Raw genomic sequence first — 72,089 nt, forward strand, 5'->3', positions numbered from 1 at the left:
AGATCTGTTGTTTGGCAAACAGCATCTCAGATGGATTGGGGATTTACGTCTAACAACATACACTGTGGAAACAGGGCAACAGACAGGAGGTGGATGTTCCTGACCTGACTACAGACTGTAAGTGCTGCTGTACTGCATTTGGAATAATGTTGGTTCAACAGTATATGTGTGGATATGGCTGTCCTACATGTTTAATACCTGCCATGCCAGTTCTATGTTTATGAGGAATCCCCATCTGTAGGGTCATCTGCAGACTGGGCAGTGTATTATGCCTTTGGTGTCATGTGTTACCCACAGAGCATCTATCTGTAAACTGCAGACAGTGGATTGAGGATTGCAGTCTGTAGATGGTGAAAGCCATGACAGTTACTGACTTCATATCCCTCATAGGACATATGTTGTAACAAACCCTGTTACAACAGTAAATGTATGAGGTTATCACAGCAACATGTCAATATTGGCCCTGTGTATGTGCTTCCAGCCACAACTCTGTCAACCTTTGTATATATGTCATGCATTAAGAGGTGGATATGTGCTGTACACCATAATTAGTGTAATCATATCTGATAAGCCATTGAGATATCAGACTGCTACACATGTTATGTGCAGTAGGGGTTATATTTGATGACATAACCTGGACATTCTGAGGTTGTTTGTACAGTACTGAGGTCTGTGTACTTATGCATAATGTTGACAGTATTGTTAATATGTACTTTGGCCTGTGTACAGACTGTGGTAGATGTCATGGTTCTAGGTCCTGTCCTATCTGATGTAACATGCTGCTGCACTGTATGTTACCGTACTGGCTTACATGTTTGTAGGGCCATAGATACACATGTTCCATACCACAGACAGGTATCAGACAAAACTGTGTAACAGCCCAGTATATGTAGGGTTAGTCTGTGAGTGGCACATATGAGGATGGTGTTGAACAGATAGTCCATATACTGTAATATTATGCTAGCTTACCATATGTGGCTGTGTTCACATTGGTTGTGGTTATGCACTTTCACACAGGTGTATCTTACCCTGTGCTGTGACATGCCTGTAGAGCCTGCTATATATGAAGGTACATGTGCATTCCCGCATAGAAGATGTAGGCCAGTGTTGAGCCAGTCTGCCTGTAGCCTGCACAGTGCATTGTTACATGCCTAGCAGCTTAGTGTACTTACCCAGTGAGATGTCATGTCCAAATACTTGCCAGATGTACTGCTCTTGGGCCTCCCTTAACAATCATTTATGTCAGACAGAGCAGTGGGATGCTGTACAGAAGTATATCAATATCTAGTGGGTAGTATGTGGCCATGGCACCCCTGTACCAGCAGTTATTATTTGTCAGAACAGAGTGGGGTGTGTGAATGCATAACCTATGGTGGCAAATGTATACCAGTCGTTTTGTGTTATACCAATCTACATGGCTGTTAACATCCATTTTGTCAGGCATTGTCCAAATGTATTGCACTGAGGTGTTCTGTGAATACCTCTGGACTGTACAGAGTGTGTCAGAATGTCCACATATATTGGCCAATATCTCTGCTGCAGTCCACAAGGGCATTACCGCTCAGCAGCGGAACTGCACTACGATGTCCTTAGGATGTCTGTCAGTAGCCAATGGTGCACATGTGAAAAGCAGATGTGACCTCCCACATACACCATGTCTATGAAGACAATCCCAATTACAGTAGCAATAGTCTACTAATATGCCTACTATACATACCTGACATCCCCTTGCACTACGAAGTTGGGATTGTAGGGGCTGGGGTAGGGCTACACTCCATGTTCAGGACATATGGTGAAAATATATGTACATATAATTATCTATATACATATATATATATATATATATATATATATATATATATATATATATATATATATATATATATATATATATATATATATATATATATTATTACACATATAAATATCGACATATATAGATGGGTATGCATATGTACATAGATATACATATACACACCCAGATATATACATATATAGAGAAATATATGTCTACACATATACAGATAGTAATACATATGCACATATACGTATAGATATCTACAGATATACTGACAGTAGTAGGTATATCAGAATAGATATGTATGCACATATAGTAATAGATATCAATATATATGTATGTATATATATATATATATATATATATATATATATATGTATATATATATATATATATATATATATATATATATATATATATATATACCAACATAACTAGTCATATCTGCACACATAGGATGTGCATACATATATAGCTATATACACATATATTTATATAAACATATACCTAAAACTAAATATACACATATGTATGTGTATATATATATATATATATATATATATATATATATATGTATATATATATATATCTATCTATATATATATATATATATATATATATATATATATACACATATATGTATATATATCTATACATATGTACATACGTAGAAATGTACATATGGCCATATATATGTAGCACTATACAGATGTGTATACAGACATATGTATGAGTACACATGTGTATGTACATATAGACATATATATATATATATATATATATATATATATATATATATATACATATATATATATATATATATATATATATATATATATACACACCTATGATATGTATGCACCCATATTCCTGTCATGAGTAAACGTCATGGTTGTGTATACCCTCCCACATGTATCTCACCGTATGTATCTGCTATGTGCACATAATGATATAACAAAATATGGAATGCAAAAGTCATATTAATAGCAAGGACTACACAAATTAGGAACTAAAGGCAATTGTACAATACTACTCAATATGTATATTGACAGTTATATTGGTAAAACAACAGCTGTTTCCACAGTGGTCATGGCGCAGTGGTTAAATGCTGTGACTTTAGTGTAAAGGGTACTACGTTCAAGGACTGTTCATTTTGTTGCTGGGCAGAACAAGGACTGTCAGATACAGAGTGTTTAAGGCAGCTTTGAGCAGCTTTAAGTGGATTTGCACTGGTTTGTGCGAAGCTAAGCGGTGCTAAGCTTTGGGTAAATGTACGGACACTTGCACAGTGTAGGCAGCACTTCCCAGTTCGCAAATCAGCTTAGCTGTTATATTGCAACAATGTTGATAGTTGCTAAGCATAGCTTAGCCTTGGTAACCAGGACACACAACCCAGCCTGATAACCTGTAACAAGTGTATGTAATGCCATGTACAATACATGCACCTATGTGCTGTCATTACAGTAGCAAGGGATGTGAGTGTCATGTGTGCGACACAGACATATATGAGGGCTGTAGAGCATGGTTATCCATGTGAATGTGTGACATATAGGTGTAGTAGCCCAGGGTACGTGCTGTAACACTGGCATGTAGTGTATCATGGCAGTACTACTGTTGACAATGCTAACCCAGGCAAGAGCAGAGTGCTTAATGTAGTACTGACAACAGGTACACATGCGAGCATGGCTGGACACCAATGCCTCCCTGTTGTTTCCTGGGTGTGTGAGCTGTGTCACAGTATATACCTCTTACTGGTCTGTCAATGCACTCATGCTACTGCATAGCTACCTGTCAAGCTGATGACTGTCAGTCCCTGTACAGATGTACAGATGTCAGGTATCCAGCTGGGATATGTACAGGCAACCTACACTTGATTGATGCCCTGCTACGCATGTGGCATGTGCATAAGATGCATATCCCTGTAGTACCAATGTTGGGGTTTACTATGGGTTGTATTGCAGCCGTGGCCAATGTGTCATGGTGGGTATGGCAGAGTGTCATCATGGGTTTCAGGGAGTATAATATCCAGTGGGGGATGTGGGTGCTGTGTACACTGTTATTACACCAAGGTACACCGGGTATATGTCCCATGTACCATGTTATGTTTACCACTATCATCATCAATCATACAGGTAACTGTTACCACAATCCAAGCCAGTTATGCATGTGATGTGTGCAGCCTACCTGTAACACATTGGAGACATGGTCAAGGTAATCAGCAGCAATAGGCCCTGGTATCGCAGATGTGTGTCTGGCTGTTATGTGTCTGTAAATGTTTATATGATGGTATGTCACATGACGTATCATCCAAATACACACATTACAACCCTCATTAGCATACTGTACATGCTGAGGATGTTCTGCATGTACCATGTAACCTGGGACACACATCACCCTAAACGCTGTTCTGTGTGTGCATTGTAAGCCACACACGTCAGTATCACAACATAGCTAGGAAGGGGTGTAGTCCCAGTGTTGGCAAGTAACAGTGTGCGTGTATGTGGATGAGTCTACATCAGGTTGCAGGGTATACACGGCTCAGCGGGCCACCTGTCCATGTGGCACAGGCAATAACCGGTATAGTAACATGTGAAATGTGTTTGAATGCACTCCAGATATGTCACAGCCATGGTGTCAGCACAGTGAGATACCCCTTTGTGCAATATGACTGCAGACCATCCTCGTGCTGACACATTTATACCTACAACACACATGGATAACATTATAGGGACTGCGATCAACCAGTGTTACTAGCAGCTATAATGCATCATTGCTGGATGGCTACACTACTTGCAAAATATGCCTCACACTCTACTCGCTACAGCATGTTACACTGCAGGACTGTGGTACACTGTTGTACAGTCACCATATGCATCAGAACCATATCAGCTTGTCCCTGCATTGATGGTATGGATGACAGGGATGGGGCAGAGGTATCATCATATGTACAGGGCATCCTAGTACTAACACATGTACACCTACAAGACAATTGGATAACATTATAAAGACCACAACCAATCAGTGTTACTAACAGCTAAAAGGCATCATTGCTGGATGGCTATACTACCTGCCAAATATGCCTCACACTCTACTAACTACAACATGTTACACTGCAGGACTGTGGTACACTGTTGTACAGTCACCGTGTGCATCAGAACCATATCAGCCTGTCACTGCACTGATAGTATGGATGACAAGGATGGGGCACAGGTATAATCATATGCACAGGGCATCCTACTGCTGACACATGTACACCTACAACACAATTGGATAACATTATAGAGACCACAACCAACCAGTGTTACTAACAGCTATAAGGCATCATTGCTGGATGGCTACACTACCTGCAAAATATGCCTCACACTCTACTCCCTATATGTTACACTGCAGGACTGTGGTACACTGTTGTACAGTCACTGTGTGCATCAGAACCATATCAGCCTATCTCTGCATTGATGGTATGGATGACAGGAATGGGGCAAATGTATCATCATATGCACAGGGTGTGGTGTTGGTTTGCCAGATGCAGAGGGTGGGCCATACATTTGACACCATGTGTGTGGGTGAAGGGTGTACTCTGGGGAGCTGGCTGAGGTGATGTGGTGTGTGTAGGTATGGGGTTGCCCTAGGTGTGTTTTCATAGTGTGTGGGTATGCATGCACACAGTTCTGCCATGTGACTGTTCTACACAGGTGTTTATGGACAGCTGCAGACCATACCTGGCAGGGTGTGCAACTCACTGCCTCTGGCCACGGACATGTGGAATGTGCCTGCCAAGAGTTCCGTGGGCATGTCCAGGGACAGGCCCCGATGTGCTCTCACCTGCTAATGACATTTGTCCACTGGTACCAGGTCCAAACTGGGACTGGCCAGGACCACGTGCATGTTGCCTGCTGTGGTGTGGTGTGGACAGCACACCTCCCACACTGCTGGGGCTGCTACTGCCACTATGGGAGCCCCTTGGTGTCCTAGCACGTCCACATTGACTGCCAGCTGTTGGTGTTGTTGGCCTACATCCACATGGGCATTGCCGCATCACCACCACACATTGAAGCACGGACACACCTCGGACAATGAGAGCCATCATCTCATCATGCCATCTATCCGTGTGCTCGGTATAAGCACGGATAGCATCCAACAGTTCACGGAGGTTGTCACATACAGATGCAACAGCAGCCCTCTGCAGCCTAAGGCCCTGTCTGATGTAACACTCAATACATGCCTCCGCTGCCATTACAGCCTAAAACGCGCCTCTGCTGGTAGCAGCTATGTCGCCTCTGCCAAGGGCATGATGTCCATTGGCCCTACCATGAGCACCCAAGGACATCTGCCTATGTGGCAGCCTACCGGACATCCAGCTATGCCTGCTACGAATGGACACAGTAGGCATGGTTACCACACTTTCCTGTGCACTGCCACTGAACACAAGCTGTCCCTCTGTTATGGCCACTGGTGATGGGGGGGTATAGGCAGTGAAACTGTGTGCGGGATGGATAGGCTAAAAGTGGGATGTCAAATGTTGGTGCAGTGTCAGCTCCTGACAACCCCACCTGTGCCTCAACATTATCATCATCATCATCATCATCATCATCGATGTCTGTATGGACACCTACATCAGATTGCATGCAGGAGGGACCCTGACCCACCTCGCCACCTGTGGGGAAAAACAATAAATTCACTTTAAAACCTGTACAGCATTGCCTAACAGTACACACACGCACACACACACACACACACACACACACACACACACACACACACACACACACACACACACACCTCTGTAATACCTACCTGTCCATGACTTTACAGACAGTCCCACGTATATGTCCATGTGTTACCCCATGCTGCATCACAGTTGTTAACATACACACATTGATACCACTCATTAACATCCCAGTCCTCTAAATGCTCACTCAAGTGACCACAACACAAGGCCTGTTCCTACTTTACCTGCCTGACCTGTGTGTAGTGAATTTACATGGCCTCACTGCTGTCATTCGGTATGCACCCTCTGTATGGCCGGAAATGATGTGCATGGTCTCTATATGTGTAGGCTAGTATGTTGTATCCATAATACCTCCCACTGGTGTGTCATGTGTATGTAATGCTCAGTACATGCCAGCTATGCTTCTTCGTCAGCCTATATGACACCTGTAATATTTGAATACTCACACTGGTGTTGACTATTACTTCCCCAATGCATCTGTAGAGCTGTATACATGAGTTGCAAGTGACCTCTCTGCTGACTGCGATATTAAGTGTGTACCTGGAGTCTACCTTACCTCTGGATGCCTGTTCCATTCTACAGAACATATTATACTATTTACTGTCATGTGATTACACACATGGCAGGTATTCCTGTTGTGTAATGTGGCAGTCCATGTCCATGTACTGCACGGTCCCAAAGGGGAGTACAGCCGTATGAACACCCCACAATCACATATGTGCATACATGGCCACATACACACACACACACACACACACACACACACACACACACACACACACACACACACACACACACACACATCATGCATGCATCTACCTCCCTCCACTTCACCAGAGTGACCCTGCAGGCAAACTAACTAACCACCAGGATGCACACACACACACACACCCACACACACCCACACACACACACACACACACACACACACACACACACACACACACACACACACACACACACATGCACACACACACACACACACACACACACACACACACACACACACACACACACACACACACACACACACACACACACACACGTGAGATTTCACAATGACAGTACACACAGTCCTCCTATTACCCATCTGCCAACAAGCAGAACATATGGTACAGAACAGCATGCAGTTCAGCTATAGTCAATCCATGCTAGCAACAGTATACATGTGTGTGATGCATGTGCTGTGTCACAAGGTGATGCCCCTTCCCCTGGATACCACTGGACCCATGTACACAGTATTGCTGTGAACCTGTTCTGCACTCTGCCATGTACTGTGCACAACAACTTACAGGTGTACAACCTATTGTGGAATGTGTAGTACTGTGTCAGTTATGCCAGCTTTACTTTTCACAGCCTCTATGTTTTTCAGCAACACACACCTGGGATGATATGTGGAATGTTGTCATTGGTGAATGCCTGAAGCCTGATTCACAAATGTCAACATTGACAGACTATGTATGACCACTGCAATACTCTTACACTGACAACCATCAGAGCATACCGTGGCTATGGGGGACGTACACACCTTTATTGACTTTACACACACATCTTTGATCTGCCATGGGACCACATCATCGCTTATATTAGCAGTACACAAGCCCGGTATGTGACAGATGTCTTGTACTAGACTAGCACATGCAGTGACCACAGATTGTGTTAGGTGTGCGGCTGCGGACTGCAATGCATACACACCTTGTGGACATATGTGCGCACACCCTTATCATGACGGTTTATCACACCTCTTGTCATGTGTACTACAGCAGTCACTGCTCATGGTAGGGGTATGCCAGCATGAGCCATCTGCATTTGCCAGTGTATGTTCAGTCTGCCCTACACATGTCCCCCTATTCTGCATGATTGCAAGGTCTACTGATGTGCCCATCCCATGGTGTTCACACAATGCCGTCACTATTGCTGTGTGGGTAGGGTTATGGCTGCCACAGATCCTGAACCTGTCTATGTGCAGATAGAGCCATTCCAACCATCCTTAGGATCCCTGCTGCAGTGCACTATTGAGTCATGCTGAGACCGCCCTCTGCTTTTATGTAGATGAATGACAGGTAAGCCCTACACATTTGTGTCACTTTCCAGTGTCCCATACACCGAACACCACATGCTGCAGACTAGACCCAGCTGATAATGTGGACTACTGCATTGCCTTATGCCATAGTGTATCTCTGCAGCAGTTGGCATTGTCCTACAGGTATATACACTGGTGTTGCACTGTATATGGGTGTTGTTCAGAACATGTCACTACTGTAGGCCATGTCTAACAACAGTATGCTACTCCCTGTGGACACATTCTGCAATGACAGGATGTTAGTTATCGTGCAGGGGTGTGAGATATCCTTCCAATACCCCATCATTTTCACCCCTGTAAGACCATGCATTTCACAGCAACAATACATGCACATGTACAGCATGCATTCAGGGTAGGTGTGTTAGAAGTGTGCATGAAATATACCATCAGCATTACATGCTCAGTGTGTTGGTATGCCTTTACATAAAACATACTCACCAGCTATAGGCTGCTGCCTTGTTGTTATCCCGGTGGGACCTACATAATAGTGTGAGAGATGCATGTCAGTGGCCACATCTGTGGCACTGCTACAGGCTGGGTGCAGTACACCATACATCAATGTTAAATTCCCACAATACTACCACATCTGGACATCTATTTATCACTAAAATGCAGCAACACAATATATCTGTGACATATCAGATATGCATGAACTACCTGTACCAATGTGGATGTTTACACAACAGTTGTCTGCTGATGTGCCCTGTGTCCTTACCTGCATGCTCCTCGGCCAGTGTGTGGGTGACACTTACTTCCACAAAGGGGTCCAATGATTGCTGGTGGTCTGGATGGGCAGGTGCCATGAGGCTGGCCAGGAGTTCCTCCACAAGTGTCAGGGGCAGATGGATGGCTTGAACCCCCCCCTGTGGTGAGGTGATCCCCCCAGACTGCAGCAGCATGCCGATGGGCATTGCGAAGCAGGTCAGTACAATGATGCTGGACCTGCTTATAACTGCGGTTGTGCAGTACGACATCATTGACCCTGTGGACTAGACCATTCCACAGGATGGTCTGCTCCTGCTGCTCATGTGCATGCCTGCCAAACAGCAGCGGATAGTGCTAGATTATGTGTGCTATCACCACGTCATTCTCAACATTGGAAAAGGTGGACAATTGTGCATGTGCCATCTTGGCTGAAAGACATAAAGATGGAAACAGGTCTGAGCAACTCATACGGAAAGGTTACCACAGTTCGTAATACACATCTCTGTCATCTCCATATCAGCTTCAACAGGCTGTACACACAACTCATTAGGTATGGCTACAGCTTAACTACCATTTGGACAGATTTTGTATTGTACCACACCTTCTGCTATGTGATTGTAGCCATGTCCCCTGTGTGGACATTATAATTGCTGGCCTGTTACAGACTATTCACCTTCATGCCATTGTCAGGGCAACTATGGTTACATATATGCCAGTGGTATGGCTGCTCTGAGATTGCTGCACATCTGACAATCTGTGTTATTGGGGATATCTATGTATGCTGTTGGACGTGCATCGGGATTCTGTAGACTATTACTACCAACAAATGTTGTATAACAGTAACACAATAACATGTATATGTTCTATTGGCCAGCTGATCCACCTCTCCACACCCATCTGCCCAATCTTTGTCCTACACTTGCTAACTGCATGCAGCTTGTTATGTAGTACTTCCAATTACCACTGTCATGGCAACCACCTCCTATAAATCCCTACATCATGTGGGCGTGTTCTCTTTACCTTTCCTGTGTGATGGACTTCCTTCCTGTGTGTGGGCATCAGTGTTACAGACATCTTGTAGCAATACCTCTTACAGGAGAACTGGCACACTCAGGCCAGCTGCATATTTTAGGAGGTTCCAGAACTACAGACAAAATGTGAGTAGAGTTGTGTTATGCTTTGTATAGTACTGATGTTACAGGGTGTGTGTGTACATACTAGTTTACCTTGGAATGCAGTCTGTCTGCATAGCTTTTAAACATGGGCCAATCCTCTTGGTAGCCGGCGGTGTGCCTGTTATGTTTTGTCTGTCCACCACACAGGTCCTGTGTCAGATATTTCACTGGCAGTATGTGTATTGAGTGCTATCAGTACATGGCTACATCCATTTATGTTTCTAACTTCAATTCCCTGACTAAGGGTATGTTGCAGACTATCCTGTGACACTAGTGACTTGCTTACTGTATGGCAACAGTTTTCCACATATTGGCCTGTGTTCCAGCCTTTGTCCTCCACCTACATACCAAGCTTTGCACATATGACATGCTGTCAGGGGTTGTTCTGTAGTGGGCTGTGAGTATATCACACTGCCATTGCTGTCATCTGTCCACTGCTGTTGTATCCCCCACACATATGGTGGGGCTGGGAACATATATGTGTGGGCTTCACCTGCACAATACATGTATGCTGTTATGTACTCCAGAGGCCAGTGTAAGTAACAGTGGTATATGGCCCTGTATTATTGACTCTCAGGGGGGATGCACCATAAATGACATTGACTGTTACAAAATGAGCTGCCTTAAGGTATCTGGATGTACAGTACCATATACTTCACCTATATTTACATTACTTACATAAATTGGGTTAATGTTTTGTACAGAGTGTAGATAGGGCTGCTGAACTATACACCTGCATTATTTACTGTTGATTGTTTGGAATCCTGTGGCCCAGTCTGTCTTTACTATTGTACAATTTGAAGGGCTTGGCCTGGAAAGCAATAGCTGTGAACCTTTCCACACTACTGTATTAGTATAACTGTTTCACTGTTGCATTACTCTGTTTATATGGATGTCAGTGTCTGAACAGCTATATGACATGGCATATAGAACTGTAATAGTACACAAATAAATGTTTCCTATTAATGCAAACCTGTGTGTGGTGTTTTTTCCTATGACATCTCTGTGGGTATATGTTGCAGGCAACGATTGTCATTTGTATGAGTGACCCATACAGTGTCCAGTTGTTCAGGTGTTAACTGTAGGCACAGTGGCTGTTCCATATTATGTGCAGCACCTTCTACATATGTATCTTACTGTACATATCTCTGCATGTGTTTGTGGTATATATATATATATATATATATATATATATATATATATATATATATATATATATATATATATATATATATATATATATATATATATATATATATATATATATATATATATATATATATATATATATATCTGTATCTGCATATATGTGTCTGTGCATATGTGTCCTGGGGATGTTGATAGCTTCCACAGTTTACATTTCCTATGGGAGGCAGACTGCACTGCATGATATGTTACCAACACCAGCCTGACATCATACAGGTGGGATGTAGTACTGTTAACATCTTGTGCCCATGTCATGTCAGGTCCTGGTTATGGGATCTGCAACAGTTGGTAGTGTACTGCAGGGCGGGCGTGTCTGGCTGTGGGAGGTATGCCTATTCGTACAAGACATATATTGTTTGGGGCCTCCCAAACCCATTAATGGTGCACGTGGACATGTATATTTTTGTTAATCTACCATTGCTATCTACAGATGTATGGCCATATACACCTATATAGATATATATATCTGCTTACATATGTATAACTATATCTGTATATACCTACATAGATATATATCTGCGCACATATATGTAACTTGCTGTGTATATGTAGACATACAGGTGTAGACATATATATATGTGTCGATGTAGGCATTTGCATGTATATATGTTCATATATATTTATATAGGTTCATAGGTTCATAAGTAGGTACTAGGCTATCTGCCCAAGGGTATTTATAAGCCTAGCCAGAATATGTCAGCTTTCGGCACCCCATTAATTAATTAACTGATCCTCTGTCAAGCAAAGCCAATGAAGTGATTCCAGGGGTGTATTTTCTGTTTCCCATCCACTCGTCAAGGTTTTTCTTGAAGAGTGTTAGTGAGTGGCTCTGCCTGATGTAATCTAAATTTTGTTCCAAAGCATGGGGAGTGTCTGTGACAGGAATCTATCCCTCCAGCATGTTCCATTTATTGTTGTGGTGAGGTTTAGCTCACTAGAGCGCATGGCTCGCAGTGACTTGGATTTCTTTAGGTGGAGCATGTCCATCGGTTCTGAGTTGGACATGGCTTTGTAAGTCAGGCAGAGATCACCTCTAAATAAGCGATATGCCCCTGAGTACAGCCAGAGTTTTTTCAGTCGGGCTGCTTAAGACATATGTTTGAGGCCAGTAATCCTCTTGGTGAGGTACGTTTGTGGTCTTTCCAGCTGTTGGAAGTGTCTTGTGAGGTACATCCCAAATGGGGCATTGTACTCTTTGATGGGTCTAATGAGTGATGAGTAGAGGGGCACTATAACCTCTTTATTTCTAGATGTGAACCCTTAAATAATTAGATGGGCCACATAGAAGGATTTCCTAATGACTTTGGCAATATGATTGTCAAAGGAGAGATTACTATCTACCTGGGTCCCCAGATCTCTTATTACCTCTTCTGTATTAAGGGGGCTGCCACCTATGTGGTAATTCGTGGGTGTTTTGTTTTTCTCAAATGAGATGACTATGCTTTTTTTGGCATTTAGCTTGAGGCCATGACTTTGACACCAGGTGTCCATCTCAGTAAGGTCCTTTTGGAGGACGTCCATGTCAGCCGGAGAGTCAGTTATGGCTCCCAGTTTGCAGTCATTGATGAACTTGGTTAGTCATAGTCCTCCTGTGTTTACCTGTACTTCTGAGAAGTATATGCTGAACAGTAGGGGGTCCGAGAACCGAACCTTACAGGACACCACTTGTGACTGATTTAGTTGGCAACCCATCGAGTGACATAGGGGTTTATGTTCAGGCTGGTGAGTTTTTCTGTAATACACGCTTGGTGAAATGTGTCGAAAGCCTTGGTGAGGTCAAGGTAGGCTGTGTGAACCACCTTTCCCTCATCTATGGCCTTAGTGACTGTCTCAAAGAAGTCAACCAGGTTTAGTAGGCATGATCTGCCCTTAACAACAAAGGCAAACTGGGTCGGGTCAAGTGTTTGGAGGTTCCCAATGTCTTTGTTAATGAGTTCCATGATGATGCACTCCATAGCCTTGCAGACCAAGCTAGTCAGGCTTAATGGGCGATAGTTACCAGGATCAGTTGTGGCCCCTCCTTTGTGGAGAGGAATAACTGTTGCTATGTGTCATTCTATGGGCACATAACCTGTGGAGTGGCTGAGGTTGAACAGCGTGTTTAGGTGGGGGATTAGTTCATTCTGTAGTTCGTGCAAGACGCAGCCTGGGACACCATTTGGTCCCATTGATGTTGTGTTTTTGGCTTTTGAAAGGGCTGTTTTCACCTGTGCATCTGTGATTTTTGGGACACTACACTTTTCCGGTATTGTTGTGGGCCCTTTTGGAGGTGAGAGGGGGGTGATGTTTGCACTGAATCTATCTGCCAGGATGTTGGCAATATCAGTAGGTTTAGTATATTTTGTGCTATTTTGCACTAGTTCAGTGCATATCTGCGAGTTGCCACTTAGATTCTTAACATGGCTAAAGAAGGCTTTGTGGTTATCTTTTGAACCCTTGGCTATTTTTCTTTCAAAGTTAGCCTTGGATGATTTCATGACAGACCTTAGTTTCTTACTGATACTGATCAGGGATGTCTTTCATTCTTTGGATTTGCTTTTTTTCTGAACTAGTTTCCTCCTTCTATTGTATAGCCTGTTAATTGCAGGGGTTCACCAAACTGGTTTCCTTCTCTTAGATGAGTGAGTCCTGGTTTTGCTATGGATGGCACAATCCATGCATCCTTGTAAGTGCTCACAGAGTGCATTTGTAAAGATTTCTGCATCTTAGGCAGCATTATCCTTTAGCGTGGGGGCTGTGAAACTTACCACCTCTGTCTTAAGTAAGGTGAAGTTTGCTTTAGAAAAGTTTTTTACTGTGGTTTCCTTAGTTGGGGGTGGTGGTGGGGAGTGGACATCCAGAGTGATTAGTTTATGATCTGATCTAACCAGTGACGGGCTGACCTCTGGTGTGGAACATCTGTCGCCCATGTTGGCAATGACCAGGTTCAATATGTTTTCACCTCTGGTAGGGGAGTTTACCAGCTGATCCAGGGCGTTTGATTTGATGAATTCCAGGAAGTGCTGGGCCTGTGAATTTCTACTCGAGTAGTTTTCCCAGTGACTGGTAAGGTAGTTGAAAATGTCCAATATCAGGTGTTTGCTAGGACTTTCATGTTCTCCAGTGTCTCCAGAAAGGTGAAGTAGTGGTCCTCGGTCATGGAGGGTGATCTGTAGCAGGCCGCAATTTGCATTGCAGATTTGCCCGATGTTAGTTGCACATGGATGATCTCAGAGGTATCATGCTGTGCCACTAACCTGGAGGTGTAGGTATCCCTGATGAATATGGATACACCCCCTCCTTTTGTGTTTCGGTCCATGTTCTGTGGCCGAAACGTGTGGCATGAGTTGTAACCTGGTAGTGCTGGGGTGCTCTCTGGAGCCTTGAACCAGGTTTCAGTTACTGCATAGATGTCGACGGTCTCCATACTGAGGAGTGCTTCAAGCGCATGCATTTTGAGATTTTAAACTCCTGGCATTGAGTAGCATAACCCTCAGTTTTTTGTTAATTGTGCTGTTTATGGTGGTGGGTTTGACTTTTGAGCCTTGCCTAAAAATGGCACTATGGGGGCAGCACGAGCCTTGGCCAGTATTCGAAAGCCTAGGAGTGACAGGTGCAAGCCATCTCTTGCAAAGCAACACAGCTTGTCAAGCATGTTGTCCCAGGCTGACAGACACTGGATCCCCTTCGAATGACACCAGAGGCTTAGCCAATTGTTGAAATTTATCATTTTTTCTTTATACTGAGGTATCATTCTTGGTGAGGGCAGGATGCTACTCAGGATCAGGGTCATACCAGCCTGGGCTGCATGATCAGAGAGCTCTTCCATGTCTCTTTTCATGTAGTCCAGGGAGGACGTCTCAGGTCATTCACACAAACATGAACAATGACAGAGTCATATTTGTACTTGTTCTGGAGTGACCTGAGTGCTTGTGTTATGTGGTGGATTCTGGCTCCCGACAGGCAGCTAACAGTAACCTTTTGCTTGTCCAGCCTAGTGAGTGTGATGTCAGTGTGCCTGACTATAGAGTCACCTATTACTAGTGTGTTAGGTATGTTATTTTGCCTTAAGGGCTGCGATTGTGTGGCACACTGATATTGTGTTTTATGTGTTGTCTGGTTTGTGACGGGAAGTGCAAGTTGTTTGGGTGTCTGCTATGGAGGTCTCTGATGCTTTTGCATGTTTTTATTTAGAGCCTCCGAGTATGATTTTGCGTATTTATGTGTATTTTTTGCCAGTGCTGTTTTAGTACATCTGTGTGCGACTGGAGGTGTGGTGCAAGTGTTAACCTTCTCCTCTTGACTGTCTGTTCCAGTCTTGGGTGGAGACAGCTTAGCTTCCAGTATGGCTGTATAATTTCAACTCTCACTTATGTTAGTGTTTTGTCGTAGGAGGAGAGGGTTGTCTGTGTACATGAGGCAATTGTAACATTGCCTCTGCATACCCAGATTCACCAGCTGGACTGGAGAGTGCACCTGAAGTTGCCCTTTGGTCATGCTTGAATAGTAGGGTGAGCTGCTTAGTCGCTTGGTTGGTGAGGGGTGAATAAAGAGCCTTGCCCTGCTGGGCAATCAGTGTCAAGGTATATTAGTGCTTGCTATTAGGTCTGAGCAAGTGCTGGGCTATAAGATGCTTTTTGAGTGCTTAGGTTGAGAGTTAGACTAGTTTCAAGGGAAAAACTGAAGAGGAGACTTAGTGGAGCCGGGAATAATTTAACCGTAGCTAACTGGCACTGCCCGGTGCACAAAACCGTGCAAATGCGTTTTTTATAGTAGGGAAATGAAAGAGATAGATATTAGCCCAAAATGTCCAATACTACTAGCCTCTGGGCTGAAACCACTCCTCCAGGGATAGATAGGTTGCTCAAAGCTCCCCTATCTCACAGGTGAACATAGAAACCTCCTTCTATCCAAGTAAGGTATGGGCAACTCAGAAAGTAGCATCACAGCCCTGAATTCAGCGCTAGCTTGAAAACTGGACTATACTAGCTTAGAAAGTTGGGAAACAAGGATTTTTTTTTTTATTTTTGAAAAGATAAGGCAAAAACTGTAAATAATGTACTTAAAACAGCTTTAAATGACTACAAACGATCAGAAAAGGCTATCACACTTTAGTGTGTAGCCTACAACAGTTAAACAAATTATTTAAACAAAAAAACACATTTTTAAAAGTGCAGGCAGTCAAATAAGTACAATATGTGCAAAAAACAAGCTTTTAAATCACAATAAATGCTGGAAAATCTGTGAATAGGTGGAAAACAGTTAAGTACAGCAAGAAAGTACAGAAAACTGATACTTAATCACTCCAAAGTCTTTCTTCTAAGCTAGAAGTCTTGTATCAGTTTAAGGCTTTCTAGTGCTACCCTGTAGGTTAGTTACAGGAAAGATGGGGAAACAAGAGTAGATGTGGTCTTTTAAACCAGAAAGTTGAAAGAGATGGACAAACTGTCCAAATGGTCAATAAACTACAGTTTCTGGGCCAAGAACATCTCCTCTCATGGTAGACAGGCTACCTAGTGCTTACCACTCCCACTGATAAGCTAGAAGGCTTTCTTCCAACACAGAAAGGCTTGCGGGGCTCAGAAGCTTACCAACCACCCTGGATACAGCATCTCTGTATCTGGACTAGGCTAGTTACAGGAAAGGTGGGAAATAAACACAAGTGTGGCTTTTAAGCCAGAACTTTGAAAGAGATGGAAAAAAACTGCCCAAACGGCCAATAGCTACAATTTCTGGGCCAGGAACCACTCCTCTTGTGGTAGATAGGCTACCTAATGCTTACCACTCCCACTGATAAGCTAGAAGGCTTCCCTCCAACACAGAAAGGCTTGGGGGGCTCAGAAGCTTACAAAGAGTCCTGGATACAGCAAATCTGTACCTGGACTAGACTAGTTACAGGAAAGGTGGGGAACAAGTACAAACATAGGCTTTTAAGCCAGCAAGTTGAAAGAGATGGAAAACTGCCCAAAAGGCCAAATAAACTACAATTTCTGGGCCAAAGCTCACTCTTCCCATGGAGGATAGGCTACCTAGTGCTTACCACTCCCACTGATAAGCTAAAAGGCTTCCCTCAAACACAAAAAGTCTTGGGGGGCTCAGAAGCTTACTAACAATCCTGGATACAGCAACTCTGTAACCGGACTAGGCTAGATTTAGGAAAGGCAGGAAAAAGCACAAGTGTAGCTTTCAAACCAGAAAGTTGAAAGAGATGGAAAAAAGTTGCTCAAACAGCCAATAGCTACAATTTCTGGGCCAGGGGCCACTCCTCTTGTGGTAGATAGACTACCTGATGCTTACCACTCCCACTGATAAGCTAGAAGGCTTCTCTCCAACACGGAAAGGCTTGGGGGGCTCAGAAGCTTACAAAGAGTCCTGGATACAGCAAATCTGTACCTGGACTAGACTAGTAACAGGAAAGGCAGGAAACAAGTGCAAACACAGACTTTTAGATCAGAAGGTTGAAAGAGATGGAAAAGCTTCCCGAAAGGCCAATAAACTATAATTTCTGGGCCAGGAACCACTCCTCTTGTGGTAGATAGGCTACCTAATGCTTACCACTCCCACTGATAAGCTATAAGGCTTCTCTCCAACACAGAAGGGCTTGGGGGGGCTCAGAATCTTACCAACAGTCCTGGATACAGCAAATCTGTACCTGGACTACACTAGTTACAGGAAAGGAGGGGACCAAATGCAAAACTGGCTTTTAACCAGAAAGTAGAAAGAGATGGAAAAACTGCCCAAACGGCCAATGAACTACAATTTCAGGGCCAAAACCCACTCTTTCCATGGTAGACAAGCTACCTAGTGCTTACCTCTCCCACTGATAAGCTAGAAGGCTTTCCCTCCAACACAGAAAGGCTTGGGGGGCTTGACTAGTTACAGGAAAGGCAGAAAACAAGCTTAGAAATTTTTTTTTGTTACAGAAAAGCAGCTAAAACAACAATAAATACAATTCAAATTGTAGTGCAGGTCAGCACACCCGAGTGTGCAACAGCACTATAGCAAATGCAGTTCAAATAAATGCAATTAAATTAACAAATGACTAAAAACATGTACAGAAGGCAATAAATTAGAAGGCTACTAACAAGCAGTAATAAGTGCAGAGTAAGAGCGACTGAACAGATAGCACGCAGAAAAGCAACTAAGACAGTTATAGTAAGAGCAGCTGAATAATATATATATATATATATATATATATATATATATATATATATATATATATAGATATATATAGATATATATATATATTATAAACATATATATATATATATATATATATATATATATATATATATATATATTTTTTTTTTTTTTTTTTTTGAGGGAGGGAGCAGAGCAGGATTAAGAGGCTACAGGGATTGTCCTTCCCAAATGCTCTCTTTGTACACAGTAGGAGTGCCTGAAATCAGAATATGATCTCACTGCACTCAGTTGAGTGCGCTGATGAGATGGGCCCAGAAGAAGTATCCAAATACAAATCTACAAGAGGGGCGGGCAGTTTCAAAACCACCAATATTAACACCAAAACAAGAACAGGGAGGGTGGGTGAGGAACTAACTGTAGAGAGACAGCCACAACTTCACTTGAGTTAATATTCAGTGAAAAACACAAACAAATAAATTAAATACAGTACTATATGCAAAAGAGCAGATAAAAGTGTACTTAAATTCACTTATACATCAAGCTGATTTCAGGTAGTTGTTAGCCGGCCAAAACTCTGATATTAAGCAGAGATAACTCAAAATGCACCACTTATATAAGGCAAGACAGAATTTCAGTGATGAGCTGAAACTACCCCCACTGCTATCAATGGCTACACAGAAATTCTAAAAAGTACTCTGTAGAGAGTCAGCCACAACTTCATTTGAGTTAATATTCAGTGGAAAATACAAATAAATAAATTAAATACAGTACTATTTGAAAAAGAGCTGATAAAAGTGTACTTAAATTCACTTATACATCCAGCTGATTTCAGGTAGATGTTAGCCAGCCAAAGGATGATATGTTTCTGAAAACATCAAATTTATATTTATTGGACATGGCTTAGTGGTAAATCACTTTCTTATAGTATGCAGAGTTCTGGGTTTGACCCTTGCAGAGGCTGTTTATTTTGTTGCTGGGCACAACATGGGCCATTGGATACAGAGTGATTAAGGCACTTTAAAGCAGATGTAAGCGGGTTTGCATGGGTTTGCATGGAGGTAAGCACTGTTAACATCCGATTACAGTTTCTTATACTCAGCTTCTAAATTGCTTAATCTGTATAGGAAGTGCTTACCCCTGCACAAACAGGCTTAGACCTGCTTACTGCTGTTTTAAAGTGCTTACTCCCACTTACCCCTACCCTAATTTCTTTAAAAGAAAAGAAAAAAGGGTTGATAGAAAAGTGGTGAAAAAGGGACACAAAGAGGGAAAGACAGAAGGGAAAAAAGCTAGGAATGTGCAGGAAGGTTGTAAAAAAGGTCCATATCTGCCTATTTCTTCTACAGCAACAGCTGTGCATATACACTAAATTTGGAGGTAGATTTGGGAGAGGGGTGAGGACAACAATACTAAGTTGTCATGCCAGTTAGACCAAATTATGTGTCCAGTGGACATGTGAGTGAAATGGACAGCTATGTATGGGGCAAGATTTTTTTGCGGGAACAGATTGCCCCTTTTTTTCAGGTTAGAATGGGATGTTGGGGAGGGGTAGTAGGTATATTTGAGGAGGTATGTTGGGTAGGTTAACAGACAAGACACACAAGATGCATACAGGGGTGGTATATGACATGTGGGGAGTAAACACCTTGATGGGGAGGGGTGTTGAGATATTGGAAGCCCACAAGCCCCCTAGTGGTAACAGTGGGACTGAGGTCCCCACCCATAGGCAGTCACCACTGCACCTTCACAGCCCCGAAGGTGGTTGTGCTGGGGGCTGAGTTGCAGAGTCAGGCTGACACTCTAATCATGACACGTGGCCCTCGAGCTGGCATAGAAGATCACCAAACTGCTCTTTGATCGCTCTATGCACCACAACCTCGACCTGGCGACTGCTGACAGATGCCTGTCCGCGCCCACTCCCGGGGGGTGAAGCCTCATTCCCTGAGGTGGTTCCACCCGAAGGTGGTACGGGACCAACGGAGAGGGTCGTCCGGGTTGGGAACCAGACATGCTGTTGCCCAGTGACACAGCCAGCTGAGGTGGGACAGGTGGGTCCACTGGGACTGGCCTTCCCAAGTGTGCTATAGTGTTTAGATTTCATCATCATATTTGGGTTAGTAATAGTCAACACATTCCAGGGTTAGGTATAACAGCATGCATAGATATTCCCATTAACCCAGACACCTGATACGGAACAGCTCCATAGCAAACAAAACACATGCATATATGGAACCACCGTGGTAATAAAAACAGCATGCAGGTACGTTGATGGCACCATGCCAACAATGTTAGAATAATTCAATATGGCACATGCATGAGAACCATTAAAATATTTATCAAACAATTGGACATTATCAGAGTCAGTACATACCAGTTGGGGTGGGTATGTTGATTATTGTTTGATTTAAGATGGGGGGTGTCAATTAACAAGTAGTATATTCCTGTAGTCCACATTACTTTCCTAGTCAGTGCTGTTATCCGTACCTTACAAGTCTGACTACACTACCCTATAGCTTTATTGTGGACAGTGATATGGCTGTCACATTTTACCTGGTATAACTGTGGAGGGAATGTTTGTTAACACTGACTGTTTATACACATATGCCCGGATTCCAGGTTGATGTTTTGCACTATGCTATCCAACTATTTCTGTAAAGACTCTGGCCATGTGTTAACCATATGCTGGTGTGCCTGGACATATCTAGAATATTGCCCTCTTCCACCCTTAGTGACCTGACACACACATATACATGTTTTCCTACACAGTTATATTATATAGAACAGTGTGGGCAACAGTGACCACTGATACTTTATTATTCAGAGAAACTGCAACACTCACAATCCCCTACAATACCAGGGTGGACAGTACTAGTACAGGTTATATTGGTCTGTATTTCTCAGCACAGTGTTCGTATCCAACGTGCCTGTGGGAGCAATGTTTGTTAGCACTACCTGACTGTTGCCACACAAAGTTCCAAATTACACATTAGTATTATGCACATACATCTCACTCTGTTACTGGTCACAGCTTGACAACATGGGAGTCTAGATAGGACATACTTGAAATATTACTCTCCTAACAGTTTCAGGGGTTGCCACAGTGACAGGTGCATTCTCATGATGGTTGACAATCACTTATATTCCCTGTTTGCTGGCTAAATATCTGGGATCATCCCACAGACTTACCAGGGGGACAGGCAGCAGATATGGGCACATATACTGGGCATTCTGGCCTCATACGTACAGTTGTAGGGTATGAATCTGTATGCAGTTTAATTCCTCTCCCAGGATTCAGATCATGGCTGTGTCTTCTACAACTTAAACACTGCCCATCACAGTTGTGTTTGCTATATTGATATTGCTGTATATCTGCAATCTGCTTTTTGTCTTATTAATCCCCTTTGCTTATGCATTTTGACCTCGTATAACAACACTCTTATACAGATTTCCTAGACAGTTATATATTGTAGGACAGTGTGGGTGGCAGTGATGTGTAATACCTCATTATTCAGAGAAACTGCATATCATTGTTGTATTTCTGGGCACAGTGTTGGTATCTGACAGACCTGTGGGAGGAATGTTTATTAGCACTACCTGAATGTTCCCACACACAGTACCAGGTTCCACATTACTATTATGCACATACATCTCACTCTGTTACTGTACACACTCTGATCACAGCTTAACGTGGGGTGTAAATGGGACATACATGGCTTCTTAGTCACATAATGTATTGGGGAGTTGCTAGTGTGCCAGGTTTGTTGTCATAGATGTGTGTAAATCAGTTGTATTTCCTGTTTGCTGCCTATACATCTGGAATCATTCCACTGATTTCCCAGGGGGACAGGTTGATAGGCAATAGATATGGGCCACTTTAATAGACATTTTGGACATATCTGTGCAGTTGAGGGGTATGATTCTGTATGCAGACTACTACCACTGGCAGGATGTGGACCGTGGCTGTATGTGCTAAATAAACAACAGTTCACTTCTCAGTTGCATGTGCTATTCGGTTTTTGTTGTCTGCATTTTCTCTGTTTACTGTCTATGTGTCTCAGTTGTACTAAATGGCCTCTGGGGATTACACCTATCATATACAGGCATTCCTACACATTCAATTTATGGTGCATGGTGTGGGTAACTGTGCTTAATACAACAGTACTATTACATGATTGCAAATCTACATTACCATATGATACCAGAATATACACATGCATTCCAGCAGTTAGACCTGTTTTGTCAGGAAATTACACTTTTATTGATATACAAACAATATGAGACTCTTCCTGTCATATTCTCTAGTGTATGCAGTACTTGCCTTGAAAAATACAGGTTTTATACTAGCAATTAATTTACTACTACTTTTATTTTTTTCCTATGACAGTAAAAGCATGAGTATTACTGACCTGCCTCGCATCGCAACCTCGCCAGGCAGCTGATGTGGGCCTCCTTGTTCATGGCCCACTCCATTGCAGCTGTGGGGGACATAAGATGAATACTTAGCCATACCTATCAATGATATACCTGAGCTGGCAATTATTACACACATACTGGTGTGATACTTACACACATCTGGCACATCCCCTGATGGTCTAGCCTCTTGGAGCCACTCCTCCAAGAGGTCCCCCTTCCGCCACTTCAGGTCGACATAGTGGTGTCTGATCTGCTCACCAGTTCGGGGTACGCCAGTGACACTGGTGAGATCACGGGGCGAGATGGTCCCAGGCCTCCACCTTATATTGTGAGCCCTGGTACTGGCCCTGCAGTAGTCTTTGTGCATGGTCTTTAACTAGGAGTCCTGCCATGACCTTGGACTCCTGGATGCACCAGCGCTGCACCCAGAAGTGCACTCCTTCTCCCCTTACTGCCATAGTGCCTGCAAGGGGAAGCTATAACCAGTTATGAGATGTATTCCCTCCTCTTGGGTTTAAGTAGGGCCGATTTCCTGCACTTTTCCGTGATTGGCCAGTTTTGAAAAGGCTAAGCTATGGGCTAACCTGCTTACCTAAGGTTGGCATTGTTTAAAGGGGTATACCACTGGGCACAATGAGTTAGCTGGTCTATACATTGCTCACACCTCCTAAGCTGGCCTGTGCAATGCTTAGCATTGCTTACATTAGACTTTCATTATAATGCCTTTTTGGCATTGTGTTATTATTCATTACACCTTATATGTATGCCTGGTATCCCTGAATGATGTGTATGCACATTCTGTGGGGTCCTTATGTTTTACTGGGGACTTCAACACTCTATTACAATTACACCTCACTTCTTGGCTTACTGCTGTACTCCAGTTCACATATTTATGTTATGTAGTGGGTTATGGCACATATGACTGTATACTGATACGTTTCACAGGTTCAGTTTGGTTATACTATGATGAGGACTTCATAGGTTCATAGGTTCATAGGTTCATGCTAGGCTATCCGCCCTAGGGCATTTATAAGCCTAGCCAGAGTGTGTGTGGCTTTCGCCACCCCTTGCTATGTGAATATTATGGCCATTTAGGATTTACTTTACTGTGCCTCTGTCTGGACGTGACACAGTGAAGACCCCCAGTGTACATTTACGATCACCTATCCACTTGGTAAGATTCCTTTTGAAGAGAGTCAGTGAGGGGCTCTGCCTAACATGGAGTGGGATTCCGTTCCAGGGTGTAGGGAGCCTCTGGGTTATGTATCTGTCCCTCCAGCACATCCTATTTCATTATGCGTTGAGGTTGACATCTCTCGCTCTCACAGCTCTGATGGATTTGGGTTTTCTGGGGTGGAGCATGTCCATTAATCCTGTGTTGAACATGGCCTTGTACAACAGGCATACAACGCCTCTGCGTAGGCAGTATGTGACTGCATACAGCTAGGGTGTCTACAGCCAGGCAGCATATGACATATATTTGAGACCCTTTATCCTCTTGGTGAGGTACCTATGAGACTTGTTTGCTACTACCTCATTCTTCTGTACTTCTGAGATGGCTTGGTGAATAACAATGGGGACTATGGTGTATATGGTCCTGAGTTCGAGACCTGCATGCTTGTTTATTTGGTTGATGGGCAGAACAAGGGCCATTGGATACAGAGTGATTAAGGCACTTTTGGGCAGTTGTAAGTGAGTTTGCGTGACGGTAAGCACTGCTAACCTGCCGTTACATCTGCTTACAGAGAGTTAGCTTGAGAATTGCTTAGCCAGTGCAGGCATTGCTTACCACCACGCAAACAGGGTTACACTCGCTTATTAGTGCTTAAATATGCTTACTACTGCTTAATGGTGCTTAGACCCACTTACTAGTGCCTTATTCATTATGACACTGACACCACACGTGTGCATTTGCTGCAGTACTCCAGTTCATAAATATATGTTATTTAGTGGGTCATAACATGCTTTGCCATGTAGAAGTGGATGCGCTGCAGTGGGACTCGAACCGGGAATGCCTGTTCGTAAGGCAAATGGTCTGCCCACTACACTATTGCTCCATCGCTTCATTTGCATATATCTTCCTTGTTATTCTATTCAACCTTTTAACCTGCTTTAACCTATGGTTAGCTGTAATCGGATGTTTAAGTAATAAAGGTTTCTTCATTTTATTTTTATATTCTGTTGCTATTATACACAAGGGGGACTGTTGGTGGGGATATGCGGTCACCTGTGAGTGGTCTCGCTCATTGCATTCCCCTTTCTGTTGTTCTACATTGCGGAGGTGTGTTTTTTTTTGAGAGCTCTGCTCTCAGACATGCCCTCTGCACTCTTACATGCTCTGTGTAAGCCTAGGAGCATCATTAATATGCATGGTGCACTGCCATCCTGCTCCTAAACGGTTGCTTCCATGCAGGACTAAGCTAGTCCTGCATGGAAGATTAGTAAATCCGGGGGGATAACGTAACAATGTATTAACAAGAAAAAAACAAATAAACTACATACAATGTCCATTACAACTAAAACAGCAATATACATAGGGGAACACTTAATATTTCTCTCACAGATTTGACAACTTTGTCCAAGCAATTAAATGATGGGTTGTGTTGTTAGTCCTTGCTTTTAAAGTAGCTATCTCATTCTTACAAATGTATTTCACAAGATTAATAAACTCAACTTTAAAGACAGGAGTAGATTGGGATTTCCAATTTTTAGTAACAATTTTCCTTGCTATAGAGAGGATAGACCATAGTAAAAATGTTGGTTTTTTAGGAATGACTTCAGGAACAGGAACATTGAAAAGGATAAGGGAGTCAGAAATTGTACAGTTGTCATTCCATAGAGCTTTACAAAGATATTTAAAGTCTAACAAAATGGGGAAATTAATATGCAATAAACAACAATATGTACCCAGTCAGCATTGGGGCATCCAGATCTCCAGCATTTCATCTTTCTTGTACATTATTACTAGTCTATGTGGAGTGAAAAAAACAACTATGTAAAAATTTCCACGTGTACACATGCCAGAAAAGGGAAGATGTGGATTCCTTCACCAAATGTAAACAAAGTTTTTTTTATTTCTTTCTGAGAATACTTGTCTTTTAACTTCACTTGCATAATTCCAAAAAGAAATATCTGTTTTGCTAAAATCATTTCTGAGAATTTTATAAATAACAGATATGTATGAACTATTCTTGGGTGAACTATTAATAATTGGAGAGGTAAAATCCAAGATTTTTAAGTTACTCTTATTGTAAGCCTCTAATGAGGGTACGAGCTTAGTATGTATAAAATCTTTACAAGTTTGGATGTCTAGCCAATTACAATTTTGCAAACTATATCTGCTGATCAAATAGTCTGCAGAACTTATTTTATTAGCTGAGAGAAATTGATTCCAACATTATAGGTCACCCTTCTTAAATTCTAACATTTTCTGAGTATCAAAAGATATCATCCAAACCAATGTAATCTTGCCTCTCTGGCTTTGTCTCCAAACCTTCCAACCTGGGCTGACCCTCTAATATACTTATTCCTAATCCTGTCCACCCTCGTCACACCCAGTGCAAATCTTAACATCTTTAACTCTGCCACATCCAGCTCTAACTCCTGCCTTTTTGTCAATGCCACTGTCTCCAACCCATATTACCCTCTTGTAGACCTTCCCTTTCACTCTTACTGGTACTCATCTGTCACAAATCAGTCCTGACACTCTTCTCCACCCACTCCATCCTGCCTGTACTCTCTTCTTCACCTCTCTTCCACATTCACCATTACTCTGAAGTATTGATCCCAAGTATTTAAACTCATCCACCTTCCCCAACTCTACTCCTTGTATCCTCACCATTCCTCTATCCTCCCTTTCATTCACACACATATACTCTGTCTTAGTCCTGCTGACCATGTGTAAGCAATAGGAAACATAATTATTAATAAATTTTTAATTAATTGATTATAAAACATAAGTTTTTTAAACAGCAGCAATATTTGGTTTATAAGAGGTGTGAGAACAAGTATTGACCTTTCACTTTGAATGTATACTTTTAAAAGCCATATAAAGATGTTTGTATGTATTTGACTATATAGTTCAAGCATTGTCCTATTACTGTTAAGAAGTAAGGTTTCATGTATTGATTTCCAATATGATGTATAAGAAGCCTTATTCCAAAGCAATACTATGTTAATAAATGTGGAGTTTAAATAAAAATCAGTATTTGGAAACCCTACTTCATCCCAGCTTGTGGTGTGCCAGAAAAGAGAAATTCTTGGGGTTTTTTGGGGGGATACCAAAGGAAGTTAACTAATAGGTTATTCATTTTCTGTTTAATTTTGACAGGTGGGGGGAATTATTAGAGTCTGGCCAATGAATAAGATTTTAGGTAACAGTATCATTTTGATTAAAGTTAGTCTGTCTTCAAATGTGAAGAAGAATCTTTTCCAACTGTCTATTAGATTAGTAATTGAGATTATAAGTTGCTGGTAATTAGATGTGAGTGATGTTTTTATAATTAGATTCAATAACGATACCTATATATTTAACATGCGTGCCCTCCCAGTTTATGTCTCTTTTTGATCTAAGTTTCATAGTAACATTTTTATTCACTAGAAGTACCTGCGTTTTGTTGTGATTGAATTGTATACCAGAGATGTTTGCAAAGAAGTCTAGATTATGTAATAGGTGATCTACTGAATTTTCAATAGCATTATAAGTTATTAGTAGGTCATCAGCAAACAATTGTATCTTGGGGGATAATTTGTCTATGCTTTATATCTTATAATGCTGTCATTATTTCTAACATAATTTGCAAGAGGCTCAATAGTCAGTCAAAGAGTAATGGGAGAGGGGCACCCCTGTTTAGTACCTCTTAGTATTTTGAATGGGCTAGATAGATACAATCCAATCTTTACATAGGATATAGACTTTTCATATAGTTTTTTAATTACTCCTATAATGTTTGAGGAGAAATTGTATTTTTCCAGAGCTTTAAACAGATATGGCCAACTTAGGGAGTCAAAAGCTTTATCTATATCAAGGCTTAAAATAGAAAGCTTATTTTTTTTTCTGTTTGCTAAGTCTATTAAGGACAGTAATCTAATTGCATTGTCTTGTACCTTTCTGTTTTTGATAAATCTGGTTTGGTTTTCATGAATTAATATTGAAAGAATATTATTTAATCTACCTGCTAACATAGACATGGATATCTTGTAATCAATGTTAAGCAAGGAGAGTGGCCTGTATGATGTGCAAAGGTCAGGCTCTTTGTTTGGTTTTAAGATTGGAGAGATGATCAAATATTTCCATGAGGGAGGGATGTTTGCTGTAGTTTTAACTTATTGGAATGCATTGAGTAAGATTTTGAAGATGTTATGGGGTAAGAGTTTGTAAAATTCCAGAAAGTATGCAAATTAGATTTTAGAAGCATAACTGGCAAAGATGAGCACCATAAAAAGAATATGAGTAAAGAAGAATTGGAAATACTAAATGTTTTGAAAACAACCCATGTAAGAGTAATGAAGCCTTATAAAGGCAGTGGTTTAGTCTTCATGGACATTACCAACTATGAAAATAGAGTAGAGAAAATACTACAAATGGAAACTCATGAGGAAGTGTCACTAAACCAATTTAACATAGCAAACCAGCATATCGGAATATAGATTAATGATTTGTTTATTGAGGCTAAGATAGATTTAGACCTTTATAATTACATGAACATTCTTACACCTTTAACACCGGTAATTTTTGGAGTTACAAAAATCCATAAAGATTTAAATGACCCCCCCCCACTTAGACCAATAGTGAATGGAAGAAATTCCATAACACACCCTTGCTCCAAAGTAGTAGATAATATCTTGAAAAAATATGTAATTACCGAAATTCAAATATATAAGGATTCATGGTGCTTTTTAGAGAATATAAATTCATTAGAGTTTAACAACGACTATAATTTACTGGCAGTTAACGTCAAAGATCTCTATACATCTGTATCCCATGCCTTAGGCATAGAGTGGATATCCATCTTGATGTATAAAAAGGGTGCTCCAATAACTGAAATACATCTATTGGAGGAGTTACTTGATATTATTTTCAGTAATAATTACATTTTTTTCAAAAAGAAATACTAAGTACAAAAGATAGGAGTGGCAATGAGGTCTCCATGTGGAGCCAATTATGCCAATATGGCAATGGCATATTGGGAGCAAGAATTTATATTTAATAAGGTAGGCATAGCTATATATTTTTTCATGAGATACCTGGATGATATATTTATGATCGTAAAGGGTGATAACTAGGTTCTGACAACACTGGTCGAGTATTTCAACAGTATGACCAATTTCCTACAGTTACCTTTTCCTACCATGAATATGAGATCCCATATTTAGATGTTAAGTTGAATAAAAGTGAACAGAAGGGCTATACAGCTAGAATTCATCGTAAAAAAAACATATTTCAGCACTTTTCTGCATTTTGCAAGTGCTCACCCTTACCACCAAAAACGAGCTGTCATGAAGGGTCAACTGGTAAGGGCAGCCAAAATGGTGACTAGTAACCTCAATTTTGAAAATGAATGTGAAAACTTAAGGGGGATGTTCACTAAACAAGCAGACCCAAGTAACTTGTTGGATGAATTAATAGAAGAGGTTAAACGAAAAACAAAGGAATTGGTTTTATAGGCCCATTTTAGAAGATGAACACATACATGAGAGGCAGGTAACTAAACCAGTGGAGAGAATAGTAAATATTAACATTAATACCAATTTTAAAACAGGGTGTGTGATTACTTATCATCAGGCAGCTTACAAAGTAAGAAATATTATTTACAAGAATTGGAATTTCATTTCAGGTGAAAGGGACTTGGTTGGTAAAATAGGAACAAGTCCCAAAATTATTTAACCTTCTCATGATATCTAGTGGGAATTACTAGCTACTACAGGTTAATAGCAAGCAGAAGGGAAAAGGCATGTACATTAAAAACATACAACAGAAAAAACTCAATTTAATATATTATGTATGCATGGACTAAGAACATGAAGCTCTACACAAATTATTTTTATCTAAACAGACTAAGATAGATTGATTCATCTTAATAATCATACAGTCATTTCTAATGAGCATATTTTTTATGTAACTGAGTATGTTTATTTATATTACTAATGCCCTGGTGAATGCTTTTCAAAAAGCATGTGAGATAGATAGCTATGAATTTTATATGAAGAGGATTAACCCTTTTTATAAATTAATAAAAAGTTTGATTTAAATTCATTAATGAGTAATGAAAGCATTGTTATTAGATATACTGATAAAGGTGGGGGTAGTAGAAATGGATACACAAATCTATGATGAGAATGTTTCACATATATTTAAACACACTAATACTTATTTAATAGCAGATAAGGCTCAAACAGATAAAAATATAAATACTGCTAATTTTGTCTATGTCATGCACTTGGTTGGTTATTTGACAACTGAGGAATTGAACTTCTTCTCTATGTTGTAACCAGTAATAACTATGTAGTGTGTCTTATAAAAAATCCATAAAAGCGTAAGTGAACCATATAAGTGACCTACTGTCTCAGGTGGAAGGTGGATAATTTAACCTTTATTGAGATAGTTGAAAGAGAGAATTAAAGGAATCCTAGCAAATCAATTAGTTATATAAGAGATAGCACAGAATTCCTGTAAACATTGTATGATTGGTTTAGATCTTGTAGGAATGTTGATTATATGTTTGTCACTCTAGTTGTGGACTCTTTTTCACTATTACTCCTAAGGATTTTGGAGTGAAGTCTGTTAGAAGCTACCTGCATAAACACATTCCCATAACTAATTCTGCGATTAATACTTAATGGGAAATACATGAATTGGTATTAAATAAGAATTTTTTTCATATAAACAGAATTACAATTTGCAAAAATGGTGTAGCCATGGGTAACCCAGTGTCAATACTTAATGTTGTGTTGGCCACATGGAGAGATGAGATTTTCTTTTCTTTATAGAATAAATAGTAGAAAAATGTTATTCTACTGGAGGTTTGGAGGTACATTTTATGTTATTGCATGGGAATTTCGAAGAGTTAAAATCATTTATTGGTTATAACTTGTGGATAGTTTGATTTTTGAGTTTTAAAAAATCTTACTCTTTTACAAAACTTATTTTTTATTTAGTAGATTATTTATATTAGAATGTGGCATATGAGAACCTTGGTACATAAGAACAATACAATGAAGAACATTTTTCATACATAGAAACAGCATGCATTCTTTTTCTCTGTTTTCCAAATGCCAAATGATGTGTTATGCAAGGTCAAATAATGAATAAGTTACAAGTATAGTAGCCAATTCTCATTCTAGAGGTTATAAGTTGGATGATCTGTTGGAACAATGATGACAGATTATTGAAAAACATGATGAGAGAGCTAAACTTTTTTTTTTGAAGCTATCATCATAAGGGAATGCAATTTAGAAAATAAGAAACTTATTATATATATACCAGCCTATAACAGACGTGCTACAAGGAAACAAGAGATCATAAGAAAGCATTGGTCTATTTAAGGTAATTTAGAGGATCTAAAGAGTAATGACTTTATTAAACAAGTACCATATTTTGGCTACAAAAGGGCACACAATTTGAAACAAAAGCCTTGTTATAAATTTATATGTCAAATGTAAGAATTAGCCAAAAGAAAGGGAAATAGTTTTAACTCTTCATTTTATATTTTATATATTTTTTTTTTATTTTACATTTGTTGACCGGGCTAGTCCAGCTGGATATATGTCCATTTTCAGTAGAGGCCCGGGGAGAAAAGCTCCGCTTTTAAACTAGATAAAATCAAGACAATACAAAAGAAACACAATACAAAAAAGGATACATGTGATATGTAAAGTAAATAAAAATTTCTCCATCAGCTTAGGTTATATAGAAACTAAAAATAAACAGATTGTGAGAAGTAGGTTAATAAGGTAGAATGCAGCATTATGACCAAGAGAAAGGGATAGATCATTCAATATTAGTATATAGGGTAAGAATGTGTCTTTAAAAATGCTATAAAAAGGTTATGACAGGTCAATAATAAGGTAATGTAAGGTGTAAAACACAGGGTAGATAGTGAAATTATAAGTGTAGTTATAAGAAAAATACATATGAACATTGTCTTACTAATAAAAACTGTCATTTAAATACATACATGTTACCAAGACTATAGTTTACTTTGCAATGTATCAAGTATGTATTGCATTTTACATTGGAAAAATGGCTCATAAGCTGAAAGAACATACCTGTGATAATTTGTCTGACATTAGATGACGCATACAAATTCATAATACAGACACATGCTAATATGGGTTAAGAGCATCAGTTTATATTCAGAAGTAAATAGAAGTAAACAGGCTATATTACAGTGCAGCTAAATTAATAACAGATAGTATCTTATGGCAAAAACACAGGGCAATAATGGAAAGGAGGGGAATAAATTAAATGCCATCATGGAAGCATCAAATAGAGAAAACAATAATGCAAATAAGATATGAAGTATCATTGTTACAAGACTACAGAAGAGGGAATCGATCAACAAAGCACTTAGAAAGATAGACATGATAAAAGCACTAGTCAGCATCAGAAAAGACCAGGATCTATCATAAACTTTTGAAAATAATAAAGTAAAGATATCATCACAAGCAAAAAAGCTTAGAATACATGCAGATAAATTTAAAGGAAAAGTACACAATAAGAAATTCATTCATGACCCAAAATGTTTTATAGAAAATTTGGAAACTAGGTAAAAGGAATAGAAATACAAAAAAGAAGAACTCTACACATTCTTGGAAAAATATCTATGAAGATCCTGTAGAACATAACAAAGTTGCTGAATGGAGAAAAGAAGTAAAAGAAGGAGTAAAATGTTTAAATGTACAGGATATGAAAAAGGATGAAGTAACGGCCAGAGAAATTGGCACAAATTAAGAAAATCTCCTAACTGGAAAACTCTAGGCCCATATGTAGTACCTGACTTCTGGCTAAAAGTATTAACATCTTTGCATAAAGATTTAGCCTTAGCAAGAACTGTTTAAATGTGCATCCCGAACAGACACCATACTTGTTAACAAGAGGAAAAATTATACTTATCCTTAAGAATGAACCTATAAGTTATCCTAAAAATTCTACACCAACAACTTGCCTTCTGATAATGTACAAATTATAGGGTTCTATTATTTAATCGAATGCCTAAAGTTGTGAAAGCTGTTTTGTCGAACATGTTTACGCAAAATGGCAAAATGCCGAAAGCAAGGAACTTTGCCATTTCCTTCACTGTGGTGCAATCTCAGAGTTGGTATATTTAAGTAGGGGGTGGGGGTGGGGGGTTGAAAGCCCCCACTTTATTTTATGTTTTCTTTTTTTTAACAGAACAGCAAGTTTTTTCCCTGGGAAAAAAAATTGCTGATCTGTGTGTTCGTCATTTTGTATTTCAGACTGTTTGGATTGATTATATAGTGTTCGCAATTTCAAGTGTTCGCTAATATAATATAGACCCCAAATTATATACTGGAATTGATGCCGGCAGAGTTTATAGACATTTATTTAGAAGAAAACTCAATCATGGCAATAGAACAAAGGGGTAATACCAGAATGTTATATGGAACAAAAGATTATTTGTTGTTAAAGTCATAACAGAGAATTGTAAAAAGGGGAAGAATCTAAGTATGATATGGACAGATTATAAAAAATCATTTGAAAGCAACCCACATTCATTGATAAATGACTGCTTATAAATGTATTCCACAAATATATAAGATACACCCTACATTGATCAATTACATTACAATGACCATGAAACAGTGGCAAATCACTCTTCAGCTAAGCCAGGATAAAGGACAAAGTATTATCCCGAAGATAAAAATTCAAAAGAGGATATTCCAGGGTGATTTTTTTTCACATCATTGCTCTTTTAAAGTCTTGCCCTTAACCCATTAAGCTGTCTACTTCACAGATTATGTCATGGTTATAATCTGGCTCCCAGAAAACAACAAAGTGTAAAGATTTCTCATCTTGTTTTTGTGGATGATTTAAAACTGTATAGTTCATTAGACAGTGAACTGAAACACACCTGCAAGTGGACAAAACTGCCTCAGATATTATAAAAATGTCATTTGGTCTTGAGAAATGTACAAAATCATCCATTTAAGCAGGAAAGCTGCAGCACCAGGAAAACATCAGTCTGGGACACAAAGGTGACATAAAGGAACTTCAGCAGGAGGAAGTGTAGAAATATTTTGGAAATGATGAAGAATCAACAATAAAACATGAGCATGTGCAAATAGAACTTAATAAGGAATATTTTAGAAGACTAAAATTAATACTGAAAACAGCCCTGACATCTAGGAACAAAGTCCAAGCTATACACAAATTTGCTCTTCCTGTTTTAATGTTTTGGGGTAGTAGACTGTTCCCAAGAGGTGCTGGATCATTTGGAAAGAAGATCAAGAAAAATGCTTCATGCTTATCAAATGATTTATAAAAATCAGTGTATGCCAAGATTATATATTCCCCATTCAGAAGAAGATATGGGCCTCCTCAAAATTGATTACATGTATAGATTTGTAATCATAGAACTTTGTACATATATGCTGACCTCACAAGATCCAAACATACTGAAAGTTTTAACACATGAGGAGAACAAGTCTAAGATGACTTCCCTACTCAGTTTAGCAAAAGCATATTAGTGTCAAGTGAGAATGGATATCAAACCAGAAATAGTCAAGAATCATGCAGCCACTGAATGTGCAAAAAAAAAAAAAACAAACTGCTGAAAAACAGAACACCAACAAAAACAAAATCCACAGATCACCAGTAAAGCAGCATGTGATAGCCAGGCACAAAACAAAATGACTTGAACGCAATTTTATTTGATAAAATAAAGAGCGTTTTCGCTGCTAACAAGGTACAGCCGCTTCTTCAGAAAGAATACAAGCAGATAAAAAGCGCTGCTGTTTTTAAATACATTAAGGAAGTGTGTAAAAAAACATCACTTCCTGTGAAGCGCCAGATACAATAACTTATACAAGTAAATAACCAGATAAAGACACACAGTCAGTCAAACATCAAGTCTAAAAGTAAAAATAAAAATTGTAACCCATAAAATCCCCTAATCAGTGTGAGAATGCCACACAAAATTATCACATTGAAGGGAGATACTACATGCTTATAAGTTGTTAAGTGGGACTGCAAAATACAATAAAATGTCATATAAAAATTTATATAAAGTTATTCAATATGAAATGAATTAAATACTGTAAACATCAAAACATATGTTACATTAAAATATATTTATATTTACATAATTACCTACAAATGTACCTCAATACCCAATGGGTTTACCTAAAATAGCTTCTCATTTTGAGAACTGCTGAGATGTTGCAGTTCTCATTTAACCCTGGATTATTAAACGCATCTAGTTTTATTTGCCATTCAAGCTCTTTTAATTCAAGCATAAGTGATAATGGTCCTCCTCTAATGTTATTTGATAAATGGTCTATTCCCATGAATCTAAATTTATGTTCTTGGTATTTTTCAATGTGTTTTGAGAGAGCATTTTCCAATTTGTGATTCCTTATAGCATAAATGTGCTGGTATATCCACTGACGGAACTTCCGATTCGTCTTGCCGATATAGAATGCTGGACAGCATTCACAAAAGGCAATGTAGACAATGGATCGGGTATCACAATTAATTCTGTGATTAATATAATATTTCCTCTTATTTATATGAAAAGATTCACCTACTTTAATCAAGTTACAGAAGTTGCAAACTCCACATATCGAGGACCCCTTACTTCTACAGAATTGGGAATCACTATTTTTAGTTTGCAACAGCTCTTTAAGATTTTTCCCTTTTCTGAAAACTATTTTTGGAAAAAAGCCTAATTTTTCACATAAAAATAAGTCGTTGCTAATAAAGTGCCAATTTTTAGAAATGACTTCACAAATATACCTTGAATCTCCACTAAAAGTAGTTATAAAGCTAGTAGGAAACTTGACCTTTTTAGAAATACCAGTTGTAATTGAATCGGAACAATCATCCTGATTAATGTCAATCAATTTAGTACTGTTCAAACCAAATTCATTATTTTCGGAGTAATCCTTAAATTCATCCAAAAGTGGTTTATAAAACCCTGTGGAATGTTTGAACTCTATTTCTGTAATGATATCATCAATGAGAGTATCCGGGTACCCCCTGTTAAGAAATTGCATTTTTAAAAAAAGAACTTCATTTTGAAAGGATTGTGTTGTGTTACACATTCGTACAACCCTAACTAGTTGTCCTTTAACTATTGCTCGCTTTTGTTTAAAAGGATGGGAACTAGTGTAATGAAGCACTGAGTTACAAAAGGTCGGTTTACGAAAAACCGAAGATAAATATTTCTGCCCGTCAATGTCCTTCTTAATTTGAACATCCAGGTAGTCTATTATCTCAGTAGAAAATTGGTACGTAAACCTTAAAAAACTAGTAGTTTGATTCATATAGGAAATCAAGTTCTCTACTTGCAGGGAGTCGCCATTAAAAAGAATGAAAATATCATCCAAATATTGTGTGTACAAGCGAAGCTGATTCCCAAATATTGGGTTGGAAAGAATATATTTACTTTCCCAATATGCCATAAAATGGTTAGCGACGCTTGCACCACACGGAGAGCCCATGGCTACTCCCTGTTTTTGAAGATAGTGAAGTTGGAACTCAGTACAAGATCTAACAATTCAGTAACTATCTTGATCTCATTTGGGATAGCTTGTAGGTCGAGTAACATTAATTCTATCCATTCTATGGCCTCTTGGTGGGGAATTGAGGTATATAGATCCACTACATCAATTGTGAGAAAGTTATTAGAATTCTCAAAGGTAGTGTTATTGATGTTACTCAAAAAAGACCAAGAATCTTTGCAGATGGCTGGAATTTTCTTAATGTATTTAGTCAAGATTTGATCTATCAATCTTGCGCAGGGGTGTGTCATGGACAGTCTTCCATCCACTAAGGCTCTCATAGGGGGATTTCCAAGGTTTTTATGTATTTTGGGAATTCCAAACATAACCGGAACCTTAGGGAAGGATATGTCCAGAAAATTGTATAGATCTAAATCAATTTTCCCAGCAAGGAACATGTCTCTTAAGTAGCCTCTTATTCTTTTAAAGGCCAAATTCATTTCATTAAGGGAAGACAAGGAGTAAGCAGGTGAATCTAGCACTACTAACATTTTATCAATATACATGTTATTATCAAAAATGACAAGTCCCCCTCCTTTGTCAGGTTTAATAACCCGAATTGGTAAAGTATTGAGATCCATTAAAGCTCTCCTTTGCTCCTTCGTGACATTAAGCTGAGGAAAATTTGTGTTAAGCCCAGTCATACTGCTCATATGTCTAAAATCAAACTCACAGACAGTCTCAAACGTACGTAATCCTGCGTGCAATGGCGGGTTGAACGTACTAGGAAGTTTTAAGGAAGACTTTGTGACATAAGTATTGTTACTAAATAAAAGGTCAAGATTTAATTTCCTGATGAAACATTTGAGATCGATGATGGTTTTGGTTAAATCAAAATGAACACTAGGGATAAAGGTATTCCCTCTGGACAATAGTTCAATAAGTTTGGGCTGTAGGTGTACTTGGGAAAAGTTGTAAATTTTAAAGTCTCCTTTCAAATTAGTGTGAATAATGGGAGATGATTCTGTATAACCAGAGGTATCCGTTAGGCCCCTTTCATCATGAAATAAAGAAACATTCAGTTGTTGCGAGTCCTGTTCCTGGTCTGATAGGTACGAGGTGGAAGTGGCCCTAAAAAACGGTTATTATTGTTGTTACTCCGGTTATTGTTGTTCCTTTGGAAATCACAATTATTGGCTCTCTTATTTTTGTTATTAATGTTATTGTTGGCATTATTCCCTTTAATTCTATTACTTCATTGGATCTCTTCTTTATTGGAAGTGACACCTTCCTCGTTATTACCATTAGCACTTTCAAGGTCATTAACCTCATTAGAATCGAAAACATCTAAAGTGTCCAGCCCGGGGAGGGTGTCACAAACTAAAGGTTTTTGTAATTTGGGATAGGCTTGGTGTTGCTGATAAGCTGATCTATCCCTAACAAGCTTCTTTATTTTATTTTGCTTAAGTTTGACCATTAACCCATCGATACTGTTGAATATACGGTTATAGTCAAACTTGTATCTCAAAAAGTCAGCATCAAGTTTAATTATGTCATCCAGAGAATTAATTTCTTCTGTAACTTAGTTGATGCTTAGGGAATAATGCTTGATTAATAATTCAAGTAGTTGTAATCCTTGTTGCTCAAAAAGGCCCATAAGTTCAGTGAAAAAAGCAGCAGAATCCTGAATAAGGCCTGAAGGTGCAAAAGCACTATGCAAGCCTTTAGGAATGATACGTTCTTTAATACACTGTTGAAAATAAGAAACTTCTAATTGTAGTTTCTTAAGTTTCAACAGCTTAGTGTCAAGTTTCTTTAAGTTATCAATTATAGTAATCATCGTAATATTTTGGTCTGACATACCCATACCCATACTCTTTTTTGAGTAACATCAATAACACTACCTTTGAGAATTCTAATAACTTTCTCACAATTGATGTAGTGGATCTATATACCTCAATTCCCCACCAAGAGGCCATAGAATGGATAGAATTAATGTTACTCGACCTACAAGCTATCCCAAATGAGATCGAGATAGTTACTGAATTGTTAGATCTTGTATTGAGTTCCAACTTTTTTATTTTTAACAACCAACACTATCTTCAAAAACAGGGAGTAGCCATGGGTTCCCCGTGTGGTGCAAGCGTCGCTAACCTTTTTATGGCATATTGGGAAAGTAAATATATTCTTTCCAACCCAATATTTGGGAATCAGCTTCACTTGTACACACGATATTTGGATGATATTTTCATTCTTTTTAATGGCGACTCCCTGCAAGTAGAGAACTTGATTTCCTATATGAATCAAACTACTAGTTTTTTAAGGTTTACGTACGAATTTTCTACTGAGATAATAGACTACCTGGATGTTCAAATTAAGAAGGACATTGACGGGCAGAAATATTTATCTTCGTTTTTTCATAAACCGACCTTTTGTAACTCAGTGCTTCATTACACTAGTTCCCATCCTTTTAAACAAAAGCGAGCAATAGTTAAAGGACAACTAGTTAGGGCTGTACGAATGTGTAACACAACACAATCCTTTCAAAATTAAGTTCTTTTTTTAAAAATGCAATTTCTTAACAGGGGGTACCCGGATACTCTCATTGACGATATCATTACAGAAATAGAGTTCAAACGTTCCACAGGGTTTTATAAACCCCTTTTGGATGAATTTAAGGATTACTCCAAAAATAATGAATTTGGTTATGATCAGACACAGGTACTTGCTGACATTGCTATGGGTGACCTTTGTAGGGAGGATACAGGAGCACCTTTGATCAACAGGTCGTATCCCCATAAACGCATCAATACGACCAGTAGTACATCCTTTGTGAACAGGATTGTTATTCCGTTCACCAATAGGAACCATCATATTTTGGATGTCATTAACAAAAATTGGAGACTTCTGATGGTGGATGAAAGGATTAAGAGCTTAGTTGATGAGAGACCTCGAGTAGCCTATAGGAACATGTTGTCTCTCAATAGATTACTCTGTTATGACAGGGGCCACCAGAATAGTAGAGCTTCAAGAAGAATAGGCACATTTACTTGTAATTCTTGCAATCAATGCAAATACATATCCAGTTCTGATTGTTTTATACATCCTATAACACGACGTTCCTATAATTTTAAACACTATGCAGATTGTAGATCTACCAACTTAGTTTACATTGCCGTATGTCAGACTTGCAGCATTTTTTACGTTGGTATGACAACAAGAACTTTACGGGAACGCATTAGGGAACATCTCTATGCTATTCGCAAGGGCAATACCACCAATGCCCTAGCTAAGCATGTAATAGACCAAGGATGTTCCCATAGCTTCAGGTTTCAGGTCTTGGAATTGGTTTTCACAAACAGCAGATTGGGTAATGTTAGAAACCTTACTGAAGAGAGGGAAGCTAAATGGATACTCAAACTGCAAGCTCACAGGTTTGGGTTAAATGATAGAATAGCACTTAAGCCATTTTTAGCCAATAGACCTCTTAGACATTAGTTCATATTGTATTATGTTATTTATTGGATGCTATCTTGTTTTTTATCTGTTTTTTACCTGTTATATTTTTTATGATTTTTTTTGATTATCTGTGTTCTGATTTGCTGATTTGAATGGGATGTGACATCACTATGTGTATTTAAGGGGAGGTTTCTTGATTGTTTTTATGTCTGATGAAGCGTTTGTTATAACGTGAAAGCGCTAACTTCTACCCTGCAGCTGAATTGTTTTTTTGTTTTATAATAAACGTGGTTTCTACTATTCGGAGGAAATATATTTTTCTTATGTTTTGCAGTACATGGTGCACCTTCTTGTTTTTCTATTTGGTTTGAACAGTACTCAATTGATTGACATTAAGCAGGATGATTGTTCTGATTCAATTACAACTGGTATTTCTAAAAAGGTCAAGTTTCCTACTAGCTTTATAACTACTTTTAGTGGAGATTCAAGGTATATTTGTGAAGTCATTTCTAAAAATTGGCACTTTATTAGCAACGACTTATTTTTATGTGAAAAATTAGGCTTTTTTCCAAAAATAGTTTTCAGAAAAGGGAAAAATCTTAAAGAGCTGTTGCAAACTAAAAATAGTGGTTCCCAATTCTGTAGAAGTAAGGGGTCCTCGATATATGGAGTTTGCAACTTCTGTAACTTGATTAAAGTAGGTGAATCTTTTCATATAAATAAGAGGAAATATTATATTAATCACAGAATTAATTGTGATACCCGATCTATTGTCTATATTGCCTTTTGTGAATGCTGTCCAGCATTTTATATCGGCAAGACGGATCGGAAGTTCCGTCAGCGGATATACCAGCACATTTATGCTATAAGGAATCACAAATTGGAAAATGCTCTCGCAAAACACATTGAAAAATACCAAGAACATAAATTTAGATTCATGGGAATAGACCATTTATCAAATAACATTAGAGGAGGACCATTATCACTTATGCTTGAATTAAAAGAGCTTGAATGGCAAATAAAACTAGATGCTTTTAATAATCCAGGGTTAAATGAGAACTGCAACATCTCAGCAGTTCTCAAAATGAGAAGTTATTTTAGGTAAACCCATTGGGTATTGAGGTACATTTGTAGGTAATTATGTAAATATAAATATATTTTAATGTAACATATGTTTTGATGTTTACAGTATTTAATTCATTTCATATTGAATAACTTTATATAAATTTTTATATGATATTTTATTGTATTTTGCAGTCCCATTTAACAACTTATAAATATGTAGTATCTCCCTTTAATGTGATAATTCTGTGTGGCATTCTCACACTGATTAGGGGATTTTATGGGTTACGATTTTTATTTTTACTTTTAGACTTGATGTTTGACTGACTGTGTGTCTTTATCTGGTTATTTACTTATATAACTTATTGTCATTTTGTTTTGTGCCTGGCTATCAAACGCTGCTTTACTGGTGATCCAAAAAAAAAAAGAAAGAATATAAGGTGAAGGATCAGATGAGAAAGGCAAAAAATGTGGAAAAGACATAAATATAGATGTTAAGTCCAGAAAACAAATGGAACAACCTCATGTCGATCACGATCTGACACAGGATTGGTTAAGGAGAGGTGAATTTAAACCAAAAGATGAAAAATTAATATTGGTGGCCCAGGATAGTGGATTACATACGCTTTGGTTTACAAAGTCCATTGAACATATCAGAGAAATAGACAAATGCAGTTTTTGTAAAACAAAACTTGAAACAGGCACAAATCTTGTTGTTGGGTACGATACACTATTAGAAGAGGGCCTGTCTGCTGAAAGACATAATAATGTGGCAAGACTGTTGAACTGGGGATTATACAAACAATATAATATTGAAGTAGCTGAGACGTATTGGAAACATAAGCTACAAGGCATTATAGAAAATTATGAAGTTTATATCACATGGGATCACCCATTACCAACACGTTAAAAACAGATGCAAGAAAACCAGCTAAAGTAGTTCAAGAAAAGAAAACAAAAGTAGCATTGATCATTGAAATTGCTACACCCAGTGATTATGGTGTCTTACATACAGGGAGACACAAAGTCATAAAATACCTGGATTTGCAGGCAGAAACAAGGGCAATGTGGATGAAGAATACCTAGACAGCTCCAATACAAGTAGGAACAATTGCTATCATAAAAAAAAAAAAGAAGAAATTATAGCCATGTTTACATATGCTACCAATACATGTAACTCCATTTAAATTGAAGAAGGAGTCAGTTCTGGGCACATTGTGGGTGCTGCAAAGAGAACTTCTGGCTAATATCAAAGTCTGAAACAATACTAATTGCATGAACTTTAATCATACTTTGACTTAGGAATGGGATCTATTCTCATCATGATATTAGTAATCCAAAAACTTGGAGAAATTTAACCACAAATGAATTATACAGACATGTTACTTATATGGATCAAGAGCATCAGTTTACATTTGCTGTGTTACATTTAATTCTAGAATGGTTTAGAGGTGGTCATCTAGTTACTGAAACTGATAACAAATTGATTGACAGACAGTATGCACATGTGTACCCTGGACTCAGTAAACCATCAATATAAAACCTGTACTTAACCTTTTACAATATAAAAGCAAGATTTATATATATATATATATATATATATATATATATATATATATATATATATATATATATATATATATATATAAGTGGACTAGGTTGAATCCACTTCACGTGAAGAGTTTGGTACCTGAATGTTGAAAATGTCAAACTCCGATAATGCAGAAGTGCAAATCTTGCCCCTATCTTGACCCATGTTAACACTTGTTCCTAGGTCGAATATGGGATGCATTTCAGCTATTTCGGAATTCAGCAATGTGATTTCATGGAAGTGAGTTGATGATACGATCATTCAACTAAGACTAAGTCCACTTCAATAAAATGATAGTAAACCTATATATATATATATATATATATATATATATATATATATATATATATATATATATATATATATAGGGTCTATATCAGAACATCGATTTTTGAGTGTTCTAATATCAAACCCTATTAATCGAAAATTTAAAACATTGAACATACAGAACAGCAAATTTTTTCCTAGGGAAAAAATTTGCTGTACAAAACACATACACACAACACAAGCACACCAAACAAACAGCAATCCAAACACATACACCTAAACTCTTAACACCTAGCCCTAAAATAAACTATAAATACACCACTAACTATCCACTTACCTTAACCCAAACCCTAAACCTAAGGTCCGTCACTATCGCACAGTCACCTCACCCGCACCCTAACCCTAACTCACCTACCCTGCCCTAACCTTCACGTCCACACAATCGCACACTTACCTTACCCGTGCCCTAACCCTAAATCACCTAACTTGCCCTAACTCTCATGTCTACACAATTGCACACTTACCTGAACCTGACGCATAACTTTTTACCACAGTGCTGAAAATACCGAAGCAACAGAAATGGACAACCAAATTCATTCCCTAGGAAAAAAATTGGTTTCCTGTTTCTTCGATACTTTCAGCGCTCACTGAAAACAGGTCGATATTAAAACACTCAAAATTTTGAAAGTTTGGTATTTTAATATAGACCCTATATACATGCATACATATATATCTATATATCTATATATAGCTGTAATGTGATTTTTCAAGTATATGCCTTGCGATTTTTAAGTAAATCTCATGTCTCACGTGACTATTAAGTATATATATATATATATATATATATATATATATATATATATATATATATATAAATATATATATATATATGTGTGTGTGTGTGTGTGTGTGTGTGTGTCTTAGCTTTACTTCATTCTGAATTTTTCATCTGAAGAAGTGTTTATACAAAACCTTTTATTTTGTTACTGAGTTGTGAATAATTAAAATACACTTCTTGTATATCTAAGATATTTTTTATTTGCTCTTGTTTACTGCATTTTTATCTACTGGTGCTCTCCTATTTGGCTTGTTACACTTCAAAAATCAGTTAGGAAAACTGAAAAGTTACTTGTATTTACATGTGTTTTAAATATGAACAAAAGTATTATTTTGATTTGAAAATCCCATGACATGCTTTATTACAGAATTAAAGATCAGCTATTATTATTATTATTATTACTATAATCATTATATATTAGCATGTAATACATACTATGCCACAGATTATAAAACATCTAGGTATATATTTTAGAACGATAACAATGGGAGGCATATGATATGAAGTGTCTATCTTTAAATGCTAATGACCTGTTTACAGGAGGAACATGCACCACAGGATCTAAAGTAGCAGAAATTTATTCTGGTACCTCGGCCTTTTGCCTTCTTGGAATAGTAGACTGTGGAGTTGCAATTTTTCTACTTGTGTTTTTTTGACCAGTATCTTGCATTTATTGTGTATTTGGTACAGGAAGAACATACCATGTAAATTCTCCTATAGAGAGTTCAGATTGACTAAAGACCACATGGTGCTTAGACCATTTCCATAGCATCTATGTCTTATTTACTGACCATTCAGATACTTAAGGAGGGATCACATCACACAAGACTGAATAAAGTAGCCCTTAGACATTATACCGGACTCACCAGGTAAATGGAAGTCAATGAAGACTATGAAAGACTGTTATAATATTACAATGGTTAGAAATAACACGTTCCATTTGAATTGTGGGCTTCCACACCACCTAGAATTGCTTGAAGTCTGCATCATGTAACCCTAGGTAAAGGCCAGTACCACATTTCAACAAGGTAGATTTTGGTGCATGGACTACTGGCAAAAGTCCCTATGAAGTTTAATCCAATGCAGATTTCTCTTATGAAAGCATTATGTTTCAGTTAGTGCTGAGACATGGACATTGAATCCTAATTTTACACACATTCTAAATGGTCAGATGCTATCTACATGTAATTAGCAACTTCACAGAAGACTGGTGCAGTGATGCAGTGTTCACTTCACAGAAAATGATGCTGTGTTTACAAGGAATAGCCTTTTAGAACAAAATGTTTAATAATGGTTTAGTGAGTACAGTTTATTTTTGAAGACTGTAAAATCTTATCAAACTAAATGCCATAAAATATACCACATCTCATCTCCAATGTTTAGTTATGCATAATTAATGGGCAGGTTAATTCAGATTTGCAAGGAAGTTAAGCTAAGAGTCCTGATCATATGATGATTGCAGCTCAGAATAGATCAATTTATCATGACAAATCTAAACACAAAGAATATATTTATTGAACCAATACCACCAATGCTATAAACTAATCAGAGTTTAATGTCAAGACTAGAGCTACTTAAACTACATGGTCAAAATCAGCATTGGACATGCAGTTTGAAAATTGGATTTCTACACCTGAAAGAAGGTTGTCATTGATAGTATATTTTAGGACATAATTAGATGGCTGTGAAATGGAAACCAGATCATAATGCCACAAGAGAAAGCTATATGACATATACAGTTGATGTGGTAAGTAATATAGGTCAAAAACTCAGGTAACAATTATAATGTTCACCTACCTAGAAGTGTAGCATTAATGAAGGGACAACTGAGTTCTAACAGCAAACTAGATGCCTAGTGCAATTTTAAAAGAGGGATAGAAAACAACATTCATACCCAGCAAAGAATGATTGTAACCATACCACTAGAGCAACACTTGATAGGATCCATACTCAGGTCAGAATGGATGTAACAGAACCAGAACCAAATTGAGACTGTGATGGATGAAGTCTTGGCTGAAATGCAAAATTCTGAAATTGTTAACCAAGTCAAGTATCACTAGATGATTTAGAAGATGTATTTACCTAAAATCTTACTCAATTACTGTAAGCTAATTTCAACATACAGTACATCTGTAATATGATATAACAGATACAATAATCATAGCAAGGGAAAATGTACAAATTCTGAAGTTTATGTTTCAAAACCCCCTACTTGTGAGCTTAAACCTGCAATTACATGTGTATAAAAAGAGAAGATCAGAATTTCCACATTTATTTTTACATTTGTTGAATGTGTAAATACACCTGTCTAAAAGCCCTTTTCAGGAATAATCAGACTCATATAGGCAATGCAGACAGTTACAGTAAGTTGTTACAGTACATAGTTTGAACAGAAAACATGACAGACGTCATATATGACCTCTGAAAATATGACACAATCAGTGCATTGAACTAACATGTTTTAAACATCATGATTTTATTCCATTTTATGTATCTCACAGTGTATGTGCCACTAAGAAAAGAAAAAAGAATACAATGGATTATGAGTACAGAGTGGGTGAACATAATAAGTTCATTGACGCCTAGTAAAAACATTTGTTCTAGTACCTGTTACTTGGCTACATTTGCACCTTGTAAAAACATTTGTCTGATTCTTATTAACTTATATAGTGAGTAATGTATTTACACAAAGTTTATGAATACAGGAAGTACAACTATTTGAAAAAAATTCAGGCATGTTTGAGAAATTGTAGTATACAGAGATCATACAATGGGAGTACAGGATGGTGGTGTCAATTCAACTGGTTTTCATGTGAGAAGGACAGCTGGTTAATAGTAAATAAGGGAAGAGGGACAGATAAAGGAAAACAATGAAAAAAAGGTGAAACAGTACAATAAATATAGTTGAATATGCAGTAGTAAGAAATGAAGTTACTTAGTTTAGTTGTATTTAGAGTATAAGATTATACCTATTTAGCACAGGGATAGATTAGAAAAGATTAAGTCTATTAATGTTGAAGTGACTGAAGCCAGGTGATGAGTCTAGACTGTAACATTTGCATGAGATAGCTTCAAAAGATTTACAATGCTCAAATCTTGACCTTAGCATGATTTCAGGCAAATGCATGTTAGGCTGGGAATTTGGCTGGGAAATTACACTTGGAATGTTGAATAGGTTAGGGATTGTGATTTTAGTTATTCTCAGGATGAACATGAGTCATGCCATGTAGATGTTAGGTGTTTTTTAAACGTTAATATAAATGATATAGGGTATTACATTTATCTTAGCGGGTGTGGAATGTTCAATTTCTTTGTGATGCAATTGGAGTAGAAAGAACCTGCTGCATTATTTGATTTCATTACAGAATGAAATATTTACTCTGTAGATCACAGAGTTTTTTTTGGGTGGTAGTGTTGAATAATTTGTTTTAAACTGGGGCATTTTTCTGTTAAGGTTACTGGTTTATGCAGTGTTACCAGTGGGGAATGAGTGAGTGCATGAGAGAGTTCTAATCACTGGAGTTGGTTAAGATCAATACAGTGTTTTTCCTAGGTGGTGGATTTGTGGCAAACGTAGCCACTTTTGATATAACATTGTTCAAGCTAAAGGGATTGGCTAGAGTTTATGCTTTATATACATATATATATATATATATATATATATATATATATATATATATATATATAGATATAGATATAGATAATATAATTAGATAGATATAGATGTAGATACAGACACACACACACACACACACACAGATATATATATATATATATATATATATATATATATATATATATATATATATATATATATATATATATATATATATGGTTCCCATTCAGAAGCCTGAAACATCATAAGCCTGAAAATCAAAATCCTGAAACCAAAAGCCTGAAAATTCAGAATCCTGAAAACTCAAAATCCTGAAAGCCCCAAATCCTGAAAGACCAAAATCCTGAAACTCAAAATCCTGAAAACACAAAATAGACATACTGATGTCATTGTGGCTTTGCTATTGTTAGCCCTGTGGTGTTAGGTCATGCGTTGGGGTCAGGTAAGTGTGCGGTTGGTTTTATGTTAGGGTTAGGGCCGGTTTAAGTGAGTTAGGGTTAGGGCACAGGTTAGGCATGTGTGCAATAGTGACAAATATTGGGGTTAGGGGCGGTTTAAGTGAGTTAGGGTTAGGGCGCGGGTCAGGTGAGTGTGCGATAGTGACGGACCTTAGGGTTAGGGTTAGGGTCAGGGTCACTTGGTAGATATTAGTGTCTTTATAGTGACATATTAGCATTATTTGTGTTTTCAGGATTTTGAGTTTCAGGATTTTGGTCTTTCAGGATTTTGGGCTTTCAGGATTTTGAGTTTTCAGGATTCTGAATTTTCAGGCTTTTGGTTTCAGGATTTTGATTTTCAGGCTTATGATGTTTCAGGCTTCTGAATGGGAACCGTATATGGATATATGTAATATATAAGTATCTGTAGTGAGTTTGTATGAACATCCTGGTTCCTGCTGCCTAGATGATATCCATGAATTTAATAAATGTATGCCAAGAGAGGAACACTATTCTTGTGAGGAGACTGGAACACAAATCCCCCTTCAGGGGAACTCTATACTGCTCTTAGGTCCATATGGTCCTGCTGGTATGTAACTTTATTAGAGTTTTCCATTTACTCATGTTTCTGTATACCAGTTTATCCTTCAGGTACCATTCTTATTCCTGGATTGATAACATGATAATTTCAAAGGAGCACCTTTATTTGACAGACAGCAAAAAGTACCAGCGCGAATTATATATAATTATGTGCTCATTTCAGTGAATGTGTGCATAGCTAAGGAACATTATGAAAGACATTGGAACCATCAGTTATTAATTTATATATTTATTTACTTACTTTGTAAAAGGGTCATACTTCAACAGAAATTAAACACTTTGGTAATAACTGGGTAGGTTTACTGGACCAGGCTGTGAGTGTATACAGCAAGCACTAGGATGAATTTAAGACTGACTTGGGGAATTTTTTTCATATATTACTTTGATTCTCAAATTAAAAAAAATATTAACTTTACTTTCTTTATGCACAAAAATATTTCTGGAAGTCCAGTATAATCAATAAGGGATATAATAGCAAATGCAGAAACATAAGGACAAAATTAAGAAGATATTAAGAATATAAAACAAATGTGGTAAAGAGCACCAAAACTGTATCATTTTGAGATAACCTTTCAAAAGTATGTGGCATTTCACTTAGTCAGCAGACTGCACAGAAATGGGATGTTTTTATACCTATATATATATATATATATATATATATATATATATATATATATATAGATATATATATATATATATATATATATATACATATACACTATTTTTCTTATTATGTCAGTTTATACAAGGAAGAGCCACTAAGAAATTGTTCTAATCAGCCTTTGTGTAACTATTTGGAATCATTACACCTTATGAAAGTTACTCAGATGCAAACAAACTCTGTTTTGTTATAGTGACTGCAATGTATAGTGACTGCAATGGATATTCAAAACATTTTGAATGAGAAAGAGACTGAATTGGGTCTGGATGGTTTCTAATTAGAGATTTAATTAGTGGATAATGAAATATCTTTACTGAACTTTGCCTGACTGGCAGATTATGAGATGCTGGCAATTTATATGTTGTCTTTCTTTCTTCTAAGCAAACTGTTATAGCTGTTGTCGCAAAACAGGAGAAGAATCTTACAGCAACTCTAACTATATTGAACTCTCATTACAAATAATTTACAATTCTTTATGCTTCTCTTATGATTGTTTTAGTTTTAGATGTTTAGATGTTTAGAGTTTAGCAATATATCAATTTTGAAATGTTGCCCTTGATCACTTGAGTACAACTGCAATTGCATTTTGATAAATAAAAAATATATATCTATATAGATAGATATAGAGATATGCAGATATATAGATATACATTGCTATAAAGATATATATATATACACACACACACACACACACACACACACACACACACACACACACACACATACACACACACACACCATGCACACAGACAAATAGATATACAAGGACTTAGATTGCAAGCCAATACTTGCAATGTTATGTAGCTGAAATTGCTAAGGTATAATTAAGTTGCAAGTAAGTGTAACTATTTAGCTGTACTTTGCATGTATCAGCATGTCATGTCATGTGAAAACATTTATACCTTAACTGCAAAATTGCAGTCATGAAGCTATCAATAAGTAGACATAATGTAAATATCCTGTTATACTCTTTATTATTTCTGTGAGAGGTAAAATATTGAGTTATAGCAAATATACAGGAGGTAGAAGACTGAAAACCTTTGCTGTTGTTAGTAATTTCACTTTGTAGGTTTTGGTATATGATTAATTAATTAATTTATTCATTGTCTGATTAGTTGCTTAGTTTTTCATTTCTGGGTTGTATGAAGTACTACAGCTTATCAATGCACACAAGATAGGAATCTAATTCTAAGCAGGCCCTTCCAGCTTGCCATCTTGGAAAAAGAGTGATAGTCAGAAAATACAAAAATAAAAAATATATTTTTTCTCCATTATCCATTGATCTTAGAGCTGAAGCAGTATCTGCATTTTAAGCTTAAGCACATCACTACAATATGTAACAAGTAATACTAAAGCTAGCAATCCATACATTGAGCCAGAAATACTTAAAAATGATGTAAGGTTAGCAATTACATGTTGAGCAGGTCAAGGTAAACTGCTTCTTGAGTATTAAACTCTGAAAAAAAATTTAAAAAGAAATGCAGACATAGATTTTTAGACTTAAACCTCTGTTAGATGTGTTTGATATACTCTTTCAATGATCAGTGGAGGCAGAAGTCAAAACTGAAATAGCTGCAGTCCCTGCTGTATAAAACATTTCAGTTTTTGATCTTCTTTCCCATCAAGGATCCTGATGAACCAAGATGTTTCACCAGCTTTCCTCTTAAAGTTGTCTACTTTATACCCCATTTTTGAGAGTATGTCATTAATTATTCTGTCTTTGGTGAGTACTGTTTTCTTATAGCTAATTGTACCATAAGCTTCAGTACCTACTTGGCTACTACATACTATATACCCATAGTTTCCCTTCTTGTTGCAGATAAACCGCTTTCATTTCACCTGTGTCCTTGATTTCTACCTTAATAGTAAATTATTGCCTGGACAGTGAATTAAGTGAGTCCTGAACGGTGCAGTGTTTATGCTGACCATATACACTAACATCCATCCTTTCCTAGTGATTGTGTTGACTTTATATAAGCTTTACTAACACTTCCACTCTGTTCAAAGTAGAACTATTCATTCAGAGTAAAATGCCATATATTTACCAGAGTGAATGAAGAGTTTTGGGGGTATTTATTACATCTCTCCACTGCTAGTAAGATCACAACACTTGTGAACACTAGGATCAGCAAAGTATGCCGTTCAGTTGACTATAACCAAGTTCACATGCATGCTCCTACTTTTTCTATGTTTTGAACTTTGACTCTACATTTTTGGAAACACTGCTTTGGTATCAAACAAAACTGTTGCAAATAGGTACCTAAAATAAAGTACTGTGCACTAATTAAGAAAGTAAATAATATGGATTTGTGATAAACCAGAGATGTGAGTTTATTGGTGCAGTAAGACAGTTTGCTAAGATGCTCATTGACATGATTCTTAACTACTTTTGATAAACAAAACCATCAGAAGCACTAACTCATCCTAACTTAGTCTTACCCATTCACCTGGTTATCCAAACATTCACTCTCTGACAGGTGGTCTGCGATGACTTGGCAGACTGGCATCCCACCTAACTCCTGGTGGTCTGAGATGACTTGGCAGACTGGCATGCCACCTAACTCATGGTGGTCTGAGATGACTTGGCAGACTGGCATGCCACCTAACACCTGGTGGTCTGAGATGATTTTGCAAACTCTCCTCCCATCTAACTCCTGACTCTTTTTTCTTATTAATGAATAAGCTGAATACACTTTCCCTCAGATGGAAAATAACTGGGCTACAGGGCTCTTCCCTAGTCCTGGCTATCACCCCAAGTTGGGGATTTAATGGGTCAAATGGGATCAGGCAGAGGAGGCAAAGGTCAAACTTAAACATATGGAAAAAAGATGCTTGACATATTTTGCATTGTCATGTTACTCTGAAAATTAAAACAGCAGAACTTTGACACAAAGATATTCATTCGCCATTAAAAACAGCTATATGAGCTGCCTATCTGGATGTTCTAGTTACTAAGAAAAGCAAATGTGTTACTACATAGAATAAACATCTCTGAATAAAAAATAAAAAGGCACACAGCAAAGTGGCGCACATATGACATTTGTCAATTATCATGTAACCTTTATATTGTAAGTTTTAATTTACAGATGCCACATGTACATACGAGAAAACTAATAGAACATTCCAGGATAAATTCCAAAAACCTGTGAGAAAAGGAAAAAAAAGACAGGAAACTGCATTCCTCAGTGGCTAACCACTTCTGAAAGATTTGCTGCATCAGCCCCAGGGATTTTAGTTGTGGTGCAGAGAAACATCTGCCTTTGTGAGAGAAGATGAAAAAGTATGATTACTACAGCAGAAAGAAGCAAAACTCATCTTTAACTGAAGAAGAGTGATTCACATGACAGTGGTGCACAGTTCACTTGTTTATTTGCTTTGTATTGTAAAATATTTAGTCATAAGGCTTTGTTTTCTGATGAAACTGCAACCTCATATTATGCAATTTATTTGTACAGCATCCAATGTTTGTATCATTTTGTTAAGTTGCTGTATTTTGGAGTTATTCAGCCATAGCCATGTTGTAAAAATGCAAGTACACTAATTAATTCTATTTGTTTAACAAATTATTCCATTTTTGTAGCTTTACTCTTACCCCCAGATTCTCAAAAGCTTGCACGGAGTGCAAGATTGGTGCAGCAGCTCAAGCAGGCAATATGTCTGCCGTGCGATCCAGGAACAGCCTGCAGGGGTGTGCACGAGTGCTCCTACACTAATCCTGCATGGGACTAAGCCCTGGTATGCAAATCACCCCATTTGCAGGAGAAATCTATGCAAATAAGGTGATTTTGCAATCCAGGAAGCTTGCAACAGTCCGTGCAGGATAAGCGCTATCTGCAGAAATGTATTCTGTTAGTAACCGAGTACATTTCTGCAAAATCCAAAATGGAGATGTGACAGCCCCACATAAAGGCTATATATCATGTAGTAAGCACACCAGTGGCCATGTATAAGGCAATTGGCATTGTAAACAAACAAAAAAAAAAAATAATACAAAAATCATCTTTTTTTTTTTTTTAGCCGATCGCGGCTGTTTAAGCGTAGGGCAGCGGCGTGCAAAAGGGATCGGGGGGGGAAACAATAAAATAAACCTAAAATAAGCAGTCTGACTAAAATCACTATTCTGCCATGCAAGTCAATTGTAGGCAGAAGACAACCTGGCCAGTGAGCAGTGGTTGCTAGGGGGGAGGCTCAGTGTGAGACATGTAACTGCATTAGCAGGCAATCCTACGCAAGTGAGAGGAAGAATAGTGAATCCCAGTTTTCCACAGCATGTGAGTCAGGTCCCAACAGTGTAAGAGTAGGAATAGCTTGGTGCAAGCCTAGGAGTTAGGTGACATCATGGGTGTGTGTGTCAGGCATACTGTAAGCAGATTGGAGTCCTGTGGCTCGGGGTTGCTTCTAGCTTAGAACAGCTAAGCTAGGGGGTGTGTCTAAACTTGCTTAGCACTCTTTACAAAGCCTAAGCGGGTGTGCGCACTGCACACCTGGTTTTGCAGGAAGAAAAAAGAGGTTAAACCAGTAAATAGAAGCAGCATGCATATTTGAGCACTCTGTTTGCGCGGCACGCACACAGGCTTAAACAAGAAGGTAATGGGAAAAGAAAACAGCAGTAGGAAGGTAATCAAGGAGAACTAGCTTAGCTGGCAGGTGAAATGTATCAGAATCAGCCAAGTACACAGGCAGCAGCCCAGCCCAGCCCAGAACACTACTATAAACTATGCAATCACCTTCCCCAGTGTTTTTTCCCACCGCTGGTGTATACAAGCTGGGCAATTTTAACAAACAAACCTACGAAATGAGAAGGGCTGTAACAGGCAACATAGAACAACATGTGCAAGAGGCTGAGGGTGTTGAGGATGTGAATTCTGCTGATCAACCCACAATGAAGAGATGGAGAAGAGTGTACAGACCCAGGGTAACCTACCAGGGGCTACATGAGCTGGAGATAGTGGAGTGCTATAGGGTGGACAGAGACCTCCTACAGCAAATTGTTGAGCTGTGCCGCCACACCAGATACACCAAACTGACCGAGGGAAATCCATCCCAGTGGATACCAATGTATGTGTAGGCCTAGGAATACTAGCCACAGGTACCTCCCAAAGCTCAACTGGGGATATCATGGGGATCTCACAGGCATCAGCATCCAGAGTATTCCATCAGTTGCTGGATGCCATGTCAGCACTTGCCAGTGAGCACATATATTTCCTTAACACCCATGAGGTGTTGACCAGGAATATGCGTCTCTTCCACCAAACAGCAGATTACTGTCAGGTAGTGGGTGCTATAGACTGCATGCACATATGGGCCTACATCAACTGCAGGGGATCCCCTCCATCAACTGCCAGGTCATATGTGATACCCAGGGCATTATAATGAATGTGTGTGCTGGCTACCTTGGAAGCTATGACGATTCCAACATATGACATCTGAAGTAGCTGTACCAGAGATTTGCCAATGGGGACATCCCCTACGGTCACCTAGTGGGGGATGCTGGTTACACACTGGAGCCGTGGCTGATGACACCCATCAGAAATGCACACACACCTGAACAAGAATGCCATAATGTGGCACACACACAGACCAGACTTATAACAGAGCATGTGTTTGGGATGATCAGGTCATGGTTCTGGTGTCTGGACACATCCGGAGGAGCCTTGCAGCACTAACCAGCTACATGTACCCAAATTGTTATAGTATGTGCTATGCTACACAATATGATCCTGTGAAAACAGCTGCAGCAGGAACAGAATGGAGCAGGGCCAAACAGCCCCCCACCAGTGCAAAAGGCCTGCACAGGCACAGAGTGACTCGGAGGAGAAACAACCTGAGCCTGCCCCAGTAGGCAGATGGAGGCATGCCCAGTATGCTGAGGCTGTGGCAAAGAGACAATGCTTAGCACATACACTGACACAGTAGGGACTCAGGGAATGACACCACTCTCAGACTCACACATACAGTAAAAGTGATGCCAAACATGACACTACCTGTGCTCAGCCATGTATAGGGAGTGTACTATGTGCATCCGACATAGGCAGCCCTCCAGCACCATCCGCAAGTTTGGCACACCCTCAAGGTAAGTCAATCAACCTACCAATTGCCGAATGAAGTAGAATGTGTCATTACCGGTATCTATGGTATGGATGTGAGAATGCATGGGAAATGGGTGGCTGAATGTTATGGCAGCAGACAGTTGACACCCATAGTGGCACCATGACATCTGTAACACATACTGGAGTCACCATAGTAGCCAATACTACACAGGTTGACAAAACCCACTGCAGGAAATGTGCTGAGTGACATGTGTGTCCATATGACCCAAACATGCCAGTCAGGGCAGTTCACATACCCAACAACAGTCTCAGCCAGCAGGACAGGTGTAGATACACCCAAACAGAGCCTGTGCCATGGCCCCTGAATGATGGTTATGGTTCAACTTCCCCCAGGCCTACACAGACAGACTACAGCAGAGCAGGCAGTGGGATGTTAGTTCTGAAGGGTAGGAGGTCAGACAATAATTTGTAGGGAAACCAAAGCTACGATCTGTAGTACACTGTTATGCCACTAATCAGCATGATAGTTAACAATTCAGAATGAAATGGAGTACCTGACATACCAGTACAGTCATAGCAAATGTGTACAAGTGTCACATGTGCCCCCCACATCCTACATAGTAATGTAATAGCAGTCAGGTGTGCCCCACCCACCCTGTGTAGAAATGTAGAAATAGACCGGTGTGCTGCCCTTCTATGTAGCAATTTAATAACAGTCAGGTGTGCTCCCCCATCCTGTGTAGAAATGTTGAAATAGTCAGGTGAGTCCCCACCATACATAGTAATGTAAAAACAGTCAGGTGTGCCCCCCCAACACTGTGTAGAAATGTAGAAATAGACCGGTGTGCCCCCCTATGTAGCAATGTAATAACAGTCAGGTGTGCCCCCCCATCCTGTGTAGAAATGTAGAAATAGTCAGGTGAGCCCCCCACCATACGTAGTAATGTAATAACAGTCAGGTGTGCCCCTCAACCCTGTGTAGAAATGTAGAAATAGACTGGTGTGCCCCCCCATGTAGTAATGTAATAACAATCAGGTGTGCCCCCCTCCCCCATCCTGTGTAGAAATGTAGAAATAGCTGGCTGAGCCCCTCCCATCCTATGCAGAAATGTAAGAACAGTCAATACCAAATGCTTGATGGATACCCTGCAGAAACAGCATGCCACCTGTCGGTGTACAACACCAAGGTCAGCACTGCAGTACAAACTACCTGGACTCGATCCACACATTAAATACAAAAGGCCATACTGGGCATGCTCACACACAGAGAAATTAAGGCAATGTCAGTCAACAACATACTGAAAGATCATACAGGGCATGCTCACACACAAACACATAAAGGCCATGTCTGCAAACACCAGTGGACCAGACATATCAGGCAGTTGCAGTTGTTACTGCAGACACTCGTCAGTATGCACCACACATGCCTTGCACACACAGTGGATAGGAATATAGACATATATGTAAGGACAACACACTATAATAAGCCAAAGGTAAACGTACATAGATGTGTGGAAGATGGTGACTGTAACAAGGAGCCATCCAGGCCTGCCCCACCTAGCACACAGCCAAAGGGCCCCAAACACATGAGGTTCAGATGTCACTCATTGCAGATATTAGCCACCAGTATCTGTCAGCAGTACAGACTATTGGTGCATATGCCAGCTGTGAAACATGATTATACAAGGAAGTAGTCATCTAGCAGCTGTATACACGTACCTGTGAAATATGACCCTGTGTGTGTGCCTGCATGTGGCATGTCACCCTCTAGATAAATGGGTTATGGCCCATGCACACACACTGCCCTCCCCATAGCCCTACTATGATATGCCTGCTGAGGTCATCCACTGTGAAATACACCCTTGGGAGAGAGGCAACCCAATAATCTCTGTGGTGTGTACTGTATCTTTGCATTTCTATAGTGTGATAAAATAGTTAGGTAGGAGTTCTATTCCCAGACATGGCAACTGTGTGTGTGTCTGTCTCTGCAGAAAGCAATGCTTTTTAGGGTAGTCACACTCGCTACAATTCAAATGCTCATCTTTGGCAAGGCTGCTGATTTCATCCACCTAGAAATATAACCCTGAGAAAGATGTAGCCTAGAAATCTCCGTAGCACATCTTGTAACTGCATATTACTGTAGTGTGATAAATTAGTTAGGTAGCTGTTTTAATCCCAGATATGGCAAGTGTGTGTCTGTCTGTGTAGAGAGCGATGATTTTTAAGGTAGTCACATTCCCTACAATTCCAATGCTCATCATTGATAAGGCTGCTGATATCATCCACCTAGAAATACACCCATGGGAAGAATGTACCCCACTAATCTCCATAGTATGTCCTGTAGCTGCATGCTGCTGTAGTGTGGTATATTAGTTAGGTAGCTGTTCTAATCCCAAACATGGCAAGTTTGTGTCTGTCTGTATAGAGAGCAATGCTTTTTAGGGTAGTCACACTCCCTACAATTCAAATGCTCATCTTTGGCAAGATTACTGATTTCATCCACCTATAAATATAACCCTGGGAAAGATGTAGCCTAGAAATCTCCGTAGCTCATCTTGTGACTGCATATTACTGTAGTGTGATAAATTAGTTAGGTAGCTGTTTTAATCCCAGATATGGCAAGTGTGTGTCTGTCTGTGTAGAGAGCGATGATTTTTAGGGTAGCCACATTCCCTACAATTCCAGTGCTCATCATTGGCAAGGCTACTGATGTCATCCACCTAGAAATATACCTCTGGGAAGCATGAAGCCCAGTAATCTCATTAGTGTGTCCTATAACTGCATACTGCTGTAGTGTGATATATTAGCTAGATAGTTGTTCTAATCCCACACATGGTAAGTGTGTGTCTGTCTGTGTAGAGATTGATGCTTTTTAGGGTAGTTACACTCCCTACAATTCCAATACTCATCTTTGGCAAGTCTGCTGATGTCATCCACCTAGAAATACACCCCTGGGAAGACTGTAGCCCAATAATCTCTGTAGAGTGGCCTATAACTGCATACTGCTGTAGTGTAATAAATTAGTTTGGTAGCTGTTCTAATCCCAGAGATGGCAAGTGTGTGTGTCTGTCTATGTAGAGAACAATGCATTTTAGGGTACTCACACTCCCTACAATACAAATGCTCATCTTTGGCAAGTCTACTGATGTCATCCACCTAGAAATACACCTCTGGGAAGCATGTAGTTCAGTAATCTCTGGAGCGTGTCCTGTAACTCCATACTTCTGTAGTGTGATGTAGACCCTTGGTAGGGTTCTATACCCACCCATGATGCTTCTGGATGTTTTGTGTGTGGGCCAATGTCTGTGCAGGGAGTAATGCATTTTAGGCTAGTCACACTCAGTACATTTCAAATGCCCTACTTTGGCAATCCTGCTGATGTCATTCATTGTGAAATACTCCTTTAGGAAAAAGACTTCCAGCAGTCCACATGGTGTGCCCTACAGCAGCTCCATGCTGTAGTGTGATATAGACCCCCAGGTAGGGGTTCTATACCCACATGTATCAGTTGTGGATGTTTTGTGTGTGTATGTGTCACTGTCTGTGTACGGAGCAATGCATTTTAGTCTAGCCACACTCACTACAAGTCGGATGTCCTACTTTGCCAATCATGCTGATGTCATCCAATGTGATATACACCTTTGGGAAAGAGGTACTCCAGTAACCTCCGTAGAGCATACTATACCTGTGTAGTGTTGTAGTGTAATAAATTAGTTAGGTAGGTGTTCTTTTCCCAGACGTGACAGGTGTGTGTGTGTGTGTGTGTGTGTGTGTGTGTGTGTGTGTGTGTGTGTGTGTGTGTGTGTGTGTGTGTGTGTGTAACTCATATCCTGTGTGGAGGTGGGCATGAGTGTGTGATACCTGGGCCCAATGTAGATTGGGTTTTGCAAATTTCTTGTATGGTGACCCTAGTATATATCACAATGTCCACCATACAGGGATAACAGATGTGAAATAGCCGAGAGGCTGGGGTGCAAATCCATACCCATATGTGACATCAAGGCCAGGCAATCACAGTTAGCAAACCCAGTTTTACCAAGAGCACACTCTCAACCCATGTCCCATACACACACACACACACACACACACACACACACACACACACACACACACACACACACACACACACACACACACACACACACATGCCTAGGCAACAGCCAATATGTGGGTAGTACACTGCATATTGTCTACTGATAGTAACTATGGATTGATTCACAGCAAGAGGTTCTCCGGTTCGATCCTCAGGTCGGGTGCCTTCTGTGTGGAGTCTGCATGTCTTCCCTATGGTTGCATGGGTTTCCTCTGGGTGCTTCGGTTTCCTCTCACATCCCAAAGACATGCTGTAGGTGGATTGAACACTCTAAATTGGCCCTAGGCATGAGTGCATGTGTGTGTGTGCCTTCCGTGGAAGGTTGGGTACCGGGCTGGCAACTCAACACCGTAAAACTCTACTGCCAATCATGAGCTGACAGGTGATCTGCTGTGGTGACCCCTAACCGGGAAAAGCCAAAAGAAGAAGTAACTATGGATTGATTGCAGTGTGCTATAGAGGGTATGGCACCCTGCCCATCTGTCTAATTGACACATAGATGCAGACAGTGCACCATCCCCATGTTCCCCACTGGACACCTGCAACACCTGTGGTGCCATCACATGTGATCCATAAAGGACATACCATGCCTGAAAACATGCCCTGTATGGACAGATGCCACTGACACCTGGGAATGCTATTAGCATGGTATCAATGTAGGTGCAGGGAAAACCTGCCGTTCATTAGCAGTTCCCACCACAGGTGTCCAAGACTGGCACATCTGCTGATAATCTGTGTACACAACATGGGCCAGACACCCCAGGTATGGTTCCACATGTCACTGCACATGCGTGTGGGAAGTGTGCCCAGACACCATCCATGTCATGGACTAAGGAACACATACATGGCAAGTGATGCACAGCATTGGCCACACACAATAGTCACCCAGGTGACTGGATGGGGGATACAATACCCACCTGTGTGGGAAATGCAGAAACCACAGCCCTGAGCCACAATGCTAATGATCGTCATGTGGCCTGATGCCAAGATATACCCATCTCCTAGCTTTGTATAGCCATCTGGCACAGTTGGCACCACACACCCATGCAGAAATTCACCCATGCATGTCAGTACTGGTACCCTGTTTGTTTATGTGTGTGCTCTATGATGCTTATGATCACATCCACACTCACTACAACCCATATTGGCATACTGAAGCATGCTGTCTGATGTCAGACACCTCCCCATACCCTTTTCCCATATCACCTCTATACGACCCCTGTGGTGCATGTGATACCTGCACAGTATTATGTTGTGGCAATCTCACTAGTAATGGGTTGTATTCCTGACCCTGCCAAGTGTATCAATGTTTGTGCATCTCTATGAGAATGTGGCTGTGTTGTCGCTGTCAACTGTACATGTGGACAGGCATGTGTACCACATCTACTGTATAGCTACCATATCCCAGTTGCAGATATCACTCACCATCACATATATGTTCTGAGGGCTCCACAACATGTAACCTATGTGGTGCATCCAATAACTGCAGAGAAATGGGATAGCATGACATAGTCAGTAGGGTCTGATACCCTGTGCTGGTAGGTGTGTGACACAAACATTCTTAGGTTTTACACTCCCTCCCCACCCTGACATGTCTTTGTCTCTGTCTGCCTCTCTCACTCCCTCTCTAGTAGATGTGGAGACCAACAACTGCTTTTCTTAGGCAGCAGCATGTGTATTTTCAGTGATGCACATGATTAGCTGATGGCCTCTGCACGAATTGCAGCCCTCCTTTAGCTGATTGCATGTGGAACAGCTGTGGTAACATTCCCATAGCCAATTGCATGGAAACACACTCCAATATCTAGGAACATCATGTTGGTGTTGGCCCTTTTCATTCACTGTGAGTAGGAACTAGATCTGTTGCTTGGCAAACAGCATCTAAGATGGACTGGGGATTTACCTCTAACAACATACACTGTGGAAACAGGGCAACACACAGGAGGGGGATGTACCTGACCTGACTACAGACTGTAAGTGCTGCTATACTGCATGTGGAGTAATGCTGGTTTACCAGTGTGTGTGTGTGTGTGTGTGTGTGTGTGTGTGTGTGTGTGTGTGTGTGTGTGTGTGTGTGTGTGGATATGGCTGTCCTACATGTTTTAATACCTGCCACGTCAGTTCTATTTTTATGAGTAATCTGCATCTGCAGGATCATCTGCAGAATGGGCAGTGTGTTGTGCCCTTGGTTTCATGTGTTACCCACAGAGCATGTATCTGTGAACTGCAGAAGGTAGTGTGAGGATTGCAGGCTGTAGATGGTGAAAGCCATGACAGTTACTACTGTCATATCCCTCATAGAACATATGTTGCAGCAAACCCTGTTACAACAGTAAATGTATGAGGTTATCACAGCAACAAGTCAATATTGGCCCTGTGTATGTGCTTCCAGCCACAACTCTGTCAACCTTTGTACATATGTCATGCATTAAGAGATGCATATGTGCTGTACACCATCATTAGTGTCATCATATCTGATAGCAAGCCAGTGAGATATCAGAATGCTACACATTATGTACAGTAGCAGTTATATTTGTACAATACTGAGGTCTGTGTACCTATGGTGAATGTCGGCAGTGTGTGTATTGTTAATATGTTCTTTAGCCTGTGTACAGACTGTGGTAGATGTCTTTGTTATAGGTCCCATCCTCTCTGATGTTACATGCGGTTCCCCTGTATGTTACCGTATTGGCTTGCATGTTTGTAGGGCCATACACACACATGTCCCATACCACAGACAGCCAGCAGACCAAACTTTGTAGCAGCCCAGAATATGTAGGGTTAGACTGTGAGTGACACATATGAGGATGGTGTTGAACAGATAGTCCATATACTGTACTGTTATGCTAGCTTACCATATGTGGCTGTGGCTGTGTTCACATTGGATGTGGTTATGCACTTTCTCACAGGTGTATCTTACCCTGTGCTGTGACATGCATGCAGAGCCTGCTATATATGCAGCTACATGTGCATTCCCCCATAGGAGATGTAGGCCAATGTTGAACCAGTCTGCCTGTAGCCTGCACAGTGCATTGTTACATGCCTAGCAGCTTAGTGTCCTTACCCAGCGAGATGTCATGTGCAGATACTTGCCTGATGTACAGATGCCGGGCCTCCCTTAACAGTCATGTATGTCAGACAGAGCAGTGTGATGCTGTACAGATGTATGTCAATATCTAGTGGCTAGTATGTGGCCATGGCACCCCTGTACCAGTGATTATTATGTGTCAAGCCAGACAGGGGTGTGTGAATCCATAACCTATGGTGGCATATGTATACCAGTCGTTATGTGTTATACCCATCTACATGGCTGTTAACATCCATATTATCATGCATGGTACACATGTTTTTCACTAAGGGGTTCTGTGTATACCTCTGGACTGTAAAGAGTGTTTCAGAATGCCCATAGATATTGGCCAATATCTGTGCTGCAGTCCACAGGGGCATTACCTGCTAGCAGTGGTACTTTACTATGATGTCCTTAGGATGTCTGTCAGTAGCCAATGGCACACGTGGAAAGCAGATGTGACCTCCCACACACACCATGTCTGTGAATACAATCCCAATTACACTAGCAGTAATCTACTAACATATGTGTTATACATACCTGACATCCACTTGCACTATGAAGTTGGAACTATAGGGGCTGGGGTAGGGCTACACTCCATGTCCAGGACATATGATGAAAATAGCTGTACATATAATCATCCAGATATCTATATGTATGATTACACATATACATATCGACATATACAGATGGGTATGTATATGTACATAGATATACATATACACACCCAGATATATACATATACAGAGCAATATATGTCTACACATATACAGATACTGATCCATATGCACATATACATATGGATATCTACAGATATATCAACAGTAGTAGGTATATCGGAATAGATATATATGTACGTATAGTTATATATATATATATATATATATATATATATATATATATATATATATATCTACCAACATAACCAGGCATATCTGTACACATAGGATGTGCATACATATATAGCTATATACACATATATCTATATGTACATATATGTATACCTATATATGCACATATGTATAGATACATATATGTATAGACATGTAAAAATATGTACATACAAAGAGATGTACACATGGCCATATATACGTAGCACTATACAGATGTGTATACAGACATATGTATGTGTATACCTGTGTATGTACATGTAGACATCTATTCACCTATGATATGTATGCAATCATATACCTGTCATGAGTAAACATCATGGTTGTGTATACCCTCCTACATGTATTCCACCGTATGTATCTGCTATGTGTACATCATGATAAAACAACATATGTAATGCAACAGTCATATTAATGACAAGGACTACACAATCTAAGAAGTAAAGGCAATTTTTCAATACTACTCAATATCTGTTTGTTTGTGTCTGTCGGCTTTTCCCGGTTAGGGGTCGCCACAGTGGAACTCCGGTCTGCTAATGATTGGCAGTAGAGTTTTACGTGCTGGCTTGCCGGGCCTAATGCACAACCTTCAACGAAGGAACGCCCGTTCACGCATGTCGCCACACGGAAGACGCTGTAACTGAGAATCGAACGGGCAACGTCTAACTGTGAGGCAACAACGCTACCACAGCACCACCAATATCTGTAATGACAGCTATATATTGGTAAAACAACAGCTATCTCCACAGTGGTCATGGCATAGTGGTTAAGTGCTGTGACTTTGGTGTAAAGGGTCCTGAGTTCAAGGGCTTTTCATTTTGTTGCTGGGCAGAACAAGGTCTGTTGGAAACAGAGTGGTTAAGGCAGTGTTTGTGCAATGTAAACCACAGACATCAGTATCACGACATTGCTAGGTAGGGGGCTAGGCCCAGTGTTGGCAAGTAACAGTGTGCATGTATGTGGATGGGTCTACATCAGGTTGCAGGGTATACATGCCTCAGTGGGCACCTGTCCATGGTGCACATGCAATACCCGATATAATAACTTGTGAAATGTGTTTGACTGTACCCCAGGTATGTCACTGCCATGGTGTCAGCACAGTGACATACCAAATTATGCAATATGACTGCAGACCATTCTCTTGCTGACACATGTGCACCTACAACACAATTGCATATCATTTTAAAGACCACAACCAAGCAATGTTATTAACAGCTAGAAGGCATCATTGCTGGATGGCTACACTACCTGCAAAATATGCCTCACACTCTACTCCCTACAACATATTACACTGCAGGACTGTGGTACACTGGTGTACAGTCACCATGTGCATCAGAATGATATCAGCCTGTCCAAGCATCAATGGTATGGATGACAGGGATGGGGCAGAGGTATCATCATATGCACAGGGTGTGGAATTGGTCTGCCAAAGTCAGAGGGTGTGCCATACATTTGACACCATGTGTGTGTGGGTGAGGGGTGTACTCTGGGGAGCTGGCTGAGGTGATGTGGTGTGTGTAGGTATGAGATTGCCCTAGGTGTGTTTGCATAGTGTGTGGGTATGCATGCACACAGTTCTGCCTTGTGACTGCCCTACACAGGTGTTTATGGACAGCTGCAGACCATACCTGAAAGGGTGTGCAGTTCACGGCCTCTGGCCATGGACATGTGGACTGTGCCTGCCAGGGGTTCTGTGGGCACATGCAGTTACAGGCATTGAAGTGCTACTCTTACATGCCAAGGACATTTGTCTGCTGGTCCCACATCACTCCTGGGACTGGCCAGGACCACGTGCATGTGGTCTGCTGTGGTGTGGTGTGGACAGCACACCCCCCACACTGCCACAGCTGCTACTGCCACTATGGCAGCCCCTTGGTGCCCTAGCGCACCCACGTTGACTGCCAGTTGTTGCTGTTGCTTACCCACGTCCATGCAGGTGCCGCCACATCCCCACCACATATTGAACCACGGACACACCACGGCTGATGCGGGCCATCATCTCATCATGCCATCTATCCGCTTGCTCGGTAGAAGCATGGATGGCACCCAACAGTTCACGGAGGTTGTCACTTACAGATGCGAGAGCAGCTCTCTGCAGCCTAAGGCCCTGTCTGGTGTAACGCTCAATACATGCCTGCGCTGCCATTACAGCCTGGAACAGGTTTCTGCTGGTTGCAGCTATGTCGCCTATGCCAGGGGCATAATGTCCAGCGGCTCTACCACAAGCACCCAGGGACATCCACCTATGTGGCAGCCTGCCAGACATCTGGCTATGCCAGCTGTGACTGGACACAGTAGGCATGGTTACCACACTTTCCTGTGAACTGCCACTGAATGCCAGCTGCCCCTCTGCTATTGCCACTGGTGATGGAGTGTGTATAGGCACTGTAACTGTGTGCGGGGGTGGGGTGGCTAAAAGGGGATGTCAAATGTTGGTGCAGTGTCGGCCCCTGACAACTCCACCTGTGCCTCAACATTATCATCATCATCATCGGTGTCTGTATGGACACCTACATCAGATTGGATGCAGGAGGGACTCTGACCCACATCACCACCTGTGGGGGAAAACAATAACCGCTTAACAGTACAGACACACACACACACACACACACACACACACATCTCCGTAATACCTACCTGTCCATGGCTTTACAAACAGTCCCACGGATATGTCCATGTGTTACCCCATTCTGCATCACACTTGTTAACATACACACATTGATACCACTCATTAACATCACAGTCCTCTAAATGCCCACATAAATGGGCACAACACAAGGCCTGTTGCTACATTTATCTGTCTGACCTGTGTGTAGTGGAGTTACATGGCTTTAATTCTGTCATTCAGTATGCACCCTCTGTATGGCCGGAATGATGTGCATGGCCCCTATATGTGTGGGCTACTATGTTGCACCCATAATACCTCCCACTGTTGTGTCATGTGTATGTAATGCTCAGTACATGCCAGATATGCTGCTTCGTCGGCCCATCACGTGTCAGCTGTAATATATGGATACACTCCCTGGTGTTGACTATTACTTCCAGAATGCGTCTGTAGAGCTGCATATGTGGGTTGTAGGTGACCTCCCTTCTGACTGCAATATTAATTGTGTACCTGGAGTCTACCTTCCCTTTGGATGCCTGTTCCATGCTACAGACCATATTATACTATTTGTTGTTCTGTGAGTACATGACAAGAATTCCTGGTGTGTAATGTGGTACTCCAGGTCCATGTAATGCACAGTCCCAAAGGGGGGTACAGCGATATGAACACCCCACAATCACACATGTGCATACATGGCCACACACACAAACACAAACATGCACAAATGCATCATGCATGCATCTACCTCCCACCACTACACCAGAGTGACCCTGTAGGAAAACTAACTAACTACCAAGATGCACACACAAACACATACAGGTGAAGAGGCACAATGATCATACATACATTCCTCCTCTTACCCATCTGCTAACATGCATAACATATGGTGAAGAACAGCATGCAGTTCAGCTATACTCACTCCATGCTAGCAACGGTATACATGGGCATGATGCATGTGCTGTGACTAGGTGATGCCCCTTCCCCTGGATACCACTGCACCCATGTACACAGTATTGCTGTGCTCCTGTTCTGCACCCTGCCATGTACTGTGCACCACAACTCACAGGTGTGCAACCCATTGTGGAATGTGTAGTACTGTGTCAGTTATGTCAGCTGTATCTCTCACAGTCCCTATATGTTTCAGCAACACATACCTGAGATGATATGTGGACTGTTGTCATTTGGGAATGCCTGATGCCTGATTTACAGCTGTCAACATCAACAGACCATGTATGACCACTACAGAAATGCTTACACTGATAACCATCAGAGCATTCCATGGCTATGGGGGGTGTACACACCTTTACTGACTTACACACACATCAGTGATCTGCCATTTGACCATAGCACTGCACATCTTAGCAGTACACAAGCCCGGTATGTAACATATGTCCTGTACTTTCACACGCAGTGTCTACAGATTGTGTTAGGTGTGCAGCTGCTGATTGCAATGCACACACACCATGTGGGCACATGTGTGCACACCCTTATCATGACGGTTTATCACACCTCTTGTGTGTACTACTGCAATCACTGCTCATGGCAGAGGTATACCAGCTTGGGCCTTCTACAGTTGCCAGTGTATGTTAAGCCTACCCTACACATGTCCCCCTATTCTGCATGATTGCAAGGTCTACTCATGTGCACATCCCATGGGGTTCACACAATGATGTTACTATTGCAGTGTGGGTAGGTTTACAGCTGCCACAGGTCCTGAACCTGACTATATGCAGGTAGAGCCATTCCTACCATCTGTAGGATCCCTGCTGCAGTGCACTGGTGTTTCATGCTGAGACCTCCCCTCCCTCAGCATTTATGCAGATGCATAACAGGTAAGCCCTACACATTTGTGTCAGCTTGCAGTGTCCCATACACTAAACACCACATGTTGCAGCTTAGACCCAGCTGATAATGTGAACTACTGTAATGCCCTATGCCATAGTGTATCTCAGCAGCAGTTGGCATTGCCCAACAGATATATACATTGGTATTGCACTGTATCTGATTGCTGTACAGAACATGTTACTACTGTAGGCCATGTCTACCAACAATATGTTACCCCTTGTGGACACATTCCTCTGCAATGACAGGATGTTAGTTGTCATGCAGGTGTGTGACATACCCTTTCTTTACCCCATCATGGTCACCCTGTGAAGCCATGCATTTCACAGCAACAATACATGCACATGTACAGCATGCATTCAGGGTAGATGTGTTAGATGTGTGCATGGAATATACCATCACCATTACATGTCCAGTATGTTGGCATGCATCTACATAAGACATACTCACCAGCTACAGGCTGCTGCCTTGTTGTTACCCTGATGGGGAATAACATAAGTGGGTAAAAGATGCAATGTCAGTGGCCACACCTGTGGCACTGCTACAGGCTGGGTGCAGTACTACCATACATCAACTATAAATTCCCACAATACTACCACATCTGGACATCTGTTTATCATTACAATGCAGCAACACAATATATGTATGACATGTAAGATATGCATGATCTACCTGTACCACTGTGGATATTTACACAACAGTGGTCTACTGATGTTCCCTGTGTTCTTACCTGCATGCTCCTTGGCTGGGGTGTGGGTGGCACCCACCTCCACGAAGGGGTCCAGTGGTTGATGGTGTTCCATACAGGCAGGTACCATGAGGCTGGCCAGGAGCTCCTACACATGTGTCGGGGGGGATGGATGGCATGGCCCTCATTGCGAGGTGATCCCCGCAGACTGCGGCAGCATGCCAACGGGTATTGCAAAGCCGGTTGTTGCAATTATGCTGGACCTGGTCATAACTGCAGTTATGCAGGCTGACATCATTGACCTTGTGGACTAGATCATTCCACAGGGCGGTCCACTCCTCCTGGTCATGGGCTGCCCTGCCAAAGAGAACCTGGCAGTGCTGAACCAGGTGGTTGATAATGACCTCATTCTCCTCTGCTGAATACATGGGTAACCTCATGTGTGACATCTTGCCTGAAAGACATGAAGATGGAAACAGGCCTGAGCAACTCATATGGCAAGGTTACCATAGTTCATAATACACTTCTCTGTCACTCCCCACCATATCAGCTTCAACTGACTGTACACACAACTCATTAGGTATGGCTACAGCTTAACTACCATTTGGACAGATTGTGTATTGTACCACACATTCTGATATGTGTTTGAAGTCATGTACCCTGTGTGGACACTAACATTGCTGGCCTGTTGCAGACTATTCACATGCATGCCATTGTCAGGGCCACTATGGTAACATATATGCTAGTGGTATGGCTGCTATGAGATTGCTGCACATCTGACAGTCTGTGTTGTTGGGGAGATCTATGCATGCTGTTGGACATGTGCCAGGATTGTGTAGACTATTACTACCAAGAAATGTACTATAACAGTGACACAATAACATGTATATGTTCCATTGGCCAGCTGATCCACCTCTCCACACTGATCTGATCAGGATACCTGGCCACATCACATGTGTGTGCCAACCTGGGGCCTCCTCATGTACCGTTACAGCAATACCCATCAGGTGGAGCTACCCAGGGGGTGCCCTCCCCAGGGCACACACCAACATGTTCCTGTCCCCTGAGCTCAGGTCTAGGGTCTGTTCCATACCAGGCTCCACAGACACATGAGGGATGTGCTAGATCAGTCTGAGGCACCCAGTACACATTCACACAGCCAACATCCTCCTCCTGCTCAGCCAACAGATCTGGAACCTTCAGGATGTGGACTGCTGTTGTGAGTGGCAGTTGGTGGAAGCCTTGTTCCCATTGTGCCCATATTGGGGATCACTGGGCATCCACATCACAGGCCACACACACCATCCACGGTGTTTACCCACCACATGTGTCACATACCACCCCTGTAGACTGTCCTCTATATCTACCAATTCTGACCACCTATACATGTGTATCTGCCATACCTCCCCATATTCCACAAAATAGGCAGGCAAACCAAAAAAATAATCTGTTTATTATAAAACTTAAGCACTTTTCGTACGTAACATATACAAACTTCTTCAGATGGAGAACAGAAGTAAAAGTGCCATTTAAATACTAATAGCTCATGATCAGCTGATGCATCAATTAAAGTATAAAAGCATATTAAAGGCATATTACTTAATCATAACCTAACATGTTTTCTAATAAAACTTATAACATTACATAAAGTACTATGATAAATGATGAATGCAACAAAATATTTAACTAATGAAGATATCAAGTCAGCTATCAACCTTTTTTTAAAAAATTAATTATAAAAATATATTAATATATAAATAACCAAATTGATGATTTAAAACAATCCATGTTATAAACAACTAAACAGCAGCAAACATCTATTAAATATTACATGAAAATTGTCTTCCATCAAAAGAGTGGACTGGCAATGGGCTCACCTTGCGGCTCAAGCTTCGCTAATTTGGTTATGAGCTATTGGGAAAAATAACATGTGTTTGGTAACAAGCACATTATTTCTCAAATTGCCTACTATACCCAGTATTTAGATGATATATTCATTCTATTGAGAGGAAATATTAAGATGGCTGAAGACCTTGTTAAATACTTTCAATACTAGTACTGATTTCCTTCATTTTACATTTAATTTTGAGGAAAATCAAACTGCCTATTTGGATGTGCTCTTAACTAAAAACAACCATGATAAAAAATATGAAACTAAGATATATATAAAACCATCATATTCCAATACTTTCTTACATTTCTCTAGTGCTCACCCTATGTATCAAAAAAAGTCCGTGATTAAAGGACAGTTAGTAAGGGCTGCATGGATGGTTACAAGGGATGATGATTTTTTATGAGGAATGTAAGAATTTAAAGGATATGTTTCTTAGAAGAGCATACCCTATGGGATTTATTGATAAAATATTAGATGAAATTTATGATAAGAGATATAGAGGTGTTTATAAACCAATTGTTAATGGATACGGTTTCAATGAATGTAGTGAAACATATATTTCTGAAACACCAAGTATTGGATTGGAGAATTTTCCCTGTGACACAGTAAATTTATCAGTTAATAGCAAAGAGAAAAGTAAATTTAAACCACAGTGAATAAAGAACGTTCCGTTTTTAAAAGAGAGGGAGCCATTGTTTTTTATTCTGCGTTTGGATGCTATGAGTGTCGCATTGAATCTACATTGAAGCAGTTGAATGCTTCATAACCGTTTGGAAGTGTGGAGTCAGTGTTTCTTAACTTTCTTTTGAGCCGAAGAGGCTGGGCTGCTAGTGCTTACCGCATTAGTGTGTGGAGTCAGTGTTTCTTAACTTTCTTTTGAGCCGAAGAGGCTGGGCTGCTAGTGCTTACCGCATTAGTGTGTGACTGGCTTGTAAGGCAGTCAGCGTTCCTGCACGGAGGTTGGTTACTGTGATAAAAATAATTGTAATTCTAAAATGATTATTTACTTAGATAAATGCCAGTTTTGCCCATGTTTTTACGTGGGTAAAACTGTTCGTAGACTAAGAGACAGAATCTACGAACACATGTACAATATAAAGAAATCTAAGTTAGATAATGCTTTGGCTAAGCATGTAACAGAGTATCCTACACATACTTTTAAAGTTGGGGTGTTAGATCAGCTAACACCTAACATTAGGGGTGGCCCTTTAGAAATTGAATTAGAAAATCTAGAATTATTATGGCAGATTAGACTGCATTCATATAACTGGCCAGGTTTAAATGATATGTGTTCCATTATGGTGCTGCTAAAACTTAAAAGCCTGAGTAGATAGGAATTGCATTGGATTAATGTTTTATATACATTTATTCTCGCATATGTTTATATATTTTTCATAAATACACATTTAGATTTATTGACTATATAGACAATTTTCATTTAATATTTAATAGATGTTTGCTGCTGTTTAGTTGTTTATAACATGGATTGTTTTAAATCATCGATTTGGTTATTTA

Source organism: Protopterus annectens, chromosome 11.part0 (assembly GCF_019279795.1).
Source record: "Protopterus annectens isolate FY-2018-M chromosome 11.part0, PAN1.0, whole genome shotgun sequence".
Taxonomy (NCBI): Eukaryota; Metazoa; Chordata; order Ceratodontiformes; family Protopteridae; genus Protopterus; species Protopterus annectens.